This window comes from Pristiophorus japonicus, chromosome 2 (assembly GCF_044704955.1).
Source record: "Pristiophorus japonicus isolate sPriJap1 chromosome 2, sPriJap1.hap1, whole genome shotgun sequence".
NCBI lineage: Eukaryota > Metazoa > Chordata > Chondrichthyes > Pristiophoridae > Pristiophorus > Pristiophorus japonicus.
Window position 1 is genome coordinate 27,993,615 of NC_091978.1, and position 72,089 is coordinate 28,065,703.

Consider the following 72,089-nt stretch of genomic DNA (forward strand, 5'->3'; position numbering starts at 1 on the left):
CTCCGCCATCGAGCAGGTCCCTGACCCTGGTCACCTCACCAGCCACAGCCCTCTCTTCCGACCGCCACATGAAGCCTCGGCCGTGGAGGTACGGATTCCCGAGCAGCGGTTCCTGCAGGACGGCCGCCACTCCAGCCGGCGGAGAGCTGCGCTTGGTGGAGACTTTGTTCCAGACCCTGATGAGTTCCCTGTAAAAGACAGGCAGCTCCCGGAGGGCGGTCCTGGCACCCCCCAAGTTCACAAACAGGAGCTGCGTGTCATAATTGAGGTCGAGCTGCTGGCGGAAGAAATACCTCGCCAGAGCACACCACCTAGGAGGGGGCTCGACGTAAAGGTATCTCTGCAGGGTCTGAAGACGGAAAGTCGCGAGCTGGGCGCTGACGCACACCAACGACTGACCGCCCTCCTCAAGCGGGAGACTCAAGACCGCGACAGAGACCCAGTGCTTCCTGTTGTTCCAGAAGAAGTCCACCAGCTTCTTCTGTATCTTGGCGACAAACGCAGGGGGAGGGGTCAAAGTGACCAGCCGGTACCACAGCATTGCGGCCACCAGCTGGTTTATGACTAGCGCTCGACCCCTGTAGGACAGCACTCGGAGCAGTCCTGTCCAGCGCCCTAGGCGAGCGGCGACCTTGGCCTCCAGCTCCTGCCAGTTCGCCGGCCAGGCTTCCTCGTCGGGGCTAAGGTAGACTCCCAGATAGAGGAGATGGGTCGTGCTCCAGGCAAAAGGCCTGAGCTCCTCCGGCAGGGAGTCCACCCGCCACTGACCCACCAGGAGTCCGGAACATTTCTCCCAGTTGATCCTGGCGGAGGACGCGGCCGAGTAAATCTCCTGGCACTCACGCATCCTCCGCAGGTCAGCGGGATCCTCTACCGCGAGGAGCACGTCATCGGCGTAAGCCGAGAGGACGACCTCCACGCCCGGCCCTTGCAGAGCCAGTCCCGTCAACCTCGTCCGCAAGAGGCGCAGGAAAGGCTCCACGCAAACGGCGTATAACTGGCCGGACATGGGGCATCCCTGGCGCACCCCTCTCCTAAAGCGAAGGGGCGCCGTCAAGGACCCGTTAACCTTAATCAGACACTCCGCGGCGGCGTACAAAAGTCGGATCCGGGCGACGAAATGCGTCCCGAACCCGAAAGCGCGCAGAGTTCCGAGCAGATAGTCGTGATCCACCCTGTCGAACGCCTTCTCTTGGTCGAGGGATAGGAAGGCGACCGACAGACCAGCCTCCTGGGAGCAATGGATGAGGTCCCGGACCAGATGGATGTTGTCGTGGATCGTCCGGCCCGGGACCGTGTATGACTGGTCGGGGTGAATCATGTGGTCCAGCACGGCACCAAGGCGAGCAGACATCGCCCTGGCGAAGATTTTGTAGTCCGTGCTGAGGAGGGAGACCGGGCGCCAGTTCTTAAGGAGGCGGAGATCGCCCTTCTTAGGCAGCAGGACGATGACTGCCCTGCGCCAAGAGAGGGGCATCTCCCCGGTCGCCAGACTTTCCCCCAGGACCCGCGCGTAGTCGCTCCCCAGGACGTCCCAGAACGCCCTGTGGAACTCCACGGTCAGCCCGTCCAGCCCCGGGGATTTTCCCCTCGAGAGCCGGGCGAGGGCACCGGTCCGCTCCGCCAGGCTTAGCGGAGCTTCCAGATTTTCGGCGCCCTCCGGGCTGACCTTCGGCAGGTCCTCCCACAAAACTCTACGCGCTTCCTCGCTGGACGGATCCGGAGAGAACAGAGCCCCGTAATATTCACGGACCCTGTTGTTGACGCCCTCCGGATCCGAGACGAGAGAGCCGTCGTCGGCCAGCAGCGTCAAGAGCTGCTTACGGACACTCTGCCTTTTTCCAGCGAGTAGAAGAAGGGGGAGCCGCGGTCCAGATCCCGCAGGAACCGGATCCGCGACCTCACGAACGCGCCTCGGGACCCGATGAGCTGCAGGTCCTTCAGCGCGGCCTTCTTCGCTTCGTACACCGTCCGCAGGGCCGGGTCCTGGACGACTTGACCGAGACGGGCTTCCAGGTCGAGCACCTCTTTTTCTAGGCGCCCGACTCTGGCCGCCCGCCTCTTGGTCGACCCCCTCGCGTACTCTTGACAGAAGACGCGGACGTGAGCCTTGCCCACGTCCCACCATAGCCTCAAGGAGGGGAAGCCCCCCTGCTTCCTTCTCCAGTCGGACCAGAATCGACGGAACGAGTCCTGGAACCGCACGTCCTCCAGCAGCCGGTTGTTAAAGTGCCAGTACGCGGACCCCGTCCTCGCGCGGAGCGAAGCGAGCTCCGCCCACACCAGGTGGTGGTCCGAACACGGCACCGGCCGCATGGAGGCCGCCGGGACGCAGGAAACGTACGCCCGAGACACGTAAAGGCGGTCGACTCTAGACCATCCAACTCCAGGCCTCACCCAAGTAAAGGCGCTGGAGTCGGGGTGGAGATTTCGCCAGACGTCCACCAAGTCGAAGGACCCGACCAGGTCCCTCAACTTCTCCATCGCCGTCATGCACTGCGGGGCACCGGAGCGGTCCCTCGCCTCGAGGGTGCAGTTAAAATCCCCCCCGAGGACAATGCAGTCGCCGACGTCGACGGAGCCAAGAAGAGCGGACACCTCTTCAAAGAAGCGCGTTTGCTGCGGGCCGGGATGAGGGGCGTACACGTTCACGAGATGGAGCGGCACGTCCCCCAGGCGAACCGTTACGTGCAGCAAGCGGCCTGGCACGGGCTCCTCGACCCCCAAGATCTCCGGCTGAAAATGCGGGCCCAGCAAGATGGCCACCCCACTAGAAATGGCGGTGAGGTGGCTCATGCGGACCTCTCCTTGCCATTCCAGGAGCCACGTGGCTTCGTCTCCCGGAACGGTGTGGGTTTCTTGCAGGAAGCACACCGCATATTTCCCCTCCCGCAGGAGCGAAAAATTGTCAAATCTACGGCGTGCCCCTCTGCCGCCGTTGATGTTGAGGCTGGCTATGGTTATCTTCATGACAAAAGCATAGTGCAACCTCTACCTTAACCTATTGTGGGGGAGGGAGCGGAGTCTTTTGTTGAACTCCGCTCCCTCCGCAGCCCAGCGAGGAGTCCCTCGAGCTCGCGCAGCTCAAGGTGCTGCTCCTTTGTCAAGGGCCCGCCCGCGGCCAAGGTTTTAACGGCGGCGCGGACGGACCCCTTGATCAGCTCCGGCTCGGACCATTTTTCCAGGGCCAGTCGGGCTTGGTCGCGGCGACCCCGGCTCTGGGCCAAAAAGTCCCGGAGTTCCTTTGCAGGAACGAGGAGGGCCTCAGCGGCGGCCGCGAGCAGATCCACCGCCTCCCTGGCGGTGGTCTCTAGGTCTTCACCCGCGTCCCCCACCGAGTCCCCGTCCTCCTCCGGGAGGTGGCCGCCAGCAGCCGGCCCATCGACCGCACAAGGTACGGCAAATGAACCGGCCGCTCCAACCGGCCCTGGCACTGCCCCGATCCCACCCCCAGGATCGTCGGCAGAGGAGTCCCCACTGGGCTCTTTTAAAAATGGTGCTGGGTCGGGAAATGACAGCGGAAGGGGTTCCCCCTCCGCCCCAGGAACCGGAGAACAAGGAGAGACCCGGCCATAGGAAATCCCCAGGCCCTCCAAGTGCTCCAGCTCCAAAGTAAGGGGCGAGGGTGGGTGTTCCTCCCCCTCCCCGCTGCCACCCCCCGGCCCAGCATCTACGGTGTCATTAAAACCAATATATTTTGTTTCTGCCGGGTCGAGCGTCTCCCGGGGGAAGTTGGGTATTGGCTGGGCGGGCTCAGGTTCGGCCTTTTCGGCCTCGCCCGCCTCAGTCCCCGGGACGCCCGGCCCGGCGGCTACGCATTCCTCCGCGGTCCCCACGCCCCGCACGACAGGCAGATCTTCCGTGCCATCCCCAGGAGGCAGCGGCTGGGCAGCCTCGACTACCTCACCCTCCCCGGGGACAGACTCCTCGCGCCTGCAGCGCAATTTGGGGGCGCTGGTGGGGGACGCGGGACACGCGGCGGGCACCGACTCCTCCGCGGAGGGATGTTGTTCCCCCTCCGCCTCATTGGGGCGGTGCCTCTTTTTGTTCCTGGGGGCGCGCGGAGTCAGGGAGACCTCCATGTCTGCCGAGGCCTCCCGCTCCGCCCCCCCCTTTTCCTTTTCTTGCCCGCGCCCGGGCCCCTCTGTGGTGATGTTCAAGGGCTCGGGCACGGGCTCAGGGCACCCCGCGCTCGCCGGTGACGGGGTTGGGCTGAGCGCGGTGGTCAAATTATCCGGCGCACTGAGGGGACCCGCCTCTAGATGTTTCTTCTTGTTCCGCGCCTTCTTTCCGGTCGGACGCTCTCCCTCCCCCCCGCCGGAGGCCCTGAAAACAAAGGCCTCCGACGATGCCCGCGCACCCATGGCTCCCGGCACGCGGACGCAACTAGGGGGAGGGGTGGCGGCAGCGCCAGCCTTGGCCGCCTTCGGTGGTTTGGCGGCCTTGGAGGCGGGGCAGTTCTTGCGAACATGCCCCACCTCCCTGCAGGCATGGCACCGCACGCCGTCCGACGTCCAGAAGACGCGGTAGGCAGTCCCCTCGTGCACCACATTAAAATCTCCCTCCGTCGTGTCCTCCCGCGCCAGCCGGACAAAGAGCTGGCGGCGGAAGGAGAACACGTGGCGCAGGCTGCTCTCCCTGAGGCCGAGCGGTATGGGGTTGATCCCTGACCTTACCTCCCCCAGTTGTTGTAGGTGAGGGAGGAGGAGCTCAGCGGAAACAAAGGGCGGGACGTTGGAAATGATGACCCTCTGCGCGGTGGCCTCGAGAGGGTCCACCGGCAGGAACGTCCCGCCCACCGTGAGCCCCTTTTCAAGGGCCAGGGACACCGCCCGCTCCGACCCCAGGAAGAACACGGCCTTCCCAGACATCCTGGAGGCTGCGACAATGGCCGAGGGGCCGACTACCCCAGCCATCGCCCGCACGCACTCCTCAATGCTCATTGTGGGGTGAGTGTAGCTCTTGACCCCGTGTTTTCTAGTAATTAATCTAAATGGTGGCAGGGCAGCGGGTGGCGCAGGAGGTGCTGTGGAAGCGGTTGCCACCTGCGCATACGTCCTTGCTGGCCCTGCCACCGGCGTGGATGGGGTCGCCATCACGGGGTCCCTTTAAGGGCTACACCCACCCCAAAGTCACAGGCCTTAATGGTCTTTAATGGCCTCTTATGTTCACTGAGCAGAGGAGCCCTTAACGAGGCACCTCTCCCCTCGTTGACAATTGGGGAGAGGCCTTGCTCCCTCTGCTCAGTTGTCTTAATTGTTTTTTTTTTTTTTTTTTTTAAATTTGGAAGGAAAGGGTTCTCAGAGAGAGAGGGGAGAAACAGAGTAGCAGAGAAAAGAGAGAGGGGGGTGGGAAGGGGGGGGGGCTGCGAGGGCAGGTCTCTCCTCGCAGCTGTGGGTGGGTGCACTCCCCAGATGGCAAAACACAAAAGTCTTTGAGGTGGTCTTCAGGTGGGGGGAGAAGATGTCTTCACCTGGGGTAGCTGGAGCCACCAGGCACTCCTAACGATCTTTAATAGGGTGATTGAGAAAAACAACAATCTTCAGCCTGGTAGCTCCAGCTATCCCAGGCTAGGCAATTGGGGGGGGGGGGTGGGGGGGGTTCCAATTGTGGGGGGGGCCTAGTTGTAAGCACGGCCCCCACGCACACTTCCACACACACACACACCCCCCGCGATGTTCCGGCCCTCAGTGGTCTTCTTTCCTCCCCCCACCGATACAACAAAGTCTGTTTGGGGAAATGCACCCACACCCACCTGTAGAATGTAGAGTCTCCCTCCTTCCACACTGGTTGGTTGTTGGTCTTTTCCCCCTCTCTCCAACTCTTTGCAGAAATGATAAAGATGTTGTAAAGTTTTCTTTTCTCCTCCTCTCCCTCTGGGTAAAGTTGAAGGTGAAGCCCCTTCCTTCCTTCTGTTCCTGGGCTGGTCTCAGGGCTCTCCAAGCAGGAGCTCAAGTTGCTAGCAGCTTCCCTCACTGCTCACAGCTCCAACTGAGCAGGACACGCCTCCACAGCTCCACAATTGGTCCTTGTGATTGAATGACAGAAGGATAGTTTGCAGGTGACGCAGGTAATCAGGAAGGCGAATGGAATGTTGGCCTTCATTGCGAGAGGGATGGAGTACAAAAGCAGGGAGGTCCTGCTGCAACTGTACAGGGTATTGGTGAGGCCGCACCTGGAGTACTGTGTGCAGTTTTGATCACCTTACTTAAGGAAGGATATACTGGCTTTGGAGGGGGTACAGAGACGATTCACTGGGCTGATTCCGGAGATGAGGGGGTTATCTTATGATGATAGATTGAGTAGACTGGGTCTTTACTCGTTGGAGTTCAGAAGGATGAGGGGTGATCTTATAGAAACATTTAAAATCATGAAAGGGATAGACAAGATAGAGGCAGAGGGGTTGTTTCCACTGGTAGGAGAGACTAGAACTAGGGGGCACAGCCTCAAAATACAGGAGAGCCAATTTAAAACCAAGTTGAGAAGGAATTTCTTCTCCCAGAGGGTTGTGAATCTGTGGAATTCTCTGCCCAATGAAGCAGTTTAGGCTAGCTCATTGAATGTATTCAAGTCACAGATAGATAGATTTTTAACCAATAAGGGAATTAAGGGTTACGGGGAGCGGGCGGGTAAGTGGAGCTGAGTCCACGGCCAGATCAGCCATGATCTTATTGAATGGTGGAGCAGGCTCGAGGGGCTAGATGGCCTACTCCTGTTCCTAATTCTTATGTTCTTATGTTCTTATGTAGGTCTTTAAGATTATGAAAAGATTTGATGGGATAGACGTAGAGAAGATGTTTCCATTTGCGGGGGAGACTAGAACTAGCTCCTTAAGATAACCACTAATAAATTCAGCAGAGAATTCAGGAGAAACGTTTTTACCCCAAAAGTGGTAAGATTGTGGAACGCACTACCACAAAGAGTAGTTAAGCCACATAGCATCGATACATTTATGGGGAAGCTCGATAAGAACATGAGGAAAAAAAGGAAGTGAAGAACATGCTGATAGGGTTCAATGAAGAATGATGGGAGGAGGTTCGTGTGGAGCATAAAACCTGTTGGGCCAAATAGTTTGTTTCTGTACTGTAAACACTATGTAATACTATGTAATTTCCTGGGGTGGGGTGGGACGTTTCTCAGATCCCTTGCTGTAACTTCAATAAACGATCAGCAGAAAGCCCTGAGAAACAGCATAAATGACGACTTATGCCATTTCTCCAAGGTTTCTGCCAGTCTGCTGCTGAAGTTATGGTGGACAATTGGAATAAGGCTGGCAGTTATTCTAACTGTACAATAACTGATATGTTGTATAGATTTAGCATTACCGAAGATTTGTATAGGCTTTGCATCAAAACCCCTCAGAATTTTGAACACCTCTATTAAATCTCCACTTGTTCTTCTCTGCTGTAAGAAACAATCCCAGCTTCTCTAGTCTGGCCGCCTAACAGAAGTTCCTCATCCCTGATACCATTCCGGGAAATTACTTCTGCACCCTCTCCAAGGCTTTGACACCTTCCTAAATCATAGGCAGTCCCTCAAAATCGAGGAAGACTTGCTTCCACTCTAAAAGTGAGTTCTCAGGTGACTGAACAGTCCAATACGGGAATTACAGTCTCTGTCACAGGTGGGATAGACAAACGTTGAAGGAAAGGGAGGGTGGGAATGGTTTGCCGCACACTCCTTCCACTGCCTGCGCTTGATTTCTGCATGCTCTCGGCGATGAGACTCAAGGTGCTCAGCGCCCTCCCGGATGCTCTTCCTCCACTTGGGGTGGTCTTTGGCCAGGATTTCCCAATTGTCGGTGGAGATGTTGCCCTTTATAAAGGAGACTTTGAGGTGTCCTTGAAACATTTCCTCTGCCCACCTGGGACTCGCTTGCTGTGTAGGAGTTCCGAGTAGAGCGCTTGCTTTGGGATTCTCGTGTCGGGCATGCGGACGATGTGGCCCGCCCAACGAAGCTGGTCAATTGTGGTCAGTGCTTCGATGCTGGGGATGTTGGCCTGATCGAGGACGCTGACGTTGGTGCGTCTTCCCTCATTAAAGTGCGGTGCCCAGAAACGGACGCGATAGTCCACCTGAGGCCCAATTCCTTTCACAATCTTTAAAGCCGCGCCTAAGTTACAAAACCCGATACTGTGGGCGCCACAAGCTGGGTTTCTGTTCCTGGGGAAAAATTAATTACCGGAATGTTGCGACTTTAAATAAAATGACAACAGCATCACTACACAAGTTATTTGGGGAACAGATTTTAATTGTATGAGAAATGATATATGTCTTGGAAGTCAATCTGGAAAAGAGCCAATTCAGATTCCATTTGCAACTGTATTAGAGAGAAGTGATTTACAATTATATACAGGTTCTCTAGCAGGCAGATAGTCGGAGCAAACTGTCACCTCAAGCAAGCCTTAATTGATGAAGATGGGAAGTGAGCAAGGGATCCTCATATGCTTGAGTACCGCCCTGGAATTGAATCGGATTTTGGAAAGACTTTTCTCAGATAATATGCCACCTTAATATAATACTCCTATTAGCCACAGTCCTTTCTCTATCAGGACTCCTTTTTAATATCCATAGAAAGCAGTTTGCCATATGTCTCACTGATTCATTGCCCGCTGCTGCTGAAAAATATATTTCGGTGTCGGAAATCTATAGAGTCACTACACGTAAATTTATGGTCCAAAACTGTAATGAATTTCACAGCTGCAGAAAACCAAAATTATTCATGAAAATCAAAACAAGCATGCCTCTATAAATTTGGGTACTGTTTCTACATTAGTCCTGGATTGCCACTCGAGTTTGGAATGATAGATGTTTCACCTTGTCATCTTGAAAACACATTTTCTTGTTTGCTCTGAAGACTTCAGTGTTAGAAACTAGTCGACTAATATCTGAGGTGTTTAACTACGGCCTGTGTCGGCAGCACTGCTCTGACATCAGTCCGACTGGATTTCAGTGGACGGTTTCTGAGTGCGCAAAGAAAGGCAAATCTATACTCACATTTCGATAGAAATTAATAGAGGAGAGCATGAGATCTTGTTCAATATGGTGATTATCCATTAATTCATTGCACAGGTTTTATTTTGTTATCTTCTTAATGTTGCCAGGAGGCTCTTGTATTTTTACACTCGAATCCTGGATTCAGTGATAAAGGGACTTCACATACATCGAGTTACATAGGACTGGATTTTCTCTACCTCGGCAGGTCCATGGCAGGCAACGTCAGTGGCAAGTCTGAGCCTCAGTGCCGGCTGCAGCCCGCTGTGGAAAATTATTTTTCCCTGATAGGACATGTTAAGTCCGCCCAGAGTGTTACCCGGTCAATTGAAGGAAGCGGGTCTGATGACCTCATTTGATGACACGTCATCAGTCAGTTTCCTTAAAGGGACCATGAGCAAAGTTATTTTGACATTTGTGCTGTCAGTGGTCTACAGCATTGAGATGCTGCAAACACTGACAAGCACTGCACAGAGGTGCAGGATTTCACCCAGGCTCGCCCATGACTCCCTCATTGATATGCTTATGGAGAGAGTCATAGCACGCAGAGAGGTTCTCTTCACTTCCAATGGATGGAAGAGGCCTCCCAGGACACCAACACAGCCTGGTTGCACATTGTACAGGAGGGCACAAGCAGGGATGTCGTCAGGAGGACCAGCCTGTCGTGGCACAAACCTTTCAATGATCTCAGTTAATTACGAAACGTTACCGTAAAGCCACACTCAATCTCATCCTGCTGTGCCACTCATCACATCCCCATCACTCTGCCTTCCCGACCCTACTCCTGCACATCCTTACTCTCACCAACTTACCTTGCACCTTCACCCATCCCTTTCTATCAACATAGAAACAGAGAAAATAGGTAACATAGAAAATAGGTGCAGGAGTAGGCCATTTGGACCTTCGAGCCTGCACCATCATTCAATATTATCACTTCCCCATCTCACTAGCCACCCCTCACAGTCACACTCATCCTAGTCCAATCATACCAACTAACAACACACAGAACTTGTGTGTTTTGGCCAATGTTCATGTGAGGTTTCTGTTAATGTAGTGTCAAATATTGAAATCTTTATTTTCAACACTTTCCGTTCTTGGGTAGATTTTTGTTCACCTTTGGAAGTGGCTTAGTGAGTTGCAGTGTATGGTGAGACATAATGGTACATCATCATAGAAACATAGAAAACAGGTGCAGGAGCCTGCACCACCATTCAATAAGATCATGGCTAATCATTGCCTCAGTACCCCTTTCCTGCTTTCTCTCCATACCCCTTGATCCCCTTAGCCGTAAGGGCCATATCTAACTCCCTCTTGAATGTATCTAATGAACTGGCATCAACAACTCTCTGCGGCAGGGAATTCCACAGGTTAACAACTCTCTGAGTGAAGAAGTTTCTCCTCCTCATCATAGGCAGTCCTTCAGTGTCGAGGATGACTTACTTCCACATTAACAATGAGATCTCAGGTGACTGAGGAGTCCAATACGGGACCGACAGTCTGTCACAGGTGGGGTAGATGTTGGTTGAAGGAACGGTTGGGTGGGGTGCCTGGGTTGCCGCATGCTCCTTCCGCTGTTGTCGCTTGGCTTCAGCTTGCTCTCAGTGAAGAGACTCGAGGTGCTCAGTACCTTCCTGGATGCTTTTCCTCCACTTTGTGCGATCTTAGGCCAGGGATTCCCAGGTGTCATAAAAAAATAAGAACATAAGAATTAGGAACAGGAGTAGGCCATCGAGCCCCTCGAGCCTGCTCCGCCATTCAACAAGATCATGGCTGATCTGGCCGTGGACTCAGCTCCACTTACCGGCCTGCTCCCCATAACCCTTAATTCCCTTATTGGTTAAAAATCTATCTGTGACTTGAATACATTCAATGAGCTAGCCTCAACTGCTTCCTTGGGCAGAGAATTCCACAGATTCACAACCCTCTGGGAGAAGAAATTCCTTCTCAACTCGGTTTTAAATTGGCTCCCCCGTATTTTGAGGCTGTGCCCCCTAGTTCTAGTCTCCCTGACCAGTGGAAACAACCTCTCTGCCTCTATCTTGTCTATCCCTTTCATTATTTTAAATCTTTCTATAAGATCAGGCCTCATCCTTCTGAACTCCAACGAGTAAAGACCCAGTCTACTCAATCTATCATCAGAAGGTAACCCTCTCATCTCCGGAATCAGCCTAGTGAATCATCAAAGCCAGTATATCCTTCCTTAAGTAAGGTGACCAAAACTGTACTCAGTACTCCAGGTGCGGCCTCACCAATACCCTGAAAAGTTGCAGCAGGACCTCCCTGCTTTTGTACTCCATCCCTCTCGCAATGAAGGCCAACATTCCATTCACCTTCCTGATTACCTGCTGCACCGGCAAACTAACTTTTTGGGATTCATGCACAAGGACCCCCAGGTCCCTCTGCACCGCAGCATTTTGTAATTTCTCCCCATTCAAATAATATTCCCTTTTATTGTTTATTTTTCCAAGGTGGATGACCTCACATTTTCTGACATTGTATTCCATCTGCCAAACCTTAGCCCATTCGCTTAACCTATCTAAATCTCTTTGCAGCCTCTCTGTGTCCTCAACACAACCCGCTTACCCACTAATCTTTCTGTCATCTGCAAATTTTGTTACACTACACTCTGTCCCCTCTTCCAGGTCATCTATGTATATTGTAAACAGTTGTGGTCCCAGCACCGATCCTTGTGGCACACCACTAACCACCGATTTCCAACCCGAAAAGAACCCATTTATCCCGACTCTCTGCTGTCTGTTAGCCAGCGAATTCTCGATCCATGCTAATACATTTCCTCTGACTCCGCGTACCTTTATCTTCTGCAGCAACCTTTTGTGTGGCGGTGGGAATGTTACATTTTTTCAGGGAGGCTTGAAGGTGTCCTTGAAGCGTTTCCTCTGTCCATCTGGGGCTTGCTGCTGTGTCGGAGCTCTGAGTAGATCACTTGTTTTGGGAGTCTCGTGTCAGGCATGCGGACGATGTGGCCCATCCAGCAGAGCTGATCGAGCGTGGTCAGTGCTTCGATGCTGGGGATATTGGCCTGAGCGAAGACACTGATGTGGTGTGCCTATCCTGCCAATGAATTTGCAGAATCTTTTGGAGGCAGCGTTGGTGGTACCTCTCCGGTGTTTTGAGGTGCTTGCTGTACATAGTCCATGTCTCTCAGCCATATAGGAGGGCGGGTATCACCACTGCTCTGTAGACCATGAGCTTGGTGCTGGGTTTGAGGTCCTGGTCTTCAAACATTTCTTCCTCAGGTGACCAAAGGCTGCATTTATGCTCCACACAAGCCTCCTCCTACCCCTCTTCATTGTGAACAACAGTGGCCCCAGCATCGATCCATACGGAACAACACTTCCCACCTTTTGCCAATTTGTGTGGCAAGCCTTAACCCTGACTCTGTCTTCTGTTTTGTATCAGGAATTAGCAGCTCCTTACAAACTCTCCACTGCAGTTTACTTGACTTGCCAAATCTGGATCTAACCAGCTGCCTAACTGCAGCGTTGATCCAGTACCCAGGAATTGGCTTCAAGTCCCGCACATAAACTGGTGCGTCATAACGACGGGAGATGATTCGGGACTTTGTTGCCAAATCTGGTTGGATATATTCCTGATGGTTTCATCACATGACTTCCTGCCTCCAACCAGTCTGCACCCCCACACTCCTGTCATTGACCGGACATGTTCACCCCCATGGTGCACCACCATTCTATGCCCATCGGAACTTGAATATAATCTTTATTACTCGATAGGATGATTCTTCACTATCAAACAGCTTTCGTTCCCAGGTCCAATATTTGTATTGCAGATGAACAAAAGAGTTCAAAGAAATATTTTAAAGCACAATTTTACATTGTCTCTATGATTTTCCTCATGGGTTGCTCGCAGCAGTGTCCGAGAAATTAGTCCCCAATTCCTGGAAACTCCGGGGCAATCCTGGAGGGTTGGTAACCCTATTCAGGACTGGAAATGCAAGGGAAAATCTAATCTGATCTGATTTATGTCACGAATGGGGATATGGCAACTATACCATTTCTTCTTTAGTGTGAACAATTTCTTACTGCCCTGAGCAAACTATCAACGTTTGTAATCCACGGTGATCTTGCTTATGTAAAAATTAACATGAAATTACACGTTCATTATCCTGAGGGGTGGGTTCAAATAGATATCCATCAGAGCATGAGGGGTCGAGAGAGGTCATGAAGGATATTGACAGAGTTGATAACATAAGAACATAAGAAATAGGAGCAGGAGTAGGCCGTACAGCTCCTCAAGCCTGCTCCGCCATTTAATACGATCAAGGCTGATCTGATCATGCACTCAGCTCGACTTCCCTGCCCGCTCCCCATAACCCCTTATTCCCTTATCGGTTAAGAAACTGTCTATCTCCATCTTAAATTTATTCAATGTCCCAGTTTCCACAGCTCTCTGAGGCAGCAAAGTTCACAGATTTACAACCCTCTGAGAGAAGAAATTCCTCCTCATCTCTGTTTTAAATGGGCAGTCCCTTATTCTAAGAATATGTCCCCTAGTTCTAGTCTCCCCTAAGAGTGGAAACATCCTCTCTGCATCCACCTTGTCAAGCCCCCTCATAATCTTATACGTTTCGATAAGATCACCTCTCATTCTTCTGAATTCCAATGAGTAGAGGCCCAACCTACTCAACCTTTCCTCATAAGTCAACCCCCTCATCTCTGGAATCAACATAAATCTAGGCTGACACTCCAGTGCAGTGCTGAGGGAATGCTGCACTGTCAGAGGTGCTGTCTTTTGCATGAGACATTATACCGAGGCCCCGTCTGCTCCCTCAGGTGGACGTAAAAGATCCCATGGCACTATTTTGAAGAAGAGCAGGGGAGTTTTCCCTGATGTTCCGGCCAATATTTATCCCTCAATCAGCATAACAAAAACATATTATCTGGTCATTAACACATTGATGCTTGTGGGAGCTTGCTGTGCGCAAATTGGCTGCCGCGTTTCCTACATTACATCAGTGACTACACTCCAAAAGTACTTCATCAGCTGTAAAACACTTTGAGACGTCCAGTGGTCGTGAAAGGCACTATAGAAATGCAAGTTTTTTTTAATCCTGCGGTTTTAAGGCCTGCTGTTTTTCATGGGCCAGATTTTGCTGTAATGGGGCATTTGATGGTGTCTGCCGTTTATAAGACTTGTTTCTGCACTTTTCAGCTCAAACAATCCTTTGCCCACGAAGTTGCTGAAAGCACAAGCTGGTAACGGCGTCGGACAACCAACAGGGTATCTCCTCAACAAATGAGATATAAGGATTGGGAAACAAACAGCACAAGGACTGAGAAGGAGGATGAATTGGAGTGAATCAAATGTTAAAACAGAAAGAGAAATAAAGAGCGGGACAGAAAGACTGGATCAAGAGAGAGAAAGGAAAGGTAAGAAAAAAAAATTACAAATTTACAATTTGATATTTTTTTTAAATCTCCTAAAATAATTCACAACCTGAAGGAATGAGACTCCACATTTATAATAGTTAATTTTCGGTGCCACTGAGGTTCATTGGCAGTCATTGGCGGTTATCACATCATCGAAAGGGTACTTAAGTTTATAATTACTGATCCTAGACATCTGCAGCGGGTTTAGTTCATTTCTATCGTGCTAACAGAGCAATTTCAAACCAGTCAGGGGAAACTAAAACTGGGGACAAACTCTCAGAATAAGGGGCTGCCCATTTAAAACTGAGATGAGGAGGAATCTCTTCTCTCAGAGGGTTGTAAATTTATGGAATTCTCTGCCCCAGAGAGCTGTGGAGGCTGGGTCATTGAATATAATTAAGGTGGAGATAGACAGGTTTTTGAGCGATAAGGGAGTAAAGGGTTATGGGGAGCGGGCAGGGAAATGGAGCTGAGTTCATGATCAGATCAGCCATGATCTTATTAAATGGCAGAGCAGGCTCAAGGGGCCAGGTGACCGACTCCTGCTCCTATTTCTTATGTTCTTATGTTCTAGTCAATGCTTGTCACTGGTGAGACAACAGCGAGAGGCCGATTTCACGAAGATAACAGAGAAACAGCAGATCTCGGATAGCCACTTTTGGATTTTGGTGTCAAACCACATGTCTGCTTCTATCCCATTTACGCACCAATAGCCTCGTCATTATAGTGACAGGAAAATCTGTCCCATTATATTACGGAAGCAGGGAGGAGTGGGAAGGGGACTGGCTGAACCTCAAAAGACCATCCTGGGATAAAACGGCAAGAGCAGCAGTGTCTCTATAAAGAGAAAGTCAGCGCGCGGAACCTTCAAAAAAGAAAACAAAAATCAAGGAGTGACCTTACAGGGCAGCAGGTAGGTGATTGGTTGGTGAGTACTACAGCTGCAAGTAGCCTCTAACCTCAGGAAGTGGGTTAACCTCTGAGTTAGGAAACTAACTTGCTAGTACTTTACTGAATTAGTAATTTAAACTAGATAAACCAATTAATTAATTAAACTAAAATAATTTGATTGAAAAATAATATTAATTAATTAACTGATCAAATAAATACAGATGTTTAGGTGGACATGGCAGAGAAGCTGGTGAGTCGTAACTGCAGTATGTGGGAGTTTGCGGAGATCAGCGAAATCCCGAGCAACCACATCTGCGGTAAATGTCTGCAGCTTGAGGAACTTCAGCTCTGACTTGTTGAGCTGGAGTTCGAGCTGCAGACACTGCGGGGCATCAGGATGAGGGGGAGTTACCTGAATACTTTGTTCCAAGAGGCAGTCATAACCCTTAGATTAAGTAGTACTTTAGAATTGGTCAACGGTCAGGGTCAGGAGGCAGTGACCAAGATTCAGAAAGGTCTGGGGACCCAGGATAGTGTGATGGAGGAGCCTCAGCCCTTGACTTTAATCAACAGGTATGAGATATTTGCTGCTTTTGGGGATGAGGACTTTAGGGTGGATGAGCAAACTGACAATAGCACCGTGGTGCAGGAGACCATTCTAGTGGAGTGAGTGAAGAAGAATGTTGTAGTGGTAGGGGACAGTATTATCAGAGGGATAGATACTGTTCTCTCTAGCCACAAATGAGAGTTCCGAAGGCTGTGTTGCCTGCCTGGTGCCAGGGTAAAGGATGTCTCCTTGCGGCTGGAGCGGGAGGATCCAGGTGTCATTGTCCATGTAGGAACCAATGACATAGGTAGGACTAGAAATGAGGTTCTGCTGAGAGAGTTTGAGCAGCTAGGATCAAAATTAAAATGCAGAACCTCACAGGTAATAATCGCTGGATTGTTACCTGAGTCGCACGCAAATTGGCATCGGGACAAACAGATTAGAAGGTTAAATGAGTGGCTCAAAGTGTGTGGGAGGCAGGGGTTTCAATTCATGGGGCACTGGCACCAGGACTAGGGAAAGAGGGAGCTGTTCCATTGGAACATGCTCCACTTAAACCAGGCTGGGACCAGTGTCCTGGCGATTCGAAGAACTAGGCCAATAGAGAGGGATTTAAACTAATGAATGGGGGTTGGGAGGATTGAGGAAAGTATAAATTCGAAAGCAGTAAGAGAAATATCAAGGCTGTAGAGCAGAGTAGTGACCTGGGTGAAGATAAACAGAGTGAGTCAGGAAAGGACAGAAAGATTAATAAAGATAATAGGGCATTAATGACCAAGGTGACATCAGGGAAAACTAGAAAAAAGTTAATGCTAAAGGTACTAAAGTTGAATGCATGAAACATTCACAACAAAATAGATAAATTAATAGCGCAGATATAAATTAATAGGCTTGATCTAATAGTCATCACAGAGACGTGGTTGCATAGTGACCAAGGTTGGGATCGAAATGTTCCAGGATATTTGACTTTTAGAAGAGGCAGGCAAAATGGAAAAGGAGGGGGCAGTAGTCCTTATAATCAAGGAGGGTATAAAGACAGCAGAGAGAAAGGATCTTTGCTCGGAAAAACATAATGTAGAATCAGTTTGGGTGGAGCTAAGAAACAACACGGGACAGAAAACATGAGTGGGAGTAGTTTATAGGCCCGCTAAGAGTGTCGGGCAGAGTATAAATCTGGAAATTAGAGATGCATGCAACAAGGGTACTACAGTAATCATGGGGGGCTTTAATCTGCATAGAGACTGGGCGAACAAAATTTGCAGAAATAGTTCAGAGGAAGAGTTATTGAATACCTTCAAGATAGTTTTCTAGATCAGTATGTCAAGAAACCTATGAGGGAACTAGTTATTTTTGATCTAGTAATGAGACAGGGTTAATTAATAACCTTGTGGTATAGAAGCCTCTGGGGAGAAGTGCTCATCATATGATCGACCTTTATGTTGAGCTTGAGAATGATTTAGTTAAATCCAAAACTAGGGCCTTAACCTGAACAAAGCAAACTACGGAGGTATGAGAGCCGAGTTGGCAAATTCGATTAAAAAATTAAAAGATAGGACAGTAGAAAAAGCAATGGTAAACATTCAAAGAAATAATTCATAATTTGAAATGAATATACATTTGCTTCAGGAAAAAAACACCCCGGGAAAAATGTTCCAACTGTGGCTAACAAGAGAAATTAAAGAGAGTATTAGATTAATAGAAGAGGCTTATAATGTTGACAAAATGTAGTAAGCCTGAGAATAGGGAGGATTTCAGAATTCAGCAAAGAAGGAACAAAAATTGATAAATAAAGGGAAAATAGAATATGAGAGTGAACTAGCTAGAGAAACATAGAAACATAGAAAATAGGTGCAGGAGTAGGCCATTAAGCCCTTTGATCCTGCACCACCATTCAATATGATCATGGCTGAACATGCATCTTCAGTACCCTATTCCTGCCTTCTCTCCATACACCTTGATCCCTTTAGCCGTAAGTGCCACATCTAACTCCCTTTTGAATATATCAAATGAACTGGCCTCAACAACTTTCTGTGGTAGAGAATTCCACAGGTTCACAATGCTGAGTGAAGAAGTTTCTCCTCATCTCAGTCCTAAATGGTTCAGTCCTTATCCTTAGACTGTGACCAGTGGTTCTTGACTTCCCCAACATAGGCAACATTCTTCCTGTCCAATCCCGTCAGAATTTTATATGTTTCTATGAGATCCCCTCTCATTCTTCTACATTCCAGTGAATAGAAGCCTAGTCGATCCAGTCTTTCTTCAATGTCAGTCCTGCCATCCCGGGAATCAGTCTGGTGAACCTTCGCTGCACTCCCTCAAGAACAAGAATGTCCTTCCTCAGATTAGGAGACCAAAACTGTACACAATATTCTAGGTTTGGCCTCACCAAGGCCCTGTACAACTGCAGTAAGACCTCCCTGCTCCTATACTCAAATCCTCTCGCTATGAAGGCCAACATGCCATTTGCCTTCTTCACTGCCTGCTATACCTACATGCCAACTTTCAATGACTGATGTACCATGATACCCAGGTTTCGTTGCACTTCCCCTTTTCCTAATCTGTCACCATTCAGATAATATTCTGCCTTCCTGCTTTGCCACCAAAGTGAATAACCTTACATTTATCTACATTATACTGCATCTGCCATGCATTTTCCCACTCACCTAACCTGTCCAAGTCACCCTGCAGCCTCTTAGCATCCTCCTCACAGCTCACACTGCCACCCAGCTTAGTGTCATCTGCAACTTGGAGATATTACATTCAATTCCTTCGTCTAAATCAATTAATGTATATTGTTAATAGCTGGGGTCCCAGCACTGAACCTTCCAGTACCTGACTAGCCACTGTCTGCCATTCTGAAAAGGACCTGTTTATTCCTGCTCTTTGCTTCCTGTCTGCCAACCAATTTCTATCCACGTCAATACATTACCTCCATTACCATGTGCTTTAATTTTGCACACCAATCTCTTGCGTGGAACCTTATCAAAAGTCTTTTGAAAGTCCAAATACACCACATCCACCGGTTCGCCCTTGTCCACTCTACTAGTTACATCCTCAAAAAATTCTAGAAGATTTGTCAAGCGTGATTTCCCTTTCATAAATCCAGGCTGACTTGGACCGGTCCTGTCACTGCTTTCCAAATGCGCTGCTATTACATCTTTAATAATTGATTCCAACATTTTCCCCAAAACCGATGTCAGGCTAACCAGTCTATAATTCCCTGTTTTCTCTCTCCTTCCTTTTTTAAAAAGTGGGTACATTAACTACCTTCCAGTCCATAGGAACTGATCCAGAGTCTATAGAATGTTGGAAAATGACCACCAATGCATCCATCATTTCTAGGGCCACTTCCTTACGTACTCTGGGATGCAGACTATCAGGCACTGGGAATTTATTGGCCTTCAATCCCATCAATTTTCCAAACACAATTTCCTGACGAAGAAGGATTTCCTTCAGTTCCTCCTTCTCTCTAGACCCTCAGTCACCTAGTATTTCCGGAAGGTTATTTGTGTCTTCCTTAGTGAAGACAGAACCAAAGTATTTGTTCAATTGGTCTGCCATTTCTTTGTTCCCCATTATAATTTCACCTGATTCTGACTGCAAGGGACCTACGTTTGTCTTTACTAATCTTTTTCTATTCACATATCTATGGAAGCTTTTGCAGTCAGTTTTTATGTTCCCTGCAAGCTTACTCCCAGACTCTATTTTCCCCTTCTAATTGAACCCTTTGTCCTCCTCTGCTTAATTCTAAATTTCTCCCAGTCCTCAGGTTTGCTGCTTTTTCTGGCCAATTCATAAGCTTCTTCCTTAGATTTAACACTATCCCTAACCTCCCTTGTTAGCCATGGTTGAGCCACCTTTCCTGTCTTATTTTTCCTCCAGACAGGGATGTACAATTGTTGAAGTTCATCCATGTGATCTTTAAATGTCTGCCATTGCCTATCCACCATCAACCCTTTAAGTATCATTCACCAGTCTATCCTAGCCAATTCACGTCTCATGCCATTGAAGCTACCTTTCTTGAAGTTCAGGACCCTAGTCTCTGAATTAACTGTGTCACTCTCCATCTTAATGAAGAATTCTACCATATTATGGTCACTCTTCCCCAAGGGGCCTCACACAACAAGATTGCTAATTAATCCTCTCATTACACATTACTCATTACTCATTACTTATTACACATTACGTCTCTCAAACAGACTGTAAGAGCTTCTATAGGTTTGTAAAAGGGAACATTTTAGCGGAAGTTAATGTGGGTCCCTTACAAGATGAGACAGGAGAAATTATAAATGTGAATAAGAAAATGGCAGAGAAATTAAACAAACACTTTGTGTCTCTCTTCGTAGAAACATCCTCTCTGCATCTACACTGTCAAGCCCCCTCATAACATTTCAATAAGATCGCCTCTCATTCTTCTAAACTGCAATGAATATAGGCCCAAACTGCTCAACATTTCTTCATAACACAACCCCTTCATCTCAGGAATCAATGTCGTGAACCTTCTCTGAACTGCCTTCAGTGCAAGTATATCCCTCCTTAAATAACGAGATCAAAACTGTATGCGGTACTCCAGGTGTGGTCTCACCAATGCCCTTTACAGTTGTAGCAAGACTTCCCTAGTTTTATATTCCATCCCCCTTGCAATAAAGGCCAACATTCCATTTTGCCTTCCTAATTACTTGCTGTACCTGCACGCTAACTTTTTGCGTTTCATGTACAAGGATCCTCCGTACCTCAGCATTTTATAATCTCTCTCCATTTAAATAATAATTTGCTTTTTTATTTTTCCTACCAAAGTGGATAACCTCACATTTTCCCACATTATACTCCATCTGCCAAATTTTTGCCCACTCACTTAGCCTGTCTACATCTCTTTACAGATTATTTGCATCCTCCACACAACTTGCTTTACCACCTAGCATAGTTTCATCAGCAAATTTGGTTAAATTACACTCGGTTCCTTCATCCAAGTCATTAATATAGAATGTACATAGTTGAAGCCCCAGCACTGATCCCTGTGGCACCCCACTAGTTATAGTTTACCAACCTGAAAATTACCCATTTGTCCTGACTCTCTGTTTTCTGTTAGTTAGTCAATCCTCTATCCATGCTAATATATTACCCCCAAACCCCAGGGCGAGCTCTTATATTATTCAGTAACCTTTAATGTGGCACATTATCAAATGCCTTCTGTGAATCCAAATACACTACCTCTACTGGTTCCCCCTTATCCACCCTGCTCATTACATCCTCAAAGAACTCCAGCAAATGTGTCAAACATGATTTCCCTTTCATAAAACCATGCTGACTCTGCTTGACTGTATTATGATTTTCTAAATGTTCTGCTACCACTTCCTTAATAACATACTCCAGCATTTTCCCAATGACTGATGTTAGGCTAACTGGTCTATGGTACCCTGCTTCCTGTCTCCCTACTTTTTAAATAGGGGCGTTACATTTGCGGTTTTCCAATCCACTGGGACCTGTCCAGAATCCATGGAATTTTGGTAGATTACAACCAATGCATCCACTATCTCTGTAGCCACTTCTTTTAAGACCCTAGGATGTAAGCCATCAGGTCCAGGGGACTTGTCCGCCTTTAGTCCTATTATTTTGCCTAGTACGCATCTCAAACTCTATTTAAAAAACACACATTTACCCATGGAGTTAGGATGACATACTGTGTGTGTGTGTGTGTGTGTGTGTGTGGAGGGGGGGCGGAGATGCTGAAAAACTATTTCTTCATTCTCAACAAGCTAGAGCCCTCCCTAATTTAATGATTCAAAGGTTAATTCATTCGTTTACAGGATTTTTTTTCATTCTTGGCAAACACCAAATACAGTTTCCTAAACTTGCCTCTCACAATCCTTTCTTCCTCCTACAACCTATATTTACAATAAATAAATAAATAAGTTTGCCAATAAATCCAATGAGTAATTCAGAGAAACTTCTTTTCCTAGAGAGAGGTCAGAATGTGGAACTCGCTACTGCAAGGAGTGGTTGTGGTGAATAGTATCAATGCATTTAAGGGGAAGCTAGATAAACACATGTGGGAGAAAGGAATAGAAGGATATGTAGGTAGGGTTCGATGAAGTATCGGTGGGAGGAGGGTCATGTGGAGCCTAAACACCAGCATAGACCAGTTGGGCCAAATAGCTTGTTTCTGTGTAATATGTAATCTACCGGAGTGACTATTTGTCATAACTCTCGCTTCTGCAGAGGTGAGAGTTAGGACAAACAATCACCGACACCACCCGCCCACCCACTCCCCGTCCCCGTCCCCGTCCCCAGTACTAGTTACACGAACCCATTTCTGCGCATGCGTCCTCCTCTTCCCCGCCCGACGCTCGATCCGGAACCGGCCCTGAACACCACGTTACAGCCCCAAGAGAGAGGCGGGGCAGCGGGGAGAGAGAGGCGGGGCACTGGGGAGAGAGAGTGGCGGGGCGGAGGGAGAGAGAGAGACGTGGGGCGGCGGGGAGCAAGAGAGGCGGGGTGTCGGGGAGAGAGAGAAGCGGGGCGTCGGGAGAGAGAGAGAGGCGGGGCGGCGGGGAGAGAGGGAGGTGGAGCAGCGGGGGGAAGTTCGTTTCTCATTCAGCGCCAGTTTGAGTGAAGAGTCAAGCCGCACCGTAAAGTGCTCCGTGAGGAGAGAGACATGGGGTGGAGGAGAGAGAGAGCCTTGGGGAGGGTGGGGGAGGGATGCACTTATGCTGGGGGAATGGACTTCGGCTGTGGGAGGCAGCACTTGTGCCGGGGTAATGGATGTCAGCGGGAAATTGGTGGCTTTTGGGGAGATCTATCCTCTGTGGCTTCTGAAGTCAAAATGGATCAAATGACAAATTGGAAAGTCAATCAGAACTTGGGCTGGGCGGTTCCAGTTACAATTCCAGAGGAACTTCAGGGTGAGGCTTATCCTCCAAGGGGCCAATCAGCAATAGGTCATGTGATAATGGAGAGCCAATCAGAGAAACGACTGTCTTTCAGTTAGTAAAAATAAACGCACTCATAATCTACTTGCATTTTAAAGCAACAGCTTCCATGTCCGTATCGCCCCTCCTATCAAGGAACAAATTAGAATCATAAAAACATAGAAACATAGAAAATAGGTGCAGGAGTAGGCCAATTCGGCCCCTCGAGCCTGAACCACTATTCAATTTGATAATGGCTGATCATTCACCTCAGTACCCCTTTCCCGCTTTCTCTCCATACCCCTTGATACCTTTAGCCATAAGGGCCATATCTAACTCCCTCTTGAATATATCCAATGAACTGGCATCAACAACTCTCTGCGGTAGGGAATTCCACAGGTTAACAACTCTCTGAGTGAAGAAGTTTCTCCTCATCTCAGTCCTAAATGGCCTACCGCTTATCCTAAGACTGTGTCCCCTGGTTCTGGACTTCCCCATCATCGGGAACATTCTTCCTGCATCTAACCTATCCAGTCCCGTCAGAATTTTATATGTTGCGATGAGATCCCCTCTCATCCTTCTAAACCCCGGTGAATAAAGGCCCAGTTGATCCAGTCTCTCCTCATATGTCTGTCCTGCCATCCTGGGAATCAGTCTGGTGAACCTTCGCTGCACTCCCTCAATAGTAAGAACGTCCTTCCTCAGATTAGGAGACCAAAACTGAACATAATATTCCAGGTGAGGCCTCACTAAGGCCCTGTACAACTGCAGTGAGACCTCCCTGCTCCTATATTCAAATCCCCTAGCTATGAAGGCCAACATACCATTTGCTTTCTTCACCGCCTGCTGTACCTGTATGCCAACTTTCAATGACTGATGAACCATGACTCCCAGGTCTCGTTGCACTTCCCCCTTTCCTAATCTGCCGCTATTCAGGTAATATTCTGCCTTTGTGTTTTTGCCACAAAAGTGGATAACCTCACATTTATCCACATTTTACTGCATGTGCCATGCATTTGCCCACTCACCTAACCTGTCCAAGTCACCCTGCAGCCTCTTAGCGTCCTCCTCACAGCTCACACCGCCACCCAGTGTCATCTGTAAACTTGGAGATATTATACTCAATGCCTTCATCTAAATCATTAATGTATATTGTAAAGAGCTGGGGTCCCAGCACTGAGCCCTGCGGCACCCCACTAGTCACTCCCTGTCATTCTGAAAAGGACCCATTTATCTCAACTCTTTGCTTCCTGTCTGCCAACCAGTTCTCTATCCACGTCAGTACATTACCCCAATACCATGTGCTTTGATTTTGCACACCAATCTCTTGTGTGGGACCTTGTCAAAAGCCTTTTGAAAGTCCAAATACACCACATCCACTGGTTCTCCCTTGTCCACTCTACTAATTACATCCTCAAAAAATTCCAGAAGATTTGTCAACCATGATTTCGCTTTCATAAATCCATGCTGACTTGGACCGATCCTGTCACTGCTTTCCAAATGCGCTGCTATTTCATCTTTAATAATTGATTTCAACACTTTCCCCACTACTGATGTCAGGCTAACCGGTCTATAATTACCAGTTTTCTCTCTCCCTCCTTTTTGAAACAGTGGTGTTACATTAGCTCTCCTCCAGTCAATAGGAACTGATCCAGAGTCGATAGACTGTTGGAAAATGATCACCAATGCATCCACTATTTCTATGGCCACTACCTTAAGTACTCTAGGATGCAGACTATCAGGTCCCGGGGATTTATCGGGCTTCAATCCATTAATTTCCCTAACACAATTTCCCGCTTTATAAGGATATCTTTCAGTTCCTCCTTCTCACTAGACCCTCGGTCCTCTATTATTTCCAGAAGGTTATTTGTGTCTTCCTTCATGAAAACAGAACCAAAGTACTTGTTTAACTGGTCCGCCATTTCTTTGTTCCCCATTATAAATTCACCTGAATCTGACTGCACTAATTTTTTCACTAATCTTTTTCTCTTCACATATCTATAGAAGCTTTTGCAGTCAGTTTTTAATGTTCCCAGCAAGCTTCCTCTCCTACTTTATTTTCCCCCTCCTAATTAAACCCTTTGTCCTCCTCAAAATTCTCCCAGTCCTCAGGTTTGCTGCTTTTTCTGGCCAATTTATATGCCTCTACCTTGGATTTAACACTATCCTTAATTTCCCTTGTTAGCCATGGTTGAGCCACCTTCTCCTTTTTATTTTTTACTCCAGACAGGGATGTACAATTGTTAAAATTGTTTAAAAAGGATTAACCCTTAAAGTTCTCCCACTTACCAAACTCTTACCTTTGCACTCTGACCTGCTGCTGCATCCTTTGCAAGTCAGAAACAGAACAGGGAAAGGAGATACCCAGGGGTACAGGATAAAGAACTGGAGGCTCGGGGAGTTATCACCGAACCATTGATGCTTTCAATTGGCTAGTATCAGCTCAGGTGCAATGAGTTGAATGCTCCCTTTGTGCTGTGATTTCTATAGTTCCAAGCATTACTCCCTGATTTACCTTCGCTTCTCTCTAACTCTGTTTAATCTTGGTAGTTTCCTGCACGATATGTCTTGGTCCTCGCCCCTAAGTTTCCGAATTAAAAAAAGAAAAGGTTTGTTTATTCCCTTTTTGCTTTCCGCCTTTCTACTGCACAGCTTTGTAAATCTTAGCTCTAATATCTTATAGGAAAGGATTCTCGTCAACTCTCATCAATCCCATGCCATTAGGATATTAAAGGGAAAATGCCATGTCCTGTCTGAACAATCTTTGTTGTCTTTCCACATTCATGTGTGTAAAGATAGGTTGGATTATCAGTTTCCACAAGCCAGCCAAACCATAACCACAAGTCCCACTATTCGTCCATCGTGAGGTTGATTCCATTGATCTCCACAACATGTTGCAATGTACCACGTGGCTGCTGTGTGGGATTTGGTTTGAAGAAAGAGGGACACAGGACAGAGTTGTCCTCTTTATTGGTACATCGACATGTGCAGTGAGAGGGCATTTACACTTAAACCACGGCACTTGGATAGAGCACTTTCGTTTTTCATTGATAATACAATTATTGGGGTAGATTTTTCCAATGAGCGTCTCGGAGCAGTTTCACATGACAGGAGCGCATGTCGGCAATTCATCATCATCATAGGCAGTCCCTCGAATCGAGGATGACTTGCTTCCACGTCAAAAAGTTCACAGATGTTTCAATGAAGGACCGAAAATTCCAGGTCGGAACTAAATCTTGACGAGTGGAAGATGTCTGTACTTGGATTTTTTTAACGTGGGGTGGCCGTTACACACCAGCCACCACACGGGCTTGACAGAGCTAGGTCTTGGTCCAGTAGCAAAGGTTAACCAAGACGACTGGAGACCAGCTCTGCTGCACGGACCTAGTGCGCACACATATCGCAGTGTGGGCTGGCCCGTGCTGCCCCTGGGCCCTCTCCTCTTCTGGGCCCCGAATTGGTAATTGGGGTACAGAGGTCACTCGCTTTTCGGTCTTGTGGTTTTAATGGATTGGAAACCACGCAGGAGCACGCTGACCTCGACGTATGGAGTCCCAATACATACTACGAAGATTGTGGGTTTAAGCCTCACTCCAGGGACTTAACCGCATAATCTGGGCTGACACTCCAGTGCAGTGCTGAGAGAGCAGTGCAGTGCTGTGGGAGTGCTGCACTGTCAGAAGTTATGCCTACAGGATGAAGCAGTAAACCGAGGTCTCATCTTCCCTCTCGGGTGGATGTAAAAGATCCCATGGTACTATTAACAAGAAAAGCAGGGGAGTTCTCCTGGTGGCCCGACCAATATTTATCCCTCAACTTCACTGAAATAGATTATCTCGTCATTTATCTAATTTCTATTTATGAGAACTTGCAGTGTTCAAATCGGCTTCTGCATTTGCCTAAGTTCCAATAGTACTTCATTGGTTGTAAAGCACTTTGGGATGTCCTAAGAGTGAGCTCTTTCTTTATGTCTGCATTTAATTCAGTGTGAAATATTAGTCTCAGCCAGTGGCTCAGTGGGTAGCATCTTTGCCTCTGATTCAGAAGGCTGTGGATTCAAGTTCCACTCCAGGTACCTAAGCACATAAATCTAGGTTGACACTTCAGTGCAGTACTGAGGGAATGCTGCACTGTCAGACGAGACCTTCATCTGAGGCCCTATCTGCCTTCTCAAGTGGACGTAAAAGATCCCATGGCACTATTTCGAAGAAGAGCAGTGGAGTTATCCCTGGTGTCCTGGCCAATATTTATTCCTCAATCAACGCAACGAAAATAGATTATCTAGTCATTATCACATTGCTGTTTATGGGAGCTTGTTGTGCGCAAATTGGCTGTCGCGGTTCCCACATTACAACATGGCTGCACTTCAAAAGTACTTCATTAACTCTAAAGTCTTTGGGACGTCTGGTGGTTGTGAAAGGTGCTATATAAATACAAGCCTTTCTTTCGATATTTAATAAACAAATCCAGTAGCTGAACAGGGTGAGTTCAGTGATTTTAATTACAGAAGAAAGCTACAATAAAATGAGAGAGTTAAACACTGTAATAATAAAATATATTTTAAAACACAGCAGGAAGACTTATGTGCTAAGAATCGGGACAAAGCTGCCAGTCTGATATTTAGTTTGTTTCATTTACATTAGTTTAATCATTGTAATTTCATTTGGTTGAGAGCCAGCCCATTGACGTTTAAACTATTAACCAGATCGTAGTATGTAGCCGAGCAGCAGGAATCACTGTGACTGTACTGTCACTAGAAAATCATGCTATTGTCTTAAGAATAGTCGCATTGTTATATTTAAGCATTTGTGTTGATCTTTATAGAAGAATTTTAATTTTCAATTAGTCTTTGGTGCTCATTTATGGAAAGACTAAGCTCATTGGTGCCATTTGTCACTGTGCATCTACATCCGTAATAATTATCAATTCAGGGTCCCAGAAAGGCGCAAATTCCTGCAATATGTGCTTCCAGCTTCAACAACAACCTGCGTTTATATAGCGTCTTTAACGTCGTAAAATGACGCAAGGCGTTTCACAGGTGCTTGACTTGACACCAAGGCACATGAGGAAATATTGGGATGGGTGACCAAAAGATTGTTCAGGGCGGTTGGTTTTAAGGAGGGGAGACAATTACATAGAATATACAGCACAGAAACAGGCCATTTGGCCCAACTGGTCCATGCTGGTGTTTATGCTTCACACGAGCCTCCACCCACCCCACTTCATCTAATCCAATCAGCATAACAACAACAACAACAACCACTTGTGTTTATATAGTGCCTTTAACATAGTGAAACGTCCCAAGGCGTTTCAAAGCAGTATTATGAGACAAAAAAGTTGACACCAAGCCACATAAGGCGCAATTAGCGCAGGTGACCAAAAGTTTGGTCAAAGAGGTAGGTTTTAAGGAGCGTCTTGAAGGATGAAAGAGAGGTAGAGAGGCCGTGATGTTTGGGCAGGGAGTTCCAGAGCTTGGGGCCTACGCAACAAAAGGCACGGCAACCAATGGTTGAGTGATTATAATCTAATCAGGGATGCTCAAGAGGGCAGAATTAGTGAGGTGCGGGTATCTCGGGGGGTTGTGGGTTTGAAGGAGGTTGCAGAGATAGGGAGGGGCAAGGCCATGGAGGGATTTGAAAACAAGGATGAGCATTTTGAAATCGAGGCATTGCTTAACCGGGAGACAATGTAGATCAGCAAGCATAGGGGTGATGGGTGAACAGGACTTGGTGTGAGTTAGGACATGGGCAGCCGAGATTTGGATCATTTTTAGTTTACATAGGGTAGAATGTAGGAGGCTAGCCAGGAGTACATTGGAATAGTCAAGTCTAGAGGTAACAAAGATATAGATGAGGGTTTCAGCAGCGGATGAGCTGAGGCAAGGGCAGAGACGGGCGATTTTACGACGGTGGAAATAGGCGGTCTTAGTTATGCTGCGGATACGGGGTTGAAAGCTCATTTCAAGTCAAATACGATACCAATATTGTGAACATTGTGCTTCAGCATGAAGAAGAGACATTGTCAACTCAACTGGCCGCTTGGGGAGCACTAATTAAAGATGATATTATGTAATCGCACCAAAAGTGCTTCTCCGCCGTGTTTTAGTGCTTCAGCAGGGATTCCATCTGCTCCTGAGGCCTTGTTGTTTTTCAGTTGTCAGATGGACTTTTCTACCTCATGCCAGCTAGGATTGTGCTGAGATGGTGGCGGGTAGCATGCTGTGGGATGGAGTTGAGGACACTCACATCGAAGACAGAGTCTCGGTTGAAGAGATCTTTGAAGTGCTCCTTCCAGTGATCACTGACTGCCTCTCTGTCCTTGATGAGTACCTCTCCATTCTTGGCCCTCAGTGGGGTAGGACCTTGGGTGCTTGGGCCGTAGGTGGTCTTAACTGCGCTAAAGAATCCACGCATGTTGTGGTTGTTGGCTAGTTGCTGGATCGCCCGTGCTTCCTCCGCCCACCATCTGTTCTTTAGGTCGCGAGTTTTTTGTTGGACCTCAGCCTTCAGACGTCTGTAGAGCTGCTTTCTTGCTCTCGAGTTGTGTTGCTGTTTCCAGTCCAAGAATGCCTTGCGTTTGCGGCTTATTAGCTCCTGAATCTTCTAGTCATTCTCGTTGAACCAGTCTTGCTGTTTTCTGGTTGAGTGACCGACTGTCTCTTCGCTGATACTAATTATGGAGGTCTTGAGGGCAGACTAGGCACTGTGGACACTGCGTCTCTGGATCACTGGGAGTTGCCAGGTTGGCAATGAGGCGCTGGCTGAATAGGGCTTTCTTAGCAGGGTCATTGAGTGCTCCAGCGTTGATTTACCTGTGGCATTGTTTCTGTTGCCACCGCTGTTTTGGGGCTTAGTTGATGGTGATGACAGGCATTGGATAACGTGGACCATTTTCCATACATTGGGAGCCTACAAGGGCACACATCGATGACGAGGTCCAACACCACCTCCAGTGCGCCAGTGCAGCATTTGGTCGCCTGAGGAAGAAATGTTTGAAGACCAGCACCTCAAACCCAGCACCAAGCTCATGGTCTACAGAGCAGTAGTGATACCCGCCCTCCTATATGGCTCAGAGACATGGATTATGTACAGCAGGCACCTCAAAACACTGGAGAAGTGCCACCAATGCTGCCTGCACAAGATCCTGCAAATCCTTCGGCAGGATAGGCGCACCAACGTCAGCATTCTCGTTCAAGCCAACATATCCAACATCAAAGCATTGACCACACTCGATCAACTCTGTTGGCCAAGCCACATTGTCTGCATGAAACTCCCAAAACAAGTGCTCTACTCGGAGCTCCGACACGGCAAGCGAGCCCCAGGTGGGCAGAGGAAATGCTTCAAGGACACCCTCAAAGCCTCCTTGAAAAAGTGCAGCATCTCCACTGACACCTGGGAATCCCTGGCCCAAGACCGCACAAAGTGGAGGAAAAGTATCCGGGAAGGCGCTGAACACCTCGAGTCTCTTTACCGAGAGCAAGCTGAAGCCAAGCGTCGACAGCGGAAGGAGCGCGCGGCAACCCAGGCCCCCCACCCACCCGTTCCTTCAATCAACTGTGACAGAGACTGTCGGTCCTTTATTGGACTCTTCAGCCACATGAGAACTCATTTTTAGTGTGGAAGCAAGTCAGCCTCGACTCCCAGGGACTGCCTAAGGAGGAGAAGACTAATTAAAGGGAATGGATTTCAGGTGGACCAACCTTTACTATTTGCACCAGTCTGGTGCCTGTTCAAAGTTTTTGATGTTTCGTTGCTGCACAATGTCCAAGCCCTCCACTCTCTGAGAGTGTTTGGGGTTGTAAGGGCAGTCGCGCAAGTCGCCTGGCAATGCAGAAATGCTGAGAAATAGCTTTTGCCCTTCCCTTTAAGTGAGGGAAGCAGCCTCTGAATCTGTTACCAATGCGTTCCACATTGCTCAGCGCTCTGTCACTAACACCCTGCTCTCAGACATTAGCGCGCTAAGAGAAGTGATTAGCGCTTGATTTAGCACTCACCTTCCCCCTGGGAGCGCTAACGCTGTATTTCCCGGCAGGAGAGAATCATTAACGCCTGGCGATATCTTTTCTGCATTTCAAAAGTCTAACGCCCCGGTTAATTTCTAGCCCTAGCTGAAGCTGTGGATTGGGGATAGGAGGGTTTTAAAAGATTGCCCTCCCCCTGTTGTCTCTCACACACAAAATCTCTTAAATGGAGAAGTACTAAAATAGACAATAAAAGCACAGCACGATTTGTGTTGAGAAAATATACGACCACCACTATGTCAAGCAGTCTTAATTAAAAATGTTTGTAGCTTGTCTGTTAAGCATGAAATGACATTTTTTCTGTTTGGATTTGTAATTTCCAATTACAAATTGGAAAGTCCCAAAGCGTTTACAGCCACTTAAGTACTTTTGAAATGTAGTCACAGTTGTAATGTAGGAAACACGGCAGCCAATTTGTGCACAGCAAGCTCCCACAAACGGCAATGTGATGATGACCAGATTATCTGTTTTTTGTTATGTTGATTGAGGGATATATTGGCCAGGACTTACACTCCAAAAGTACTTCATTGGCTGTAAAGCACTTTGAGATATCCGCAATGTTGAGAATGACGCTATATAAATCCAAGTCTTTCTTTCTTTTCTTTCCGTAGCAGTGCTCTCAAACATGCTTCTTTTGGTCACGTGATTGCTCACTGTGTTATGATTAATGGGCTGCTCCTTTAAGGTGATGCAACCAGTTAAGGGCTGCAGCAAGTGCCAGTTACCATCCCCCTCCCACTCCCCCCACACCCCGAGGAGAGCTCACCATAGGCAGCGCTAATAAGACTGGGAATCCACCCTGATACTGTTTATGACTATCTCCCCCAACTGGGAAAGTAGGATCGGGTCAGAGCAAATGCATATCGGCGGGCAGAAGCCTCGCTACAAGCGGGAACACTGCCGCAGGAGGAAATTCTAGGCTTTCGAGTGAACAATTCCCTCTTTCCTTTCAACAAACGCATTAAAATATTTAGCCCCTGTTCTTGAAAACATGACTTACACTTTAGCGGAATTCTGTATGCCTCTTTGATTCTGTTATCAACAGCAGGAATAATGCTTGACTCATTAACAAAGGTCAAGTGGCTTATTTTCTTCTTGTTAAGCTGTTTCATTTGCATGATTACATCTAACACTCCTTTCCATGGCTTTGCTTGCTGCAAATTATTCTGCGAGGAAAGTAGCAAATTAAAAACACAAGAGGGGATGGAATCAGAGAAGGCGCCTTAATCAATCGAGCCCAATCCACACATCGGCCATGTACAATCAAATCCTACCATGGGTTCCACCACACCGAATTCATCTCCCGAGTGAAGCTTGTGAACAAGTATTCTAATTGGCTATCCGTCCCACATTGCCATCGAGCTGTACAGTGTCAGCTGTGGATCAGTGGGTAGCACTCTCACCTTTGAGTCAGAAGGTTATGGGTTCAAGTCCCACTCTAGAGACTTAAGTAGAAAAGAAAAATCTAGGCTGACACTCTAATGCAGTGCTGAGGGAGCGGTGCACTGACAGTTTCAGATGAGATGTTAAAATGAGGCCTCGTCTAGCGTCTGTTCTCTCAAGTGAATGCAAACTATCCCATGGCACTATTTCAAAGAGCAGTGGAGTTATTCCTGGTGGCCTGGCCAAAATTTATCTCTCAAACAAAAACCAGATTATCTGGTCATTATCACATTGCTGTTTGTGGGAGCTTGCTTGTGCGCACTTTGGCTGCTGCTGTGTTTCCTACATTACAACAGTGACTGTACTTCATTGGCTGTAAAGTACTTTGGGACGTCTGATGGTCATGAAAGGTGTGATATAAATGCAAGTCTTTCTTTCTTTCCCTGCCCTCCACACATAGCATTTCTTCCCAGTCCCAAAAAGGGAAAATTGGATCTCCTGCTTCAGCAACTGGGCAGTCAATGGAGATAATCGCTCTAGATTTACTGTCCACATAGAATGGAACATTCCACGCTTGGTGTCTAAACCCCGCCAGCATTAAAAGGTATCTTAAACAAATACTATTTTATTAATTTAATTTAGGCAAATAATTGGCAATTTGGTGACCACATATACATGTGCAATTGCGTCTCTTACAGCAACAACAAGAAAGAAAGAACTTCCATTTTTATAGCACCTTTCACCACCTCAGGGCACCCCGCCAGCTGAAGTACCTTTGAAGTGTAGCCACTGTTATAATGTAGGAAACATGGCACACAGCAAGCTCCCACAAACAGCAATGCGATATAAAAACATCTGATGAAATGCCATTGACCCGAAAAGTTAACTCTGTTTCTCTCTGCATAGATGCTGCCTGACCTGCTGAGTGTGTCCAGCAGTTTTTGTTTTTATTTCCGATGTCCAGCATCCTCAGTGTTTTGCTTTCGGAACAGCAATGTGATCAACACCAGAGCATCTGTTTCTGGGTATTGGTTGAGGAATAAACATTGGCCAACACTGGGGAGAACTCCCCTGCTCTTTGTCGAATAATGTCGTGGGATCTTTTACTTCCACCTGAGAGGCCATTCAGCCCAATGTGCCTGTGCCAGCTCTTTGAAAGAGCTATCCAATTAGTCCAACTCGCCTGCTCTTCCTCCATAGCCCTGCATTTCTTTTTCCTTCAGAAAGTTACTATTGAATCTGCTCCCACCAACCTTTCAGGCAGTGCATTCCGCCCCCTCCCCCACCCGAAACAGGGCACACGCACCCCGTTTCAGTGTTTTGCACCGCAGATGCGGTCAGGTCGACTCTTTCGTAAAACTGCGCTCTTTGGGTTTTTTTTGTTTTGATCTGGAAGTCAGTCATAATGGGGGGTGGTGACTACACCTGAGGGGCAAAACCGTGGTGGTGACCGCAACTGAAAGGCAAAACCGTGGTGGTGACCGCAACTGAGGGGCAAAACCGTGGTGGTGACCGCAACTGAAGGGGCAAAACCGTGGCGGCAACGGCAACTGAGGGGCAGAACCGCGGCGATGACGGCAACTGAGGGGCAAAACCGTGGTGGTGACGGCAACTGAGGGGCAAAACCGCGGCGATGACGGCAACTGAGGGGATAAACCGCGGCGGTGACGGCAACTGAGGGACAAAACCGCGGCGGTGACGGCAACTGAAGGGCAGAACCGCGGCGATGACGGCAACTGAGGGGCAAAACCGTGGCGGTGACCGCAACTGAGGGGCCAAACCGGGGCTGTAACGGCAACTGAGGGACCAAACCAGGGCTGTCACGGTAACTGAGGGGATAAACCGGGGCTGTGACGGCAACTGAGGGGATAAACCGTGGCGGTGACGGCAACTGAGGGGATAAACCGTGGCGGTGACCGCAACTGAGGGGCCAAACCAGGGCTGTCACGGCAACTGAGGGGCCAAACCGGGGCTGTGACGGCAACTGAGGGGATAAACCGTGGCGGTGACGGCAACTGAGGGGTGGAGGTTGGGGGCTGGTGCGGGTTCACCGCCGCGATGATGTCATCACGGCACCGGTGATGACTTGCTTAACACCGATCGGCAGTAACAGAGTGGTAAGGGGGGGGGATCGGGGCACCACCAGAAAAACTCGGGAGGGCAATTGGGCTAGCAGCGGCCATTCCACCAAAAGCCTGTAGCCACTTCATTCGCAACGTGGCTGCCTATTTTCGGTGGTAACGGGCCTAAAGGAGAGGGTCAATTTCGGCCGCTCCAGATCATAACAACTCACTGTGTAAACAAATTCTCCACATCTCCCCTTAGTTCTTTTGCCAATTACCTTAAATCTGCACCCTCTAGTTTACAACCCCTCTACTATAGTTTCTACTATTTTACTGTATCAAAATTCGTCATGATTTTGAAAAGGTAGGGTTAATCTTTCAAGTGCAAACTGCATTGAATTTCAGAATGGATTTATCAAAACCTAAATAAAGCACAGAAAGCTATAGCCCCAGAGAGAGCCATATATCAGAATTTGTAACTTAATTCTGAAATGAATTCTCTGTTTTTGAGTTGAGCCATTCTCATCAGGAACCCAACTAACGTATTTCTTTTAGCGTGTTGAAACCTTTGGTGATTCTAATTCATCGGCATTGCTGCATATTCCAGTTGAATGCAAAATAGCAGCAAGTAATGTATATATTAGAGCTTTGGCTGATTGAATATGCTTTGCAGATCATTTGTATGCTATGCAAATAAGAGAATCCCTTTCATGTGCCCCCAACCTTTTACACTTAATTACAGAAGTCAGACTTAAAGCAGAATGTAATCCTGAGACTAAAAGCTAAATTAGGAAATTCACGCTCCACGGTATCATCCATTTGTTCTCTATTTTTTGTATAACTGGGAACCCAAATTGAAAGGCGGAAGTCCATATTGCAGGATTATGCAAGGTAGAAGATGGTAGGAGGGAAGACCAAGGGGGAGAAATTCGATCGTAACCCAAGCGGAGCGGTAATTTTAGCACCTTGAAAAAGTTTGCACCTCCTGCCCATAAATTCGTCAGAATCAGGATGAAGAGCTGACAGGGGCAATAAATCAGCTGTTGCACACCAGAGCTGGAGGCAGGGGGAGCCATAACGAAAGTTTGGTCGGTAAATTTGGCGGACCTATTGTGCATGCGCGGAACTCCGATTCAAATCCGGGCAAAAGGTTTTAAAGGCGCGGCGCAGTAATGTGCCCATTAACGTTTTCAAAATAATTTGTTTTCAACCTGTACTGTTATGTCTGTCTGTTACGCTGTGTGTAAACGTTGCACTGACTGTGACCTCCGAGGGAAATGTTTCCTCATCCCTCTAAGTAGCCACCAGTTAACGACTCTGTAAGCATGTCCCAACTGTTTTTCCAGACGTTGTTCTTGGCGGGCGCTAAATGAGGCGGCCGCACCTAATTTTCCGACCGGGCGCAAGTGTGGGCGTTGCCCCAGGACTGACGTCATGATCGGCGTGATCGTCAGCAGCTAGGCACTATTGGTTTGTGCCCCCGGTGAGCCTCTAATGAATTTTCAGTCGAGGCACTAAAAGTTGCGCTCCCAGTCGGTAACCTCTTACGCTCCCTCTGGCCGCTAACTGAGGCGTTAGACAACCGAAAATCCAGCGCTATATAAATTAAAGAATAGTAGTTAGGTAAAGTTAATCTTCAGCTTCAAAAGCTTGCAGCAAGAAAGTGTCTTTTCTGCAAAAGGTTATAAATCTAATCCTTAGAAGAGTTAACATCTCAGCTTGGATGGCCTTTCACTGTGTTTCTCTCGGTTTCTCTCTCCACGAATGCTGGCTTACCTGCTGAGTGTTCCCAGCATTTTCTGTCTTTACTTAAAAGTACTTCATTGGCTGTTTTGAGCTTTGGGATGTTGCCCCTCCCTATCTCTGTAATCTCCTCCAGCCCCACAGGAGCAGGAGCGGGAGGATCGAGAGGCCCATAAAAAGAGTGCGGCCATCGGACGAGCCAGAGACAAGAAGTTAAAAAAATCAAAATCAAAGTTTGACGTCACAGCCAAGCGGGTAAGTGATTGACTGGTGGATTGGAGAATATTTTTCTTTTTCCTTTCAGTCGGAAACCTTTGGCATTGTTATAAGTAACATCTGCCAGTAAATATATGTGATCTTTATTACCTAAGGAAAGCAAGTTAATTAAATCGGCTGTTTGCTGAGTAGCGGCTGGGTGTGTTGTGCTAAGGTTTAGAGTTTAGTTCTACTCAATAGTTGCAATGTAACCAGAGGGATGGCAAGGCAGCTCAGTCCCGTGGATTGCACATCCTGTGGCCTGTGGGAAGTCCCAGATGCTTTGCGCAGTCGCGGCAACCATGTGTGCAGCAGGTGTCTCCAGCTGCACCAACTTGAGCTCCGTGTTTTGGAGCTTGAGCAGCAGCTGGGGTCACTGCGGTGCATCCGTGAGACTGAGAGCAACGTGGATAGCACGTTTCTAGAGGCGGTCACCCCACAGCTTAACAGTGTGCAGGCAGATGGGGATTGGGTGACCACCAGACAGAAGAGGAGGACTAGGCAGGTAGTGCAGGAGTCCCCTGAGTCTATCTCACTCTCCAACCGGTACTCTGTCCACAGCACCACGGGTGGTTCAGTTGCACGGGGGGGAGGAAAAAGAATGGAAGAGCTATAGTGGTAGGGGATTCACTAGTCATGGGAGCAGTCAGGCGTTTCTGCGGCCGCAGACGTGACTCCAGGATGGTATGTTGCCTCCCTGGTGCCAGGGTCAAGGATGCCACTGAATGGGGGGAGAGGGTGAACAGCCAGAGGTCGTGGTCTATATCGGTACCAACGACATAAGTAGGAAGAGGTATGAGGTCTTGCAGGCAGAGTTTAGGGAGCTGGGAGAGAGATTAAAAAACAGGACCTCAAAAGGTAGTAATCTCCGGATTACTCCCTATGCCGCAAGCTAGTGAGTACAGAAATAGGAGGATAGAGCAGATGAATACGTGGCTGGAGAGATGGTGCAGGCGAGAGGGCTTTAGTTTCCTGAGGCATTGGGACCGCTTCTGGGAGAGGTGGGACCTGTACAAGCCGGACGGGTTGCACCTCAACAGAGCCAGGACCAAAATCCTTACGGGGGAGTTTACTAGTGCTGTTGGGAAGGGTTTAAACTAGCTTGGCAGGGGGATGGTAACCTGAAAATAGATTCAGTAGGGAGGGGAGTAAAGCTGGAATTAGAAAGCGAAAATAAAGAAAGTGAGTTTGAAGGGGAGAGGAAACAAGCAGGAAAAAAGGGTAAAAAAACAAACTTAAAGGCACTTTGTCTAAAAGCACGTAGCATTTGTAACAAAATAGATGAGTTGACGGCACAAATTGAGACAAATGGGTATGATCTGATAGCCATTATGGAGACGTGGTTGCAAGGTGACCAGGAAAGGGAATTAAATATTCAGGGGTCCTTGACAATCCGGAAGGACAGACAGAAAGGAAAAGGAGGTGGGGTAGCTCTATTGATAAAGGATGGAATCACTGCAATAGTAAGAAATGATATTGGCTCAAATGATAAGGGTGTTGAAACAGTTTGGATGGAGATAAGGAATAATAAGGGGAAAAAGTCACTGCTGGGCATAGTCTATAGATCCCCTAACAGTAGCAACTCTGTGGGTCGGAGCATAAACCAGGAAATAGTGGGGGCAGGTAAAGAGGGAGCAGCAATAATCATGGGTGATATTGATTGGACAAATCAAATTGGTCAGGGTAGCCTTGAGGAGGAGTTCATAGAGTGCATAAGGGACAGGGTCCATGGGCAGTATGAATATTGTGCACAGTTTTGATCTCCTAATCTGAGGAAGGACGTTCTTGCTATTGAAGGAGTGCAGCGAAGGTTCACCAAACTGATTCCCGGGATTGCTGGACTGACATATGAAGAAAGACTGAATCGACTAGGCTTATATTAAAGTGTAGAACGGTTGATGAACAGTGGTGTACATTTAAGGAGATATTTCACGACTCTAAAAAAAAATATTCCAGTGAAGAGGAAAGGGTGTAAGAGAAAAGATGGCCATCTGTGGCTATCTAAGGAAATTCAGGACAATATCCAATTAAAAACAAGGGCATACAAAGTGGCCAAAACTAGTGGGAGGACAGAAGAGGCTTGAGGAATGGTGCAAGGGGAAGGCATTCAAATTCCTGGGACATTGGAACTGGTTCCGGGGGAGGTGGGACTAGTACAAACCGGACGGTCTGCACCAGAATCGATGTCCTAGGCAGAGTGTTTGCTAGTGCTGTTGGGGAGGGTTTAAACTAAAATGTCAGGGGGATGGGAATCTATTCAGGGAGGCAGAGGGAAGTAAAAAGAGAGCAGAAGTAAAAGGTAGGAAGGAGAAGAGCAAGAGTGGAGGGCAGAGAAATCAAGGGCAAAAATCAAAAAGGGTCACATTACAACATAATTCTAAAAGCACAAAGAGTGTTAAAAAAACAAGCCTGAACGCTCTGAGTCTCAATGCAAGGAGCATTCGTAATAAGGTAGATGAATTGACTGTGCAGACAGCTGTTAATGGATATGATTTAATTGGGATTACGCAGACATGGCTCCAAGGTAACCAAGGCTGGGAACTCAACATCCAGGGGTATTCAATATTCAGGAAGGACAGTCGGGAAGGAAAAGGAGGTGGGGTAGCGTTACTGGTTAAAGAGGAGATTAACACATTAGTAAGGAAGGACATTAGCGTGGATGATGTGGAATCTATATGGGTGGAGCTGCGAAACACCAAAGGGCAGAAAACGTTAGTGGGAGTTGTGTACAGACCACTAAACAGTAGTAGAGAGGTTGGGGATGGCATTAAACAGGAAATTAGGGATGCGTGCAATAAGGGTACAGCACTTATCATGGGTGACTTTAATCTACATATTGATTGGGCTAACCAAACTGGTAGCAATACTGTGGAGGAGGATCTTCTGGAGTGTATAATGGATGGTTTTCTAGACCAATATGTTGAGGAACCAACGAGAGAGCAGGCATCCTAGTCTGGGTCTTGTGTAATGAGAGAGTATTAATTAACAATCTGGTCGTGTGAGGCCCTTTGGGGAAGAGTGACCATAATATGGTAGAATTCTTCATTAAGATGGAGAGGGACACAGTTAATTCAGAGACTAGGGTCCTGAACTTAAAGAAAGGAAACTCCGATGGTACGAGACGTGAATTGGTTAGGATAGGCTGGAGAATGATACATAAAGGGTTGATGGTGGATAGGCAAAGGCAGACATTTAAATACAACAATTGTACATCCCTGTGTGGCGTAAGAATAAAAAAGGGAAGGTGGCTCAACCGTGGCTAACAAGGGAAATTAGGGGAAGTGTTAAATCCAAGGAAGAGGCATAGAAAATGGCCAGAAAAAGCAGCAAACCTGAGGACTGGGAGAAATTTAGAATTCAGCAGAGGAGGACTAAGAGTTTAATTAGGAGGGGGAAAATAGAGTATGAGAGTAAGCTTGCAGGGAACATAAAAACTGACTGCAAAAGCTTCTATAGATATGTGAAGAGAAAAAGATTAGTGAAGACTAATGTAGGTCCCTTGCAGTCAGAATCAGGTGAATTCATAATGGGGAACAAGGAAATGGCAGAACAATTGAACAAATACTTTGGTTCTGTCTTCACTAAGGAAGACACGAATAACCTCCCGAAAATACTAGGGGACCGAGGGTCTAGCGAGAAGGGAGAACTGAGGGAAATCCTTCTTCGTCAGGAAATGGTGTTCGGTAAATTGAAGGGACTGAAGGCCGATAAGTCCCCAGGGCCTGATAGTCTGCATTCCAGAGTACTTAAGGAAGTGGCCCTAGAAATAGTAGATGCATTGGTGGTCATTTTCCAACATTCCATGGACTCAAGTTCAGTTCCTATGGAGTGGAGGGTAGCTAATGTAACCCCAATTTTAAAAAAAGGAGCGAGAGAGAAAACAGGGAATTATTGACCGGTTAGCCTGACATCAGTGGTGGGGAAAATGCTGGAATCAATTATTAAAGATGTAATAGCAGCACATTTGGAAAGCAGTGACAGGATCGGTCCAAATCAGCATGGATTTATGAAAGGGAAATCATGCTTGACAAATCTAGAGTTTTTTGAGGATGTAACTAGTAGAGTGGATAGTGGATAGTGGATGTGGTGTAATTGGACTTTCAAAAGGCTTTTGACAAGGACCCACACAAGAGATTAGTGTGCAAAATTAAGGCACATGGTATTGGGGGTAATGTATTGACGTGGATAGAGAACTGGTTGGCAGACAGGAAGCAAAGAGTGGGAATAACCGGGTCCTTTTCAGAATGGCAGAAAATGACTAGTGGGGTGCCGCAGAGTTCAGTGCTGGGATCCCAGCTATTTACAATATATATTAATGATTTAGATGAAGGAATTGAATGTAATATTTCCAAGTTTGCAAATGACACTAAGCTGGGTGGCGGTGTGAGCTGTGAGGAGGACGCTAAAAGGCTGCAGGGTGACTTGGACAGATTAGGTGAGTGGGAAAATACATGGCAGATGCAGTATAATGTGGATCAGTGTGAGGTTATCCTCTTTGGTGGCAAAAACAGGAAGGCAGATTATTATCTGAATGGCGAAAGATTAGTAAAAGGGGAGGTCCAACAAGACCTGGGTGTCATGGTACATTAGTCATTGAAGGTAGGCATGCAGGTACAGCAGGCAGTAAAGAAAGCAAATTGCATGCTGACCTTCATAGTGAGGGGATTTGAGTATAGGAGCAGGGAGCTCTTACTGCAGTTGTACAGGGCCTTGTGAGATCACACCTTGAGTATTATATGCAGTTTTGATCTCCTAATCTGAGGAAGGACATTCTTGCTATTGAGGGAGTGCAGTGAAGGTTCACCAGACTGATTCCCGGGATGGCAGGACTGACATATGAAGAAAGACTGGATCGACTAGGCTTGTATTCACTGGAATTTAGAAGAATGAGAGGGGATCTCATAGAAAGATATAAAATTCTGACAGGTTAGATGCAGGAAGAATGTTCCCGATATTGGGGAAGTCCAGAACCAGGACTCACAGTATAAGGATAAGGGGTAAGCCATTTAGGACCGAGATGAGGAGAAACTTATCTCAGAGAATTGTGAACCTGTGGAATTCTCTACCACAGAAAGTTGTTGAGGCCAGTTCGTTAGATATAGTCAAAAGGGAGTTAGATGTGGCCCTTACAGCTAAAGGGATCAAGTGGTATGGAGAGAAAGCAGGAATGGGGTACTGAAGTTGCATGTTCAGCCATGATCATATTGAATGGTGGTGCAGGCTCGAAGGGCCAAAGGGCCTACTCCTGCACTTATTTTCTATCTTTTTATGTTTCTATGTAAGACTGGGAAGCTTTTAAAAGCCAGCAAAGAATGACTAAAAAAATGATTAAGAAAGGGAAGATAGACTATGAAAGTAAACTAGTCACAAAATATAAAAACAGATAGCAAGAGTTTCTACAGGTATATAAAAAGGAAAAGAGTGGCTAAAATAAATGTTGGTCACTTAGAGGATGAGACCGGGGAATTAGTAATGGGGAACATAGAGATGGCAGAAACTTTGAACAAATATTTTGTATCAGTCTTTACGGTAGAGGACACTAACAATATTCTAACAGTGAATAGCCAAGGGGCTATAGGGGGGGGAGGAATTTAACACAATCACAATCACTAAGGAGGTGGTACTCAGTAAGATAATGGGATAAAAGGCAGATAAATCCCCTGGACCTGATGGCTTGCATCCTAGGGTCTTAAGAGAAGTAACGGCAGGGATTGTGGATGCATTGGTTGTAATTTTCCAAAATTCCCTGGATTCTGGGGAGGTCCCAACAGATTGGAAAACCACAAATGTAACGCCCCTATTTAAAAAAGGAGGTAGACAAAGAACAGGAAACTTTCGACCAGTTAGCCTAACATCTGTGGCTGGGAAAATGTTGGAGTCCCTTATTAAAGAAGCAGTAGCAGGACATTGGAAAAGCAAAATTCGGTCAGGCAGAGTCAACATGGATTTATGAAGGGGAAGTCATATTTGACAAATTTGCTGGAGTTCTTCGAGGATGTAACAAACGGGGTGGATAAAGGGGAACCAGTGGAGGTGGTGTATTTGGACTTCCAGAAGGCATTTGACAAGGTGCCACATAAAAGGTTACTGCACAAGATAAAAGTTCATGAGGTTGGGGGTAATATATTAGCATGGAGAGACCAGAGAGTTGGGATAAAAGGTTCATTCTCTGGTTGGCAACCAGTAACTAGTCGGGTGCCATAGTGCTGAGACCCCAACTATTTACAATCTATATTGGAAGAAGGGACTGAGTGTAACGTAGCCAAGTTTGCTGATGATACAAAGATGGGAGGAAAAGCAACATGTGAGGGGGACACAAAAAATCTGCAAAAGGAGATAGACAGGCTAAGTGAGTGGGCAAAAATTTGGCAGATGGAGTATAATGTTGGAAAGTGCACTTTGGCAGAAAAAATCAAAGAGCAAGTTCTTATTTAAATGGAGAAAGATTGCAAAGTGCCGCAGTACAGCGGGACCTGGGGGCACTTGTGCATGAAACGCAAAAGGATAATGTAAAGTCCTGTCCCTGCAGTACAGACTTACACGAGGCACATGCTGAAGTCAAGGTCACTTAGGACCTGCACCTTTATTACACAGCTCTCGAATGCCACACTTGCCTGAGACCTGTCCTTATATACCTGTCTGGGACAGGTATCCAGTGTCTCCTGCAAGTGCACCCCTGGTGGTAAGGTAAGCTTGTGGTTACAGGTCATATCTGGTTACAGTCATGTCTAGCATGGTAAGATACAGTTATGTACAATAGTGTGAGATACATGACATCACCATCCCCCAAGGTCTTAGTGTTTTTATAGCTTCAGTCTCTCAGGTGGCCTACACTCTCGCGTGGAGCGTCTTAGTTGTGGTTCAGTTGTTTGCCTTGGTGCCTGGTTTTCTTTTGGTGTGATTGCTGGTATCTCGCCTGGGCTGTCTGTTTCGTTCAGTATGATTGTTTGTGTCTCGCCTGGGCTGTCTGTAGGGATTGTCCTTTCCTCAGGTTGTTCCCTCTGTCTGTCCATCAGGTGTGGTGTGAGTTCCACATTGTAGTCTGCCTCTGGTGCCGCAGTGTTGTTGGTAAACCTACTTTTGACTTGGTCTACATGCCTCCGGCAGGTTTGGCCATTGTCCATTTGTACCACCAGTAGCCTGTTTCCTTCCTTGCCTTGCAAGCCATTTGGGACCCGTGCCATAGTTTAGCACAAACACTTTGTCCCCTATCTCATTCCACCTTCTCCTCGAATTTCAGTCATGGTACTCAGTTAGCTTACGGCGCTTTGCCTCAAAAATTTCATGCTTGTCTTGGAGGATTAATGAGACCCTTGTCTTTAAGATCCGTTTCATCAATAGTTGCATGAGGGGAACTCCAGTTAATGAATGCAGACGAGATCTGTATGCCAGCAGCAGTCGCGACAGGGGACCTTGGATTTTGAGCACGCCTTGTTTAATGATCAGCACTGCTCGCTCCGCCTGGCCGTTGGAGGCCGGCTTGAAAGGTGCCGTCCTAACGTGATTTATGCCGTGGTCACTCATAAAATCTTGGAATTCTGCGCTGGTGAAGCACGGACCATTATCACTGACCAATATGTCAGGAATGCCGTGCGTTGCAAACATGGTTCCAAGGCTCTCCACAGTGGTGGAGGTGGTGCTCGAGTTTAAAATGGTGTATTCGATCCACTTTGAAAATGCATCTACAACTACGAGGAACATTTTGCCCATGAATGGGGCCGCATAGTCTACATGCACCCGCGACCACGGTTTGGTGGGCCAAGAGCTCAGGGGGGCCTCCCTGGGGGCATTACTGAGTTGGGCACAAATGATGCAACCTCGGACGCAAAGCTCCAAGTCCGCGTCAATGCCAGGCCACCAGACGTGGGATCTGGCTATGGCCTTCATGAGAACAATCCCCGGGTGCTCGCGGTGGAGCTCCCGGACAAATGCCTCTCTGCCTCACAGAGGCATAACTACTTGGCTGCCTCACATCAGGCAGTCTGCTTGTAGTGACAGCTCATGCATGCGCCTATGAAAAGGTTTGATCTCCTCAGGGCAGGCATCGCGAGCCTCTGCCCAGTCACCAGTTAAGACACATCTTTTTATTAAAGATAACGTGGGGTCGCTGGTCGTCCAGGCTCTGATTTTTTTTTTAATTAAATTTTTCGTTGCCAATCTTTCCAATTCTTTGTCAAATCACAAACGCCAGAGGTCACCTTGCACACATCAAGGATCACTCTGCGCCAATGCTCTTAGCCAAAAGGCCGAGAGCCACTGCACCGTTCCTGGAAGTACTGCAATACCAGGTTCGTGCCATGGAGGTGGATGGGTCAGGCCCCCCACACACCTCCGTGGAGGTGGATGGGTCAAGCCACCCCACCCACCTCCTATTTCCAAAAAGCATAGGAGAACCACCTTCCTGATCCAGGGAGAACCACTTTGGGGTCATGGTTACTCCCCTGTCAGGTCAGTTACGCATGATCTTAGCCAAAAGGCCGAGCAGGCTCTGATTTGGCGAGCCGTCATGGGCAAACCTGTGGATTCAAAGGCATTGATTGCCATGACTATCTCACAGTCCTGTTTGTCAGACCCTTCCATGGTCGCCAGGGGTAGCCTGCTAAGCGCGTCGGCACAGTTGTCTGTGCCTGGTCTGTGCTTTATGGTTTGATCGTAAGAGGCCAGCATGAGTGCCCACCGTTGAATGCGCGCCGAGGCGTTGGCGTTTATTGCCTTGCTCTAGGATAGTAGGGACGTGAGGGGCTTGTGGTCGGTTTCTAATGCGAACTTGGCCCTGAAAAGGTATTGGTGCATCTTTTTGACACCGTACACGCACGCGAGCGCCTCCTTCTCCATCATTCCGTACCTGCGCTCCGCCCGCGAAAATGACCTGGAGGCATAAGCTATGGGTTGTAATTTACCCGCACTATTGACATGTTGTAAAATGCACCCGACCCCGTATGCTGACGCATCACATGTGAGAACTAGCTTTTTACCTGGATCAAAGAAAGCCAAAACTCTGTTGGAACACAGAAGGCTGCGTGTCTTATTGAAGGCGCATTCCTGGGCGTCCCCACAAAACCAATTGCACCCCTTCCTGAGTAGCACGTGGAGAGGCTCCAGCAGCATACTTAAGTTCTGCATAAAGTTCCCAAAGTAATTGAGTAGCCCGAGAAAGGCGTGCAGTTCTGAGACATTCCGGGGCCTGGGTGCCAGGCGAATTGCTTCTGTTTTGGACTCTGTTGGGCGGATTCCATCACCAGCAATCCTTCTGCCCAAAAATTCAACCTCGGGTGCGAGAAACAGGCACTTGGATTTCTTAACTCTTAGGCCTACCCGATCCAACCGCTTTAGTACTTCCTCCAAATTGCGGAGATGGGAGTCGGTGTCCCTGCCCGTGATAAGTATGTCGTCTTGAAATACAACCGTCCCCGGGATGGACTTGAGCAGACTCTCCAAGTTGCACTAGAATATAGCAGCTGCCGACCTGATGCCGAATGGGCATCGATTGTACATGAAAAGGCCTCGATGCGTGTTGATGTTGGTGAGTAGCTTGGATTCCTCGGCCAATTCTTGCGTCATATACGCAGATGTCAGATCTAGTTTTGAGAAAAGTTTTCCTCCAGCTAATGTGGCAAATAAGTCCTCCGCTCTGGGCAGCGGGTATTGGTCCTGTCGGGAGACTCTGTTTATGGTAGATTTGTAGTCCCCACTGATTCGTACGGATCCATCAGGCTTCATGACTGTGACGATGGGACTTGCCCAGTCGCTAAATTCCACGAGTGAGATAATGCCTTCCCACAGAAGCCTGTCCAGTTCATGTTCAATCTTTTCCCTCATCACATAGGGCACAGCTCTATGGACCGGTCTAGCATCCTGTGTGATGTAGATTTTGACTTTAGCCCCTTTGAAGGTGTCCACACCTGGCCGAAAGAGATGTTCAAATCGACTTAGAACTGTTGAGCAGGAGGTCCGTTCCTCTGACGACATGGCATGAACATCATCCCATTTCCAGTTTAGTTTTGCCAGCCAGCTTCTCCCCAGCAGTGCTGGGAGATTTCCGGGGACAATCCACAGGGGAAGTCGGTTCACTGTCCCTTTGTGTGTGACTGAGAGCATGGCGCTGCTAAGGACTGGGACGATTTCTTTGGTATAGGTCCTTAGTTTGGTGTCGACCCTTGTGAGCTTTGGTCTGTCTCTTTTGTGCGGCCACAGCTGTTCAAATTGTTGAGCGCTCATGAGAGATTGACTCGCTTCGTATCCAGCTTCATGTTGATGGGTATCCCTTTGAGTAGGACCCTCATCATTATTGGAGGCATCTTGTTGTAAGAGCAGCGGCCATTGATCGTGTTGACCCGCTGTACCTCGATGTCCCAGGTACTGTCCCCACCGTCTTCTGGTCCGCTTTCCAACCCTTCCGATTCGTATGCCAGCCGAGCTGCCGTTTTTCTGCACATGCGGGCCAGATGCCCTGTATAGTCGCAGTTTCTGCAAACAGCATGCTGAAATCGACACCCCCTTGATGAGTGCCTTCCCCCAAATCTCCAGCACAGACCGCTTCCATTGTTTCCAAAGGATGAGCTGCGGCTGGCTGATCTCTCTTGAGCTTCTCTCAGTCTGTAGTTGATTGCTCACATTGTGGGTTGATTAGGTGTGAATGGCCGTTCATGTGGCCCTTGATGTCTTCTGGTGCCACTGCCTGCTGTTGAAGGCCTGCTCTCCTGCCTTTGTCTGTGTGTGGAGGTAGCAGCTTGTTTCATGCTGTGAACCCCTTGTTCCGATGTTTCGTTAGTTGTCGTACCAGCAGTGTAGACCAACCTTGTTTCTTCTTCTCCTGCCAAGAATGTCTGTGCAACCAGTGCTGCTGCCTCTAGGGTCAAGTTCTTGGTCTCTATGAGCTTTCAGAATATGCCTGATTGGCCTATTCCTTCAATAAAAAAGTCTCTCAGCACTTCTCTCCTCAGTTCATCGGAGAACTCACATAAACTAGCCAACCTCCGAAGTTCCGCCACGAAGTCGGGTATGCTCTGGCCCACACAGCGTCTTTAGTTGTAGAACCTGTGTCTGGCCATGTGTAGGCTGCTCGCTGGCTTCAGGTGGTCTCTTACCAGTGTGCTCAACTCTTCAAATGACTTGCTTGCTGGTTCCTTGGATGCCAGCAGGATCTTCATTAAGGCGTATGTTTTCGAGCCATAGCTGGTCAAGAGATGGGCTCTTCTCTTGTCTGCCTTATTGTCGCCTAACCAGTCTTTGGTTACGAAGCTTGCTGGAGCCTTTCTATAAAGTCCTCCCAATTATCTCCAGCATTGTATTTTTCATCTAAGCCGTTGGTCGCCATTCTGTGGATTCTGTAATCCCGTAACTCGTCAGCACTGTAAAGTCTTGTCCCTGCAGTACAGACTCACACGAGGCACATGCTGAAGTCAAGGTCACTCAGGACCTGCACCTTTATTACACAGCTCTCGAATGCCACACTTACCTGAGACCTGTCCTTATATACCTGTCTGGGACAGGTATCCAGTGTTTCCTGCAAGTGCACCCCTGGTGGTAAGGTAAGCTTGTGGTTACAGGTCATCTCTAGTTACAGTCATGTATAGCATGACAAGATACATTAATGTACAGTAGTGTGAGATACATGACAGATAGTATGCAGGTACAGCAAGTGATCAGGAAGGCCAATGGTATCTGAGCCTTTATTGCAAAGTGGTGGAGTATAAGAACAGGGAAGTCTTGCTACAGCTATATAAGGTATTGGTGAGGCCACAACTGGAATACTGCATGCAGTTTTGGTTTCCTTATTTACAAAAGGATATACTTGCTTTGGAGGAAGTTCAGAGAAGGTTCATTAGGTTGATTCTGGGGATGAGGGTGTTGACTTATGAGGAAAGGTTGAGTAGGTTGGGCCTCTACTCATTGGAATTCAGAAGAATGAGAGATGATCTTATCGAAATGTGAGGGGGCTTGACAAGGTGGATGCAGAGAGGATGTTTCCACTGACTGGAGAGACTAGAACTAGAGAGCATGATTTTAGAATAAGGGGCCGCCCATTTAAAACAGAGATGAGGAGAAATTTCTTCTCTCAGAGGGTTGTAAATCTGTGGAATTCGCTGCCTCAGAGAGTTGTGGAAGCTGGGACATTGAATAAATTTAGGATTGAAATAGACAGTTTCTTAAAAGATAAGGGGTTGTGGGGAGCGGGTGAGGAAGTGGAGCTGAGTCCATGATCAGATCAGCCATGATCTTATTGAATGGCAGAGTAAGCTCGAGGGACCGTATGGCCTACACCTGTTCCTATTTCTTATGTTCTTATGTTCTTATTAACCCCTCTGAGATGTCTGCATTCCACTAATTCTTCCCTCTTGAGTATCCCTGATTATAATCGCTCAATCATTGGGGCCTTCTGTTGCCTAGGCCCCAAGCTCTGGAACTCCCTGCGTAAACCTCCCCGCCTCGCTCGTTCTTTTTCCTCCTTTAAGATGCTCCTTAAAGCTTACTCCTTGACCAAGCTCGCGCTAATTTCTACTTCTGCAGCTCGGTGCCAAAATTTTTATCGCAGACTACTCCTTTGTAACACCTTGGGACATTTCACTCGGTTAAAGGCGTTATATGAAGACAAGTTGTTGCTGTTGTGAAAGGCTTTATATAAATGCGCCTCATCATCTCTTGCAGAAACATCCCACACACTTCAAACAATGAGTCACTTTGACGTGCATTATTATGTAAAATAGCAAGCAGCAATTTGCATGCAGCAATGAACAAAGTCCTGCCTACAGCAATTGGCTGAATGGCCAGTTATGATGCCTTTGCTGGCATTGAGAAAGGAATGTTTGCAGGGTTCCCCCCACCCCTGCTCTTCAAACCAAGGAGGTTGGAATCTTTAATATCTACCTCAACTGGAGAAACAGGCAGATGGCAGCTCTGTTTAATATCTGATGGTGCAGCAATCTATATTAGTAGACTAGCCCTATATTCTCTAAAGTTTAAAAGACTGAAGAGGTGATCTCATTGAAATATACAAAATTCTTACAGAGCGTGACAGGGTAGATGGCCGGTACCAACTGTGAGTGGAGAGTGTCTGGAGAAGGTGAAAGACAGGGAAAGGAGACAAGAGAAAAAGTGACGATACAGTAATGCCACTTAGCTGCAACAATGTGTACAGAAATAGCACCTTTAATGGAGTAAAATGTCGCTCACGGCACTTCACAAAGAAGAGACACTGGAACATATGAACATAGAACACTGGAAAATAGGAAGTAGGCCATTCAGCCTTTCAAGCCATCATTCAATTAGATCATGGCTGATCTGCATCTTAACTCCAGCTCCCCACCCTAGTTCCATAACCCTTAATACCCTTGCCTAACAAAAATCTAGCAATATTAGTTTAGACATGGTAGATCCTGGTAGAATATTTCCCCTGGCTGGGGATTCTAGAAATAGGATCTCAGTCACAGTCTCAGTATAAGGGCTCAGCCATTTAGGACTGAGATGAAGAGAAAGTTTTTCATTCAGAGGATGGTGAATCTTTGGAATTCTCTACCCCAGAGGGCTGTGGAGGCTCAGTTGATGAGTATATTCAAGACAGAGATCAGTAGATTTTTGGATATTAAGAGAATCAAGGGATATGGGGACAGTGCAGGAAAGTGGAGTTGAGGTAGATCAGCCAAGATCTCACTGAATGGCAGAGCAGCTCGAGGGGCCGAATGGCCAGCTTCTGCTCCTATTTCTTATGTTCTTAAGCTCTATCAGTATTGTACTGGAATGTCAAGTATTCCAGTCCTGGAGCAGAACTTCTTGAATCCACAACCTCTTGACTCATCATCATCATAGGCAGTCCCTCGAATCGAGGATGACTTACTTCCACGTCAAGAAGTTCACAGGTGTTTCAATGATGGAGCTAAAATTCCAGGTCCGAACTAAATCTTGAAGAGGGGAAGATGCCTGTGTGGTTTTTAACGTGTGGTAACCATTGCACACCAGCCACCACACGGGCTTGACAGAGCTAGGTCTTGGTCCAGTAGCAAGGATTAACCAGGACGACTGGAAACCTGCTCTGCTGCACGGACCTAGTGCGCTCACATATCACAATGTGGGCTGGCCCGTGCTGCCTTGGACCCTCATCTGACTCAAAAGATAAGCTGATACATGCATACAAGAGCAATCACTTCACTTGTTCCTCCTAATGCATCAACATATTCTCTTGATTTCTAATGCCCACAAATATCTGGCCTCTGCTTTATGATCCAGTTTTGAAGGTGAAGAGAACAAAGCTTCCTTGTGTACAAAATCAGCTTTGAGAACCATGTTCCTCGCAACTTGCCAAACTCCACAGGAATATTAATGATGATCCTGAAGCATTTTGAATAATTGCTTCAGGGCTAGTCAGTGCTGAACATTGCCATTAATAGGTCAGCGAGCCCAGGGTAATCATTCTGGGTGCAGTGCAGCTTACAATCAGAGTCTAAATGCTCTATTGTCCTCCATTTTGACTTCCAGCTCATCCAGCAGCCCTTTGGAGAAGAGACACCACAATTTACCATGTACTGCAGGCCAAATTATTTACTAATTATCATATTGCCAAGATTACATGGTTGGTCGGGGAAATTATTGCTATTGATCGGACAGAGGACGGTGCATTGCAATTATTTCCAACCTCGATTTGCCAGACCCTGCACATTTTTCATGTTCAGTTTTTCCTGGTATTCATCAAACTGCTTAAAACAACAAGAAATTGCTTTAATTAATACAAGATGTTGTAGGGCAATTTATTTATCAATCACATTCGGCCCAGTTATGTTCTCATTGCATGCTCATCCCTCTCTGCACATTGGATTACGTTCTAGTCATGGTCTGCTGATGATCAAAGATTGCCATATTGAGTGCCATCCTGATGTTGGGTAAGCACAAAGTTGTCGATACTGCCCTTGTTAGCTAAGTGTATGAATCCAAGGTACAGATTGCTAAGATATCATTTTAGACGAGGTAATATAAATGACACACATTGGGAAACACGATGACAGAAAACTACCCATAAATTAAAGTTATGTTGAATAGATTATGATGGATACATTCCTGAAATCCACTGTTATCTCAATGTATGTTTTGATTTATCACCTCCTTTGATAAATTACCACGTAATAGACTTGTTAGCAAATTTGAAGCCCACAGGATTAAAGGAGCTGTAACAGGATGGATACGAAATTAGCTAAGGGACATAAATCAGAGAGTATTGGTGAACGGTTGTTTTTCAGACCGGAGGGAAGTATAAAGTGGTGTCCCTCATGGGTCGGTATTAAGACCACTGTTTGGTTGGTGGAGAATGCTGTGCACAAATTGGCTGCTGTGTTTCCCTACATTACAACAGTGACTATCTTCAAAAGTACTTCATTGGCTTTACCTGTCACGACCTCAGCAAAAGTGATTTGCTGAGGTCGTGACAGGTGCTATATAAATGTAAATGTTTCTTCTTCTTCATCACACCGCCTGATTTTCCATCCAAAATGGAGAGAAAATTGAGTGGGCTCCCTTATGATATGAAATCCTTCTCACCAGATGTTTTCCCTCCACTTGCTGTGCCCAGATGATCCAATGTGCCCAGATGCAGGAACAGGTAGCATAGTGGTAATGATACTGGACTAGTAATCCAGAGGCCTGGTTCTGGACCTCCCCAACTTCGGGAACATTCTTCCTGCATCTAACCTGTCCAGACCCGTCAGAATTTTATGTTTCTATGAGATCCCCTTTGATCCTTCTAAATTCCAGTGAATACAGGCCCAGTCGATCCAGTCCCTCCTCATATGTCAGTCCTGCCTTCCCAGGAAACAGTCTGGTGAATCCCACAGCAGCTTCAGTTAATTTTTATTTAAATCTGAAATAAAAAGCTAGTATCAGTAACGGTGACCATGAAACTTCCGGATTGTCGTAAAAACCCAGCTAATGTCCTTTTGGGATGGAAATCTGCCATCCTTACCCGGTCTGGCCTATATGTGGCTACAGACCCAGAGCAGGTTGACTCTTAACTGCCCTCTGAGCAAGCCACTCAGTTGTATTCAGGAAGGCAGCTCACCACCGCCAACTTCTCAAGGGCAGTTAGGGATGGACAATAAATGCTGGCCTTGCCAATGACGTCCACATCCCAGGAATTAATTTTAAAAAAGGTGAAGCTGTCCCCGGGCTTTATCTTGATGATTAAAAGAGTAAAATGAATGCAATTTCTTTTCAGCTTTCAACTCTGAAAGCAGAAACTTTAGTGGGGAATTATTTTTTTCCTCTGCTTTTGTCCGGAGAGGAAGAAGACCCAGAAGCGGTGCTGATTGTCTTTATCCCAGAAATGTCACGCAAGGCAGCGTGATGAAGAAGAAGCATTTGCATTTATATAGCACCTTTCTCTACCTCAGCAAATCCCAAAGCACTTTGAAGGCCATTAGGAACTTTTTGAAGATAGTCACTGTTGGAATGTAGGGAAACACGGCAGCCAATTTGTGCATAGCAAGATCCCACAAAACAGAACCGAGGTAATGACCAGATCATCTGTTTTAGATGTTGGTTGAGGGAGAAATGTTTGCCAGGACTCCGGGAAAACTGCCCTGCTGTTCTTCGAATAGTGGCCGTCGGATCTTTTAGGTCCACCTGAAAGGGTCTCGGTTTAACATCTCACCCGAAAGATGGCACCTGTGACAGTGCAGCGCTCCCTCAGTACTGTGATGAGGTTTCAACCCAGAATTATGCGCTCAAAGCCCCTGGAGTGTGACTTGATGATTTTGTTCAAAGTGAATTCAACTATTGCATGTTTGCAAGCAGAAAAAAAGGCTCGCAAAAGACTTTTCTTTTCCTGATCATGGCATTCTTTAAGAATCCTGTGTGGGGGAAATGCCCTGAAAATATTGGCATAATCCTGCAGAACTTCCGTCTTAATGTCTGATCAGCTACCCAAAGCCAAAGAGTGTTATCATTTCAGAAAATGGGTGAGATTCCAAGAGGCAGAGTACCTAGCCACCACGGAGACTACTATCAATCCAATCCCAAACTGTGGGGATAGTCTTTAAGGGCCCCAACAAAGACAGAATGGTTCAAGCTCCCAAAGGAATTGTCCGGCCATCTCAGTCCCCTCTGGACTGTTTTTTCCCTTGCATTTTGGGGCCATGGTTCTGTTGGGTCTATCAGGAGAGGCACAAGTTCAGGGATGTGATGTGGAGGGAGAAGGTGGAGTCACGTGGGGCACTGGACAGCCAATGAAGGCACAGCATTCTCATTCATAATAATGGGAACTCTGTAAGTAATAGTTCTCATTATTATGAATGAGAAACTCCCCGCCCCGCCCCACAAAAACACCCAAACACATTATAAAAAAAAATACACTTCACATATTTAACATTAATTTAAATTAAAGTTAATGAAAGGTGTTAGAAAAATATATATTTTGGGAAATTTGTGTTGTAATTACGGTTTAAAATAAACTTATCTTAGTGGACAGGGTTTATAACTTAAAAATGTGTTTTCAAATTTTATTTTTATATGTTTTTTATATGTTTTAAAACTCTTACGCTGGTAAAAGTAAGTGATGCGATGCTTTTACCAGGCACAAGAGTTTGAAGGACATTCGCTGGGCATGAGTTGGGCAAATAGCGCAAGCTCGCCCGCACGGATGTCCTTCTTCTGAAGACGCTAAAGATGTCAAGCTCAAACTTGACAGATCGGAAAAGTCGGTTTTCGGCACATGCGCATTGCTCGCCGAAATCCAGCTTTTGTGTTGCCTTCCCGGGTCCGTACGCACTCCGTACGGACCCGGTGAGGCCGGGATTTCAGAGCAATAGGCACAATTTTCCCCCGTTATCTGCCCGCGTCACTTTTTTTGCCGTAAATTAAAATATCCAAGTTTCCCCAAAGTTTCTGCGCCAGCGTAACTCAGTTAGTTCTGATTCTTTTAGCTTAGTGTTTTTTTGCGGCACCTGATGTTTGAGCCAGTTTTTCACATTTAAGCAAGTTTGGCCAACTTACATGTTTCCTAGGACGGCGTATGTGGCCACTCCTGAAAAACTTTCTGGGCACTTAAGAAAAAGCAGCGCACATTAAAAAATCGGCGCAGAAAGACGCCATTGTTTTTCGGCGAAGTTTTGGAGGGAGTCAAGAAGGCAAAGAATATGCATCATAACGCTTAATTTTTTCAAGATCAAAAGGGAGAAAATGGAAGTCTAATGCAATTCTTTAATTTTTGATTGTTTTCAAAGTACCACGCCACCACCAACCGTCTCCTCAGCGGGTTGAAGGGTCGGAGCGTTGGCCGGCAGAATCGTTCCCTCACCCGGACACAGGGGCTTGGGTCTCAGCTTCAAAAGAAGATTAGGGGGGATGTGGGGTGGGGGGGGGGGGGGGGCGGGGGGTGAAAGCTGAACTGAAGGGATGAGAACCCATTGGGCTAGAATTTCCCCAAAATCCGCCAGCGCCAGATTGCCACCCAAAATACCGCTGAGATTCTCAAATTATCGCCGGCGAAAAATTGCATTCAAAAAAGAAAAAAATCCGCCCGGCAAAAGAAAATGGACCTCACACCCCAATTCTCGGCGGAAAATGATATCTTGGGCCGATTGGGCGGTTCTTAAAAAAAATGGGCGCTAAGTACTGAACTTTACACCGAGGCTGCAGGTTGGGCCGAGGAGGAGACAAACACATAAAATATGTTTTTTTAAAACGTAAAATAAAAAATCAGGAAAACATTCTCAGGGCCCTTTTCACTTGAATCACTGCAAGAAAATTTTAAAATAATTAGCAAAAACCCATTTACTTACCTCAGGGCTACTTACCTACTGTCCAGCTCCGCTGATTCTCGTGGACGTTTTTTCTCAACTTACCTGCGGGTCACTGCTGAGTCAAAAATCGGGCCATGGCGGTCTATGGACGGTGCGTGCCGGCGGTCTGCTCCCCAGCGGTACTTCGAAACCGCCGGCGGAACTCAAGCTGTGAAAATTTTCGCCGACCTGGCTCTCGTCCAAAAAGACCGAGAAGCTGGGCGGCAATACAATGGAAATTCGAACCCTATACTCTGCAGCAGCTTGAAAAGAAGCCAGGGGGGTGGGGGGGGGCGGGGAGGTGGGGTGGAAGCCGAGCTGAAGGAATGAGAACCCTTAGGCATACAGCAGCTTCAAAAGAAGCCCAGGGCGGGGCGGGAGAGGGGCGTGGTGGTGGTGGTGATGGTGGTGGTGGTGTTGGACGCTGAGCCTCTGTGTGGGCGAGGGAGCAGTTCTGCCGGCCGACCCCTGAGCCCGGTGAGGAGACTTTCAGTCGGTGGTGGGGTGCTACTTTGAAAGATTAAAGAAAGGAGACTTTATTTCTTTATTGAATGCCTAGCTTCCCGTTCTAAGCAAGCCTATTGTGCAGGGAGTGGTCCATACTAGGGGAGAGAGAAATAGGAAATAAGGTTTAAATCCTTTGCCCTGCTGTTTTGAGCTTCTTGCAAAGCTACAATTTAAATATGGGGGCAATATTGACAAAGCCATAACTTGTGCAAGCCTTTTGCATGATGGTGCTGCGGAGGAGAAGATTGATTAGGCATCATCTGAGGAACCTCAGAGCACGTAGGATGATGGGCAGGAGGCCTTACCCATGTTGAGTATATCGAGACAGGCGTTCATACCTGCACCTGAGTAATGCAGACTATTTGAGAAGGCTGTGTTTCTGCAAAGAAGTTGTAAATGAAATCTGAGAGTTAGTAAAAGCCTGCACCTGCACCCGAGAAGTGTCAGGAGGACTGCTTTGTCAGTTGACGTGAAGGTTACAACTGCACTTTAATTTTACGCATTTGGATCATTCCAGACCACAGCTGGGGATGTGTGCGCTATTTCTCAACATGCAACACATACCTGCATTCGGCAGGTGACTGTTGCATTATATCACTATATGTCCAGAGGAATAACTACATAAAGTTCCCCATGACCGCCCAGGCAATGCGTGACAGGGCTGTGGGCTTCTCCAGGATTGCTGACTTCCCAAAGGTACACGCCTGCATTGATTGTACCCACATCACCTTGCAAGCACCTCTGGAGGATTCCGAGATGTACAGGAACAGAAAAGGCTTCCACTCCATTAATGTGCAGCTTGTGTGTGATGACATGCATCGCATCATGTCAATTGATGCGAGATACCCTGGGAGCATCCATGATGCATTCATCCTCTGCAAGAGTGCTACATCTGCCATGTTTCAGCAGCAGCCAGAAAGGCAGAGCTGACTACTGGTAGACAAAGGGTACGGCCTCGCCTCCTGGCTCATGACTCCCCTATGCATAACCGGGATGGAAGCTGACCAGGAATACAACATGTCGCACATTGCAATGAGCAGCATAATAGAGAGGAGCATTGGCATCTTGAAGCAGCGTTTTCGATGCCTGGACCATTCCGGAGGCTATTTGCAATACTCCCCTGAGATTGTTGGTCAGTTGGTAGTAGAAGACCCACCTGAGGTGAGAGTGGCTGATGATGAGGAGGAAGATGCAGACGAGGAGGAGGAGGATGAGGAAGCCATGCAAGTACCTGAACCCGGAGCACAACGACGGAGGAGGGCGGGCCATCATGCCCCTTTAACGATTGCTCGAGCCTTGTGCAAACAGCTCATCCGTGAACACTTTGCTGCCTGAAGGCTCAGAGGCAATTATTCCAAATAATTACTGTTTAGACCTGTTCCATAATGTTGTGTTGTGTTAATGGAAAAAATAATGGAAATGATTCTTCTTCAGTTGAAAAAGTTGTGTTAATAATGGAACAAATAATGGAAATGATTCAGTTATAATTTAAAATATATTTTATTCAAAAGTTTAACAAACACTTGTGTGTACTTTACTTAACTTTAATAAAAATATTCTTGCATCAACTTTAAAGTTTTCAGTTACAAAATTTAAGATCACTTACAAACTTTAAACTTCTAAATTTATATCACTTACAAAAAACTTTTAATGTGAGAACCGTCATAAGCATACCAACAGTCACAACAATAATAATACCAACAACAATAATAACAACAGCAGCAAAGAAAGGCTGCACCCATCTCTCCTCCACCTTATTCTAAGACTGCCCGCTGCGCTTGGTCTTGTTGACTCCACCCCTGCCCGCAAAGTTTCTCGGGTTAGTACCAAGCTTATTTTTTCGAGCATTTCGGGTAATGTGCACTTCTTGATGGGGGGGCGTGGGCAGGCGATAATGTGAAAGGCCCGGCTTGGGCCTCTTCAGAGACTGGTCTGGGGATTGGAGTGGAATTGGCAGTTGATTCCGTCAATGGCCACGAGATCTTGGCGTGTTCCCTTATTGCAGCAGCTAACTCCGCCATTCCCTCCCTCATGTGCCCTGACAGTGTCTCAACTACCTGCAACATTCCCTCCCTCATTTTCTCCAACAGTGTATCAGCTACCTGTGACATTCCTTCCCTCATGTGCCCTGACAGTGTCTCAACTACCTGCAACATTCCCTCCCTCATGTTCGCCAACAGTGTATCAGCTACCTGCGACATTCCCCCCTCATGTTGAGCAACAGTGTGTCAACTACCTGCGACATTCCCTCCCTCATGTGCCCGGACAGTGTTCCCATTTCTCGTGACATTGTTGTTACTTCTCCCGACAGTCCCGATACCTCATCACCCACCCCACTGATGGTGTCCAGGAGTGATCGTGCAAGGTCAACGCTTTCCGCACTCATTGCCATCAACTGAATCACATCAGTTAGATCCTGCACCTTAGGAGAGCACTGTCGAGCTCTCCTACTCCTCCTCATCCTGGGTGTGGCTCGCTGCATCCTACTGGGACCCGGACCCTCGGATTGTGAGAAACTATGGCATGTCCCAGCAACAGTCGTACCACTCAGGAAATGGGCTGGCACCTCAGTGGGCGGCAGCTGCACTTCCTCCAGAGTGAGTACAAGATTGGGGGCTTCATCCATCCCTTCCCACTGCCCCTCCCCCTCCCCTTCACCCTCACCCCCATGCTTTTGGTCTGGAAGGTGGGATTGGAAGATGATCTCCTCTTCAGACTGGTCCGCATCTGAATCTTCTTCTGCATCGGCTTCTGCCTTGTCAGGGTTGGTCTCAAGTTCTGCAAAATATAACAGAACAGACAAATGGTTAGCAGCAGAGGAGGGGGCAGGGTGGGTGGCATGAGTAGGCTCACACAGCACAGGCAGCAGGCTGATTTGAAGGACCACGACGAATGATAGCACATTGCATCAACCGAAGCGTAGCTGACGGAGACATCCCCAGGAACCGCAGCATGGCTAGCCTGCGCCAGACTGTGGAATTTGCAGGACTTACCCTCTCCCTCGAGTGTGGGCCCAGCTTGTGCAGTGGTGGTTGCTTTTATCCAGGTAGGACCCATCAAAGCAGTGACCCTGTCTTCCAAGGGTGTCAGTGGCTGCAGATTTGCCGGGCCTCCACCTGTTCGAGTTCTTTCCCTTTTGTTGTGTGCCACCTTCCTCTGCAAAGATGAAAAAATTAACTTTTTAGAGAGGGCGTATTTCTGCTGGGTGGGACATACACAGATGGTCACATTTACAATTGCAATTCCAGTGAATAAATGAAAATATCACTTACACTAACGACTTGACCAAGGCCCTGCCACTTCCATTTGCACTGGCCTCCAAACCTCGGGGTGGTCACCACTGCACAGTAATCTTCTGCAACTTGGTTCCAGCGTTTCTTCATTTCTTTATGTGACCTCTGCTGGTGTCCAGCTCGTGCCATCTGGCCTCAATTAGTAACTAGTGCCTCCACTTCGTCCTGTGAGAAATTATTGATCTTTGAGTCGCGTTGCATATTGCAGCTCCGATTTTTCCACTGAGAATTAAAGTTCTCACACACAACTGGCTTTTTTAAAATAGCCGAATGCAGACCGGGAGCTGTACTGGGCATACGCGCCCATCGCAGTCATGTAAAAAACGTCATTTTTTTTTTTGCGCATACGTAGAAAGTGGGGGGGGAGCGGGGGCATTGTTTTTTCGATGCAGGCATTGGGCTCCACCACCCTAAGTTAAAGGACAGGCTGCGTGGCACCAAATAAAAAATTAGAACAGGAAAACTTGCAAGTTAATTTTTGGAGTAGTCAGGGCCAAAAAAAATGGGCGTAACTCTTGTAATACGCCAAAAAAACGGCATTGGGGAAAATTGAGCCCTGGTCTTTTTAATCTTTTTAATAAAGTCCATTTTATTGGAAAAAGCCAAATCTTTATTGCGTCTCAGTGTTCTTATAAGTCTTGAAACCTGTAGGAAAAGTACTGCACACACTCTGAATGCCACCTGAACTAGGATTGATCAAAACCTAGCCTTGGCCATTCAGCACCTCACTGATGTGCAGCAAAGTTCTCTCCAGCTCCGGTGCTAGCAGGGAAGTGCAGGTGGGCCGTGAGAGGGATGATGGAGAAGCGGAACACAGAAGTGGGGACTCTGCTCAAAGTACTTCCACTTCTCACTCGTTGCCCCCTCCCCCCCACCCACTCAGTCAGTGTCCGACATACTGTCTCAACTGCAGTCTTTGGTGGGGTCCGCACATGCCCTAAAGTTCAGAGGATGTCGGCCAAGAGCATCTGAGCAGTCAGAGCAGGGATGTGAGCAGCCTGCTTCTATCTCTGCTGAAGACACAGGGCTTGTACAACATAGGAGTTGTAAGAAAAGAAAGATGAAGCATTATTAGTTGCACAAGGTTGTGCGCATGGGTGTATTTGACATAGAAACATAGAAAATAGGTGCAGGAGTAGGCCATTCGGCCCCTCGAGTCTGCACCACCAGTCAATAAGATCATGGCTGATCATGCAACTTCAGTATCCCATTCCTGCTTTCTCTCCATACCCCTTGAGCCCTTTTGCTGTAAGGGTCACATCTAACTCCCTTTTGAATATATCTAACAAACTGGTCCCAACAACTTTCTGTGGTAGAGAATTCCAAGGTTCACAATGTTACTCTAATAAGTTCATCTATACATTTTTAGCCACATATCAAATTATTTCTTTGCACTACTTTCCAGCCTTGCCCATCGATAAGACAAGATTTAAATCTGAACAATGGGGGCTGAAATTGCCCCCCTCCGTAAGCTCCATTAGCTCCTCCAAGAGGCAGGAATGGAGCGGAGAAGCCTTACCCCTTTAGCTGAAGGGGAGGGACGTTCTGATGTGTCAGCATGATGCGGCACTTCCACGTCGCACTGACTTCATCAGCGATGCGCTGGTGACATGGAGCGACCCGCCTGCACTTCCGCTTCGCAACACCGCTCCAACTGGAAAAAACATTCCAAGTCCTGTATTTCGGTCGGTGCGCCTCGATTGGGGTGGGGCTCAATTTTGGTCCTCGGGTGTCTGTGAAAGGGATTGCAGGGCTCTTGTATGCTGGGGCAAAGGGGAGTAGGCAAGTGGGTTCAGTTTGTGGCTGCCACATGGGTGCGGTAGTGCAACCTAACTAAATCTGGCCATGGTGAGCCCATCCTGGGCACCCCGGGCAGCAACGTGCATCACTGCTAGTGTCATGGCCACATGACATTCCTCCTCTTCCTCCTCATCAAGCTCATCTTCCTTCTCTGACGAGGCAGTGTGCTCTGTGCCTTGCTCCCCCTGCACATCCAATCCTCGTTGCTGTGCTATGTTACGCAGAGCGCAGCACACCGCCATCATTCTGGAGACCCTGGCTGGTGAGTATTGAAGGGCACCTCCATATGTGTCGCTGCACCTGAAGCACACCTTTAGCATCCTGAATGCTTGCTCAATGGCATTTCTCGTCATCATATGGCTTTGATTGCAGCGCTCTTGGGCCTTATTGCTTGCGCCCCTCATGGGTGTCATCAGCCACATCTTCAGTGGATAGCCCTGATCTCCAAGCAGTCAGCCGCTAAGTCTGTCTGGAGATGCGAAGAGATCAGGGAGGGTGCACTGGCTCAGGACGAATGCATCATGGCAGCTCCCTGGGAATCTTGCTCACACCTGCATGATGATCTGTTTGTGGTGGCAGACAAGCTACACTTTGATGGAATGGGAGCCCTTATGGTTCACGAACACTGCTGGATGATCTGGGGGTGCCTTGATTGCCACGTATGTGCAGTCAATGATGCCCTACACCTCTAGGAAGCCAAAAACCCAAGTGCACGCACATTCTGACTGGCTTCATCAGTAGCTGTTGAATCTGGGTCATTGAATATATTTAAGGCGGAGATAGACAGGTTTTTGAGCGCTAAGGGAGTAAAGGGTTATGGGGAATGGGCAGGGAAGTGGAGCTGGTCCATGATCAGATCAGCCATGATCTTATTGTGCAATTGCCTGGCGTGACAAGCGCGGCATCCTGTGTAATTCATTTTTGGACGGCCAACTGCAAAACCCTGCAAATGTCTCTTGCAGATCCCTGGAGCCTGAAAAGAGGGCGGTGGTGACTTTGACAACCATTGATAAAGCATGGCCGCCAAGTCCAATTGGCAGCAGGTCTTGTCCCAACAGGGTGATGATGTCTGTCATGACCTGATGTGATTCCCTGAGTCTCGTGAGGCACTGGTGTTCGGGCATATCAAGGAAACTGATCCTCTGCCTATATACCCTGTGTTGGGGGTATAAGAACATAAGAAATAGAAGCAGGAGTCGGCCACCTGGCCCCTCAAATCTGCTCCGCCATTCATTAAGATCACGGCTGATCTGATCATGGACTCAGCTCCACTTCCCTGCCCGCTCACCATAACCCTTTACTCACTTAGCGCTCAAAAATCTGTCTATCTCCGCCTTAAATATATTCAATGACCCAGCCTCCACAGCTCTCTGGGGCAGAGAATTCCATAGATTTACAACCCTCTGAGAGAAGAAATTTCTCCTCATCCCAGTTTTAAATGGGCGGCCCCTTATTCTGAGATTATGTCCCCACATTTTCGTTTCTCCGATGATTGGAAATATATTCTCTGCATCCACCTTATCAAGCCCCTTCATTATTTTATAAGTTTCAATAAGATCACCTCACATTCTTCTGAATTCCAATGAGTAGAGGTCCAACCTACTCAACCTATCCTCATAAGTCAGCCCCCTCATCTCCGAAATCAACCAAGTGAACCTTCTTTGAACAGCCTCCAATGCACGTATATAGCCTCCAATGCAAGTATATCAGGTATATAATGCAAGTATATCAGATATACAATGCAAGTATATCAGATATACAAAGCAAGTATACAGCCTCCAATGCAAGTATATCAGGTATACAAAGCAAGTATACAGCCTCCAATGCAAGTATATCAGGTATACAATGCAAATATATTAGGTATACAAAGCAAGTATACAGACTCCAATGCAAGTGTATCAGGTATACAATGCAAGTGTATCAGGTATACAATGCAAGTATTTCAGGTATACAATGCAAGTGTATCAGGTATACAATGCAAGTGTATCAGGTATACAATGCAGGTATTGCCTCCCGCAAGCTGCACCTCTGTGCTCAACCCCTCTCTCCCGTGGACTGGCAGGTCGGTGAGGTGAAAGCTGCTGCTGTTGCTGCTGATGCTCATCTTGGTCTTTATCTGAGGTCCAGGGTGAAAGAGCATTAGCGGCACCCATGCTGATCTGATATATGACAGATGTAAGGTGGAGATCAGATGCACAAACCTTAAAATAGAGTGACCTCCAATGTAATGAAAGCCACCTCCAAAGTTTTGGAAATTACCTGCAAAGTACTGAAAGTAAACTTTCAGAACAAGTGCAGCAAGCAAAACCCTTGCACTGAGGTAAGGAAGCAGGTGAGAGGTCTCGGTACTTGTGTGATTTTTTTTGCCTGTCATTTCTTCAGCCTCCTCAGTTGCCACGGTGCTTGTAAGGAAATCTTTTCAATTCAATTAAATGGTTCCTCGTGATTCAGGCTCGAGTGTATTGTCCCAATGCAAGTTTATTACTCAGACACCAATAATATAATAATTATTACGGTTGTACAATAGACTTATACAAACTGGTTTTCTGCAGACCCAAGGTGATTCTATTTCTTATGTTCTTATGATAAAGCTTGACCTCAGTCCTTAGGTGTTGGATCTCCAACCAACCTGTGAGCTCTCACTACAAGAAGGCTGCTACCTGTTCTTTTATATCCCGCTTTTGTTATCAGTCACATGTTCAAAAACCTCCCAGCCATCCATAAAGCACCCTCCCCTTTAATGTCAGTCATATCACCTGATGTCCAGAATGTATTTTGAAGTGAGGTTTCTTCTCACCAATCCTCCAGACCTTGACATGATAGCCATCTTGATGGTTCAACTGTTAACACATATCGCAGTGTGGGCTGGCCCGTGCTGCCCCTGGACCCTCGCCTCTTCTGGGCCCCGAACTCATGCCTCTCCTGAGCCCCAATCACATCGCTCCACAATCACTCGCCGCTCCTGCGCCCGACCTCGCTGCGCCTGCTGTACCTGCCCACGCTCCAATCATCGACCTGGACCTTGATATGTGTGCGCACTAGGTCCGTTCAGCAGAGCTGGTCTCCAGTCATCTTGGTTAAGTCTTGCTACTGGACCAAGACCGAGCTCTGTCAAGCCCGTGTGGTGGCTGGTGTGCAACGGCCACCACACGTTAAAAAAAATCCTCGCACAGGCATCTTCCACCCTTCAGGATGTAGTTTAGGACCTGGAATATTTGGACCTTTATTGAAACACCTTGAACTCATCCCTTTTTGTCATGGAAGCAAGTCATCCTCGATACAAGGGACTGCCTATGATGGTGTTAACTGTTAACCAGTTTACCCTGGCATCCAACCTTAACATTACATTAGAACATTAGAAATAGGAGCAGGAGTAGGCCATTCTGCCCATTGAGCCTGCTCCACCATTCAATAAGATTATGACTGATCTGATCATGGACTCAGCTCCACTTCCCTGCCCGCTCCCTGTAACCCTTCACTCCCTTATCGCTCAAAGATCTGTCTATCTGCACTTTAAATATATTCAAAGACCCAGCCTTCACAGCTCTCTGAGGTATAGAATTCCATAGATTTACAATGGCATGTTGGCCTTCATGGCGAGAGGATTTGAGTATAGGAGCAGGGAGGTCTTACTACAGTTGTACAGGGCCTTGGTGAGGCCACACCTTGAATATTGTGTACAGTTTGGTCTCCTAATCTGAGGAATTTCGAAGAATTAGAGGGGATCTTATAGAAACATATAAAATTCTGACAGGATTGGACAGGTCAGATGCAGGAAGAATGTTCCCGATGTTGGGAAAGTCCAGAACCAGGGGTCATAGTCTAAGGATAAGGGGTAAGTCATTTAGGACCGAGATGAGGAAAAACTTCTTCACTCAGAGAGTTGTGAACCTGTGAAATTCTCCACCACAGAAAGTTGTTGAGGCCAGTTCGTTAGATATATTCAAAAGAGAGTTAGATGTGGCCCTTACAGCTAAAGGGACCAAGGGGTATGGAGAGAAAGCAGGAAAGGAGTAATGAAGTTGCATGATCAGCCATGATCATATTGAATGGTGGTGCAGGCTCGAAGGGCCGAATGGCCTACTCCTGCACCTATTTTCTATGTTTCTATGTTTCTACAACCCTCTGAGAGAAGAAACTCCTCCTCATTTCCGTTTTAAATGAGCAACCCCGTATTCTGAAACTATGCCCCCTAGTTCTAGATTCCTCCTCAAGGGGAAACATCCTCCCCGCGTCTACCCTGTCATGCCCCCTCAGAATCTTATACGTTTCAATAAGATCCCCTCTCATTCATTTCATTGGCTGTGAGGCATTTTGGGACATCTTGAGGTTATGAAAGGTGCTATATAAGTGCAAGTTATTTCCTTCAATCACATTTTATGCCCTGGCCTTTCCCTAACTCTAGAATCAATATGTGAAGCAATTGAGTTACCCGATCATTTGATGCAGCATCATGGTCACTTATAATTTTACTAAAGAATCCTAATTATTAAATGGATTACACTGCGGCAATAGTATGCTAGTCATATCAGAACATCTAACATCAAAAGTCAGGCTTCTAACTAGAATATTTTTAAACATAATTCAGTTTAGTCTTGGCACTGATGCAGTCACCATATATAAACGTAGGTATTAACACTTTGACATTGCAACTAATCTCATTATAAAAGGAACAGGATAACCTAGGCAATCCCAGATAGTCAATGAGATGCTGCTTGGGTGCTTCCATTGTTCTGGCCAGTCCCTGATACTCGCACCTCACATGGAATGTACTAACCTGCCTGCGAGTTGCTACTCCCATTGTCCTGACTAATCTCCAATATTAGCATATCCTAATTGGACAATGGCCCAGCGATATGATGGGGCACTTGACACAAAGCAAGTTCTCTCGATTTACTTTCACTGGCAAGGTTCTAAAAGTCTGGGAAATCCATGTACCCACAGTGTAAGTTGCAAATCCCTGTTAAAAAACCTCAACTAATGGCTTTAAATTGGTAGCCCGCCTCTCCCAAGGGGGTTTCTCGCAAGTCAGCGGGTTGGTGTCGACGCGCTGTCAATTTCGGTGCTTTTATCTACTTACTCACTCCCCAAACCCACTCACTCTTTGCTGTTAGAATTACCCCCCCATCTCATTAACTCTATTTCTCTATCCACAGATGCTGCCAGACCTGCTGAGTATTTCCAGCATTTTCTGTTTTAATTTCAGATTTGCAGCATTTGCGGCATCCTGCTTTTGTACTGGTATCAGCCACCAGGTGGAGGAACTTGGCAGCATCAACCACAGATGGGTCGAACTAGTAAGTGGGTGTCCTTTGACCTGAGGGTTGTTAAGCATAAGGCAACATAAGTCATAATGATGAATAACAAAGGATTGCACCATATGCTATTCAACATGACTTACAATCATTAAATTGCCTTTTGGACATCCGTGATCTCTCAAACATCAAAAGGGTCATTGGGGACTAAACAAGTCCACCTATCTGGCTTCTCGCTCCAGAAATGTATTTAATTGTCTCCTGAATTCTTTGCACTGACTGTTTCAATGGCTTTTTCTGGTGAATGAACTCTATTACCCTTTGGGTGAAAACATTCTAGCTGATGTTCCAACCCACCACAAACTCGCTAGTTTTTGACTTCAGGCCCCTGGTATTCGAACCATGTGGAACAATCTGTCTGGAACAGTTTTGTCAGTTCGCTTCATAAAATTTCACTTTGATTGCCTGAAGTCTCTGCTTTTCCAAAGAAAACAAGCCCAAATTTTTTAACCTTTCATCATCATTTAAATACTCGTTACACTGAATGAACACTATTTATTCGTTCACAGGATGTGGATATGCTGGCAAGCCCAGCCTTTGTTATCCAGCCTTACACAACTGAGTTGCTTGCAATGAAGAGTCAACCACATTGCTGTGGGTCTGGAGTCACACATAGGCCAGACCGGATTTCCTTCCCTAAAAGGACTTCAGTGAACCAGATGGGTTTTTACAACAATGGTCTCCATTGGCTACATGGCTACATGGTCTACATTACCCATACTAGCTTTTTATTCCAGATTTTATTGAATGAATTGAATTTTAATTCTCCAGATGCCTCCATGCTACCGTTCCCACCAAATTGTGACGAGTGGAGGAGTGGGCTCCTCTCGGCCCACGAGGAAGCGTAACGAAATGCGCTGGGCCTTTTCCGGCTCTGGATCCATTTCCCAACAGGCTTGATCTGATGGGGAAGCCAGCACTGCTCCCCTGCACAGGCCTCAGGCTAACATTGCAGTCAGGTTGATGGCAGTACCTGAGCCCGATCCACATGTTTAAAGAAGGACTTTGGGCGAGTGTAACATTGCAATTGGCCAGATCAGGAGGGGAAGCCAGTGAGTAAGTCCCAGCTCTATTTTAACTTCTCCATGGCCCCGGGCATGGCAGGTGTGGCTAACGGTATGGATAGCGAATTACTTAAGGGCTATATAGTGAGAACTCCCAAAGCAAGCGCTCTACTCAGAAGTCCTTCACGGTAAACGAGCCAAAGGTGGGCAGAGGAAACATTACAAGGACATCCCCACTGACACCTGGGAGTCCCTGGCCAAAGACCGCCCTAAGTGGAGGAAATGCATCTGGGAGTCTCATCGCCGAAAGCATGCAGAAATCAAGCGCAGGCAGCGGAAAGAACATGCGGCAAACCAGTCCTACCTACCCCTTCCCTCAACGACTATCTGTCCCACCTGTGACAGAGACTGTGGTTCTTGTTTTGGACTGTTCAGCCACCTAAGAACTCATGTTAAGAGTGGAAGCAAGTCTTCCGCGATTCCGAGGGACTGCCTATGATGATAATGATGATAGTGAGAAGATTGATAGGTAGGTTTGATCTAAGAAATGGGGCTTATTGTTGCTAAAAAGAGTTGGCGGGACGAAATTGGGTAGCAATATTTAGCGCCCAGCGAGATGGCCTGCAAAATTGGCGAATTGGGCACTTTGTCATTGGAAATGAAGGGAGGCAGTATCTGAGATGCTAATGAACTCAGTGGGGTGCTACAAGGGCGTTATTACCAGAGCTGCACCCACTTTCAGCTGACTTTCATTCAGTGATAATCAGCCTGCTGCTCAATCCAGTTCTTAAAGGGGCTGTCATTTCAGGCAGCACCTGGTCATTTTCATCATTGCTGAAGTTGACTGAGAGCTGGAAGGAAGGAATGTGATGGCTGCTCCAATTCCTCTTAGAAGGGCCACTCGTTTCAATGACCTGGCATTGGAGACATCGGTGGGGGCAGTGGAGAGAAGGAGATATGCACTGTTCCCTCCATCTGGGAGAAGGCCAATGCCACAGGTTTTTAGGGCCATGTGGGCAGAGGTGGCAGCAGAGGTGTCGGCCAGCACCATGGTTAACAGAAGCCCATTGCAGCTTCCGTTGCAGCACAGGCGGAAGCAACGCAACATCTTGGTGCTATAATGGAGTCAATCGTTGCTCGCATGGAAGCTCAGACTGCTCTCGTGCAGTCTCAGATTGATGCCACGCAACGTCTTGGTGCTGTCATGCAGTCTCAGCCGCATGCTCTGCAAGCTCTGACTGATGCTATCGGCGCTGGGTCCACCGAAGTCGAACAGGGACACACGGTGACACAGCAGCCAGCAATCTGACCTGCAGCAGGTTGTTGGGGATATTGAGGTGCTGCACCGGGGGAACGGCAGTGGGTCAGTGAATCTGCTGTTCTCTCTCAGGATGACAGCATTCCTGAGCCCACCATTGACACTCCGCCATTGCACTTGTTGCTGTCGGTCACTCAGCCAGCCCAGACTGCCGCCAGCAGCCTGAGGTGGTGCAGTCTATAGCTTGGCCTTCCAGGTCCAGAGCTGGTCGAGGGCGTGCTACAAGGCCATCTGTAGTCTCTGGCCCTGACACATAGCAGCGTTCCACCAGCTGTGCTGCAGCCACAGGGGGCACATTGCAGAGGAGTATTAGAATAGGTCACTGAAAGAGGGGCTATAAGGAAATGCACAAGAGTGATGAATGAATACAAATTTCTTCATTCTATTGCTGTTTGATAAATGTTGATTGGAATGTGTAATATTTCTTGTCTCTCATTTCAGTCTTGCGGCTTTTCTATGGAAGGGCAAATTGATGTGATGGGGATGTCCACAGGAACCGGGATGTGGGATGGAAATCAGTGGAAACGAGCTCTGATGAGACAGTTGCGGACTGTCCCTTGCAGAATCGCGAAGGAGTCGCTGCCTAATCCGTCACAGGTGTTACTGCTCCTACTCTTCCTCGTTCCTCCTCCTGGTCCTCCTCCTGAGGTGGTGCAGCTATGCCTGGTGGCAATGGCTGCGCCCTCATGTTGGCCAGGTTGTGCAGAATGCAGCAGATGATGACGACCAGCCAGCCGCGAGCTTCATTTGGAGGCTGGAAGAGAGCTGGCACACTGGTCTGGCACAGGATGAAGGCATCGTGGCTGTTGCCAGGATAATGGGCATTCATGGTGAGGATTCGGCATGTGTGGTGGCAGACCAACTGGACATTTGCGGTTATGAAAGATCTCAGGATTGTGATGCGATGCCCTCAAAGCGACGTGGGATCAGTTAATGGCACCCTCACCATGGAGAAGCCTGCCATCCTGGCAAAGCCACATGCCACTTGTGCTGCTTTTCTCTGCTTATGGGGAAGGAGATATAGTCCCTCCTCCTTCTGTATAGAGCATCTGTGACCTCATGGATGGAGCAATGGGCGGCAAACTGGGAGATGTTGGAGATGTCTCTTGTTGCTCCTTGGAAAGATCCATTGGCGTAGAAATTGAGGGCGATGGTGACCTTGACTGGCATTGAGAGAACCGTCCTCACCTGGGTATGAGGCTCGAGGTCTGGTTGCATCAGATGGCAGAGCTCTATGACCACGTCCATCCTGAAACGCAGTCTTCGCACACACTGCTCCTCAGTGAAATTGATGTAGGAGAACTGCTACCAGAATACCTGGGGAGAGTAAGGCCTTCTGTTTCCAGTCCTGTGATGCCATCTTCCTCTAGCAACATGTCGCTGTGGTTCTCCCTGTGCTGCTGCCTCTGGTTCTCCCTGTCCTTCTGCCTCTGGTTCTCCCTGTGCTGCTGCCTGTATTTGTCTGTGTCTGTCCCTTTGCTTCTCTGTGGTCCTCTCCATGGGCCTCTCCCTGGGCCTATTCTATGGGCCTCTCCCCGGGCCTCTCCCTGGGCTTCTCCATGGGATTCTCCCTGTGGTGCCTCCTCTCTTTGTATGTGCCTTTCTCTCTCTCTCTCTCTATGCCTTTCCCTCTGTAATCGACAGTGCCTTTGTCTATGTCTGAGCATCCTCTGACGGTGACATTGGAGCAGGAGTCACATGCCAGCACAGCCCCTATGAAGCGACAGAAGTAGTTGAACTTCAAAACTGCCGTGAGATATACAGGGGAAAGTTAGGAGGCAGAAGACTGTTTGTGGTAAAAACCACGCTGCTATCGGTCCACCAGCCACTCTGCCTATCTGTTGGAAAGCAGTAAAAAGTCATGACCGACAGATAATCATTTACAAGTTGGCACCTTTAAATAGCACTGCTACATCCGGTTCCCGACTGCAACTCGACAGCTGCAGCTGTCGTTGTCATCGCCAGGCGTTCAGGTAGGTTGCGCGGGTCAATGAACTTCTGGAGCGGTAAGGGGACGATGCGCACGGTGATGATGTCAGTATCGCTGCACGCAGCCCAGCAGGGTGCTCCCAGGAGGAGCATGGCGCTACCTCATAGCACCTCTGCAAAACCCCTGCCCAATTCAGTGAGGGTGATTTTTGCGCAGCACCCAGGCGAAATCCATTTTGCGCCCCTTTAGCGCCTCCGAACTCCCGTCGATGAAAGGGGCAATTTCGCCCCCTATGTTCTTTTTCAACCAAGTGAACAACTGGTCATTAATGCTGGCCTTGCCAGTGATGCCTACAACCCAGGAACTAATTTTTTAAAAACTAAGCGTTTACATATCACGAGCTAAACGCACTGAAGCGTCCAAGGGAAATAAACAGCCACGAGCAAAACGTCTGGAAAGTTAACATTCAGATTTATCTTTGAACTGGACATCAAAATCAATCAAGCAAAGTCTGCAGAACAACCATGCAGCCTGCATTATTCAAGCCTTAATTGGGTGGTTGCAAACTTGAGTTCCCAATAGGGCCAGAACTACGCAGTATGAGTGAATACAGTACAATGCGGTGCCATCTGTTAAAGTGTTAGTAATAAGTGTGGCAGGTATTAGTTACAAACTATGCAAATATAAGGGAAGTTGCAATGATCGCTGAACAACCGACAGATGGTATTGCATTACACCATGTTGAATTGTACTCTAAATTTCCAGTCCTGTGGGGACCATTGAGCTATTACTTGCAGAATGCAGCCACTTCATTAAGGGTTGAATAATGCATCGGAAGCCAATGAATCATATAGCATTCAATACAGAAGGAAGTCCTTCAGCCCATCATGCCAGTGCCTCTCCTGGCTTTCTGAAAGAGCTAGCAATTAGTCCCACTCCCCTGCTTTTTCCCCATAGCCCTGCAATTTTTTTAAGTAGAGATCACTGAATCTTTTTCTTCCCCCCTTTTAGGTAATGCATTCCAGACCATAACACCATGCTGTGTAAAAATACATCCCCTCATCTCCACCCTGACTCTTGCCAATTATTTTAAATCTGTGTTCTCTGCCAATGGAGACAGTTTCTCCCTATTTACTCGATCAAAACCCTTTATGGGCTAGACTTTGCACTTTGCTGTCTATCGCCCAAAAAATGTTCCAGCGATGTTCGATGTCCCAGCCTTACCGATCGCTGGTTCATCGCCCACTTTTTGGATGCCGATTTTCCACTCGACGATCGGCCAGCAATGTCAAATGAGCAATGCAAAAGGTCAGCCATGTGGCATGCGCCCAACGAACAGCCAGCAATGTGGAAGGCAAAAGCATCCCCAGCAACGGCTTTCTGCGCATGCAATTTTTAATAAACAAATTTCCAGTTGACAGCATTTGGAGTGTTGTTTGGGGAGGTTGGGTGGAAGGGTGGGAGAGTGGATGGGTTGTTGGGTCGTTTGGGTGCTGCTGTTGCAGTTGAAATTGAAATTTTGTTTGAGTAAACATTTTTTATTCCATTTTACAATTTACAATTGTTGTGCATTTTCTTATAATAATGTAATAACATATTATTGTAAACAATGGCCGACCAGACCAGGCAATGATGTGACGTAGCTCAACGCTACCGCAACCGTTGTTTTGCGATAACGTAACTGTAACTCTGACTGTCCACAATGAAAGTTCATGCAAAGCATTCCTTTATGAGCTGCTCACGCAACAGTTTTGCAGCCACATAACTCCCACGGGGTTTTTCCAGTCTTGTGGGTGGGCGTGGGGTCATGGGTTCATTGCCAGGTTGAATGTCCTCCCTGAGGTGCTCATCTCCTCCTGCTGCTCCTCGACATCTACCTCTTCTGCCTCCAATCCTTCTTGAGGTAGGCCGGTAGCCCCATCTGGCAAATGTTGTCCTCTCTTATAGCT